This window comes from Python bivittatus, unplaced genomic scaffold (genome assembly GCF_059951505.1).
Source record: "Python bivittatus isolate LINGU-HERP-01145 unplaced genomic scaffold, Pbiv_v1 ctg000480_np1212, whole genome shotgun sequence".
In the NCBI taxonomy this organism is placed as follows: Eukaryota; Metazoa; Chordata; class Lepidosauria; order Squamata; family Pythonidae; genus Python; species Python bivittatus.
In genome coordinates this window covers 76,547,261-76,619,349 of record NW_028277075.1, presented here as the reverse complement: position 1 = coordinate 76,619,349, position 72,089 = coordinate 76,547,261, and the positions used below count along the sequence as shown (strand labels likewise).

Sequence of the window (72,089 nt, the reverse complement as noted above, 5' to 3'; positions counted from 1 at the left end):
ATCTTTAAACTTGTATTTAAAACCTCTTTTGCTAAGGATTGCAAGAAACTCCCCTGGTGTTTTCAGACTTGTTGATCCTAATAGCTGAAATGCAGCAATTTCTGAAAGTGATTAGAAAAGGAAGTATGCAAATCCTGTGTCCTTTTGAAGGAGCTGACTGTGGTGTGAGCAAGTTGGCTATTCCCTCGCCTCCCAGAGCTCTAAACCCGCCAGAGAGCACTATCTTGTGGTCTTCTCATGAGGAGCAACTGTCTGGAGCACTTTGGGTGATCTCAAGTCCTCTCCTTCTCTGGAGAGGAATTATGAAGAGCCAGTTTACTGGCTGGCTCTTCATTCTACCACAGTCATGTTCAGTTCACCATTTCTTCCCCAGAATTCTGAATTCTCAAATCTTACTGAATTTGAAATTGAAGCATAGGGCCAGAACTTTCTAAAATCTTTGATGTAAATGATTTTCTGCATTTTTACTCCCAAATCACAGTGATGCAACATGTTAGCAAGAAGGTCTATGGAAATTACAGATTTAGTTGCCATTTTGTCTCCTCTCTTTCAGCTGTGGATGCTCTGGTATGTTATAATTGTTCCAATGGAGGAAGATGTCTTAGCACAACTACTTGCTCTAATGATCAAGATCAATGTATGACCATAATCATTCAAGGAGTTGGTAAGTAAAATAGTATGAAAAGTATATAAAAATTATATTTAGTTCATTTAACATATTTAGGGGGAAAAAACCTTCAATGAGCTTTCCAGAGAAGGCTCTGTAGGGCCTCTGATACACAGGTGGAGACAATTGGGAGAAATGTTCAAGGCAGCTGCATAAACCGTACAAAAGGTGCAGTTCTATAAAGGGTGCTTTATTCCACTTGAATTGCAAAGCACCTCTTTCAAAGGCTATGTACAGCCTTATTCAGTAATAGATGGGAGGAATAAGCATAGCCACTTCCTGAAAGGTCCCACACTTAGATGATTCAAATAGGTGACCTTTGGCTTGATTCTGAAATGAACTCACTACCTTAAGTGACTTTCCAAAATAAAAAGGAAGTGTTGTATTGCCCAATATGAAGTCTGAACCCTTTCCTATTCCTGGAAGTGGGCTGGGTCTTTACTATGTTTACTAGCCCTTTCTCTGCAAGGGCCATAACCTTCACCTCAAAACCAGGAGACATAGGGAGGATTCTACTCCTGCTGTCCTCCCTGCTTTGTCCCTTGAGTGAGGCATCAGTCATGTTTCCACTTTCAGAGAATCTGGGCAATACTGTTTCCCCAAGCAATCCAATCATTCTTGTGGATGTCAGCCATTGTGGCAATAACATGTCCAGGGCTCCATGTGCCTAGGATGTACCTTTCTGGATTGAAAAAGTCCTGGCATATGTGGCTGCCACAGCCTACCTAAATTTGGATTAGTGTCTCGGGTATCCAAATGATAGAACTGACCACGGGTGTTTTCCAAGAAGAACAGTGAGTGGTAATTGTTTACCAACAGTTTATGGAATGTTACTCATCACTTCATGTTCAAGCTACTATACAAGACTTTGATTATAGTCCAAGCAATATTCTTAATAATGTGATTGCACGTTCATTACCAGACAGCCTGTTGATTCTTTTGGAATCAGGGTTGTTTTCAGGGGAGCAGGTAGGCCCCTTTGAGACCTCACCACCATGTCCCAAGCCTCAATCTTGCTGTCAAACACATTTTTCACATGAAAGAAGCAATAATTTGGAATAATGTAAATGTGCCCCATGCCTGGTCCAGGAAGTAATGACTTACTGAGCAAATGAGGAAATGGTAATCTATCCTGGACCTTCCATCATCAACAAAAGACAAAGCTGCTGAACATTTAGATTCATTTTTTTCCCAACTGCAACCACTAAATCTTTTTCTTTCCTGTAGGATTCCAGCCACCAAAGTTTGGCAAGAGATGCGGCAGAACACATGAATGTCAAATTATGAATTCAATACCACAATCAGGCATTAGAGCCATTTGTTGTGGCTTTGACAAATGCAACAGATAGTGTTCATTTTCAGCTGAAAACCTCCTCAGTGATTTCACTGGCCTCCACTCGTCAATGCTGTGTGTGATTTGTCTGAAATTCAAGAGCAATGTGGAATGTGGTGCTCAGTAATACTGTCAATCAGTCCTATGTGAATAAGAAAACAAATAAAAATATGTCATGCTTTCATTTTACATAGTGAATCAGGGCTTGTTTTTGTCTATCCTGTGTCTACACCAAATCAGTGTTGTTGGAGTTTTCCCAGGTTCTGATAATGTTGCAGAAGAGCTAACACAAGTGTACATAATATTCCAGGACATCACAGCGCTTCACCAGTTGGCAGAACTCAAAATGAAAAGGAAAAGAAGAGCCTTATTACTATTTCACAATCATATTTTGGGATGTTTCAAGTCTTTGCAAGATCTAGTCAAAGATTTCCAGAGGTGACAGGATTAAACTGGAGTATAAAGTATAGAATAAAACCATCATCACACAAAACAGCTTTGTGGATTAAATAGTGCAATGCAATTTCCTATTCTCTCTCATTTCAACTGAGAAAATTGTTTGTTTATTTATCTCTACATCATATTTATATAGCCGCCCATCTCACACAAAGCGACTCTTGGCAGCGTACAACAATTGAATAAAATAACAAATAGACAAAAACAATCATTATAATAGAAAAAAACGTGATTATTAAAATGCAACATTATCAAAAAGTTTTAAAATTTAAAATTTTAGAATATACAAACCCCATGGAGACAGCCAAATATCAATCATAGTGCAGCCATCTAAGAATGTCCCCAGTTCCCAAAGACCTCCAGGCCTGATGGCATAACCATGTCTTGAGGGACTTCTTAAATGACAGCAGGGAAGGGGTGATCCTTACTTCGGGGGGAGAATATTCCATGAGGAAGGAGCCATAGCAGAGAATCCTGCCTCCTGGGACCCACCCAATGCAAGACCCTGGACATTGGAATGCGTGGCATACATAAAACATAACATAGTTTATGTTTTCTGCCTGCCCTGGGAACCCAGTGCTGTGCTCATTCATGAATAGGGAGAAGTAAGTTATTATACCAAATCTATTACCATGATGCTGAGGAGCAAGCTAGAATTAAACATCCTGTGAATGTGGATGTAGGTATGGATGTGGGTCTGTATGTGTAAAGCTCACAATGGGGATCCTACACCTCATGGGCTGCTGAGTATTGTGGGAAAGAGTAGCTAGCGGAGTGCTTTGGGTCCCATAAGATATTGGAGGGACTGCAGATATCCTGTGCATGATACCTGTGGGATGTAGATGGGGTAAGTATATGAAGGAATGAGTTCCTTGGCCTGGGTGTGGGAGCTAGGGGTAGGAAGCTGTTGGAAATTAGAGGGCAGGCAGGAAGACTGAGATGCTGATCAGCAGGGATACCTATGGTGCAAATCTGAGGGCAGGCCACATTTAGGGACATTTGGTACACTGGCAGTGGTCCCTCTGTCCACTTCAGTTTCTGTCAGACCCGCTAGGGAGACCAGACCATGACCACAGGAAGGCTAAAACTACCTTTATGGAGATGAGTTATAATAACAGAATCTTGCAAGTCTGATTGCACTGTACCTCTTCCTCTTTATAGCTCAGTGAATTAGGGTGGCGTTTCTCTGAGCTGCTTTCCAAATGTTATCTGGATGTTCTGGACTTAAAAAATGCTTTAACCCCTTTCACTTAGGCAACAGCTTTTGCATATCTCCATCAAGGTCATCTTCCTTACTTTCTAGAGTTTCCAAATTCAGTACTCGGGTAGCACATTCTTGGAGGGCCCTCACCTTCAGCTGCTGCTTTTAAATGCCAGGTCAATCTACAATAAGTCTACTCTCATCCACAATTTTAGAGTGGATGAGTGGCCAGTTTGTGTGATGGATTGGGATGAGAAGGTTCAAGGACAGAAGCATCTCCTCAGCCCACAACTTGAGCATGGGACAGTGAAGAGGATGAGACTGGCACCACCCTAAGGAATTCGCAGTGTTTAGTTGCTGGCTTGGGGAGTTTAAAGTTAGTCTGGCGAGATTCTGTCTAGCAGGTGCAAGCTAATAAAGTAACTGAGCTGTTCCAGTACTGTCTCATGAGGTTTCTTGGGCTGAACCTGACAGCTTGGCATGTATAACCAAAACCTGGTTGGGCCCCAAAGGTGATGCCCATCTAGGATGAGTTTTGCATGAGCTGAATATTTAGAGAAGGGGTGAGCATTGTCATCAGTGAGTCATTGAGAGTTTTCAGAGACCACATATAACTGGATATGAGATTGTGTATTTAAAGTTGTGCTTTAAGCAACAATTGGGATTATCGCTGGTGTACTACCCTCCCTGCTGCTCAGCACCATCCCTGCCTGATCTGATGGATTCCGTGACTGTTAGTCCTCAGAAATTTCCATTTTCTGCCAGGCAACATTGAATCCAGGACAGGCTCAGAAATTCATGGCCCCCATGTCAACTATGGACCTGTCCCAAGTCATTGAGAGCCTGACACATAGTAGTGGTCACCCTCTAGATCTGGTTTTTGTCTCCAGGCAGTTACATGACTTGGCATTGGAGAAGATTGTTATTGAACATTAGTTATTGCCATGGACAGATCACTCTTTGATTGCCCTCTGGTTCACTTGGTGTTGCCTATTCAATCAACCCACCCCAGGGAATCTAGGTGCCCAGAGGGTTTGGAGAGAGAGTTTGGGGTTCTCCCTGAGGTTCTGGATGGCAGCTTGGCCAAGGCCTTGGCCATAGCCTGGAATGGGTGGGTGGCAGAGGCCTTGGACTACATTGCCCCTGTACGGCCTCTCCCTGCATGCTGATCCTGGGATGTACCTTGGTTTATCAGGGAATTCTGGGAGATGAAAATCCTGGAGTGCCACTGCAAGAAGGTGAAGAGTACATCTGATCAAACTTGAGTAAAAGCCCATATTTAGAATTATCTCATGGCAATAAGGGTGACAAAATGTCAATATTTGATCATCATTCAGCAGCTTTGTTTAAGATAACCCAGTCCCTACTGGGGAAGAATGTGCTACAGGAACTTCTGCAGGGCCATTCTAAAGAATATTCTAATGGTCTTATGAAGTTGCTCAAATCCACTTGTAGTGGTACTGAGAGTGGACAGGTCCAATTGAGGTCCCCGGGACTTGGTCTTGTGGGGTTATCTGGGATGAATTTGAGGCTGTGACTTCTGATGAGGTGGATCGAGTCCTTCAGTTGGTGAGTTTAGCTACCTGCCAGTTAGATCCGAGTCCCTCCTAGGTTGTCAAAGCTGTCTGGGAGGTGTCCTGTAATGGGTTCTACAAAGTTGTGTCAGCTTCTTTTAGAGAGGGGATGTTCTCTTTGGTCTTGAAGGAGGCATCCTTTGACTTAATGATTTTCAGGCTCTTTGGTTTAGCCTGGGTAATGCTGACAATGCTTTAACAGAAATATCAGATGACACTTCCTTAACATGTTGATCTGGTAACTCTGCACAAATCAAGGCAGAAGGTTTGGCCACTAAGATTTCTAAATTTAAATTTGTGATTTCTATTGGTTTCTGGTACATATTTTTTCTGAAGTTGACTCCAGAAATGATGAAATATTTAAGAAAATATTAGAAAATGCAACATGTACCTGTTTTAGAAGCAGGAATAGAACCTCAGTTTAAAATAATACAACACGATTAAGGAGGAACAAAAACCAATTCTCATATGAAGTGGCAGGTGAGCCTATTAAATATCCCCAGCAAAATTTTAAAATAAATTTCTATTTCACTATCCTTGATGTGCCATCAATTCTGTAGATGAGAGATTCATCCAGATGCAGACCATTCACTCCATGTTCAGTTTCCTTTCTGACATACATAATTTGCTCTATGAATCAGAACAAAATGTAACAGACTACTGCTTATAATAGGAATCTATTTAAAGCATGGAGAATTAAAAGCTTTTGAAGCCGGTGATTTATGCAGCAAATTGAAGATTCTATCAAGGAGAGTTCCAAGATGTTTACCACCATTAGAATCTTTGAATTATATGTGCAAAAAAAAGTTAATTGACAATTACCCAAGCAATTCCCAGTCTAATGAGGGAGAAGATAAGAGAGGACAACTATATATATTTGAAACTGTACACAGCATTAGGAAAACAAAGTTCTGTTTCACTTCAGCTGTGCAAAAGGTAAGGTTCACCTTTTCTTAGACATTAGGTTTAATTCATTTATTACCTATTTATACAATATATATACAGCGAATATGGACCTTACTGAGTATGGACCTTATATTCTCAATTAGATGAAGAAATACAAGCTTGGTACTCCAGAGAAAACATTGTTTTAATGATGTTGCAGCATTATAATGATAATGATAATTATAATAATAATTATTATTGTTGTTGTTTTGAATTGTTTCATTTTCCTTAGCCTGAATATGTTACAGAAAAATATAATGAATCAGGCAGGAGAACTGCAGCACCTCCAGATGATGGTGAACCACAAGTTCCAGCATTTGTTAGCACTGGTTGGCTGATGGGGCTACTCAGAGGTGCGGTTAGTAGCATCTGGAGGCTTGCAATTTCCCACATGTAACATGGAAAAACAGGATCCTTTTTCCAGTGAGCACTTACAATTATTAATACAGTAGAATTATTAAAACATAATGACTTGAAGAGAGTAAAACACAGTAAATGATTTTGCTACCATATACATTTTAAATTATTTTAACAATAAAACTTCTCAGAATGTGAGATGGTTTTAAGTATGTGACAGAGGCTGGTCTTGCTGGTTAAATTATATTTACTGAGCGCAGAGTCTTTTGTGAACATCAAAAGAAAAGCTACTCCAAACAGCTGGTGACCCTGATTTCCAACTCTCGACTGCAGGCAATCAGTTTCCAGAAGAACGATGAGGAAAATTGTCTTGTGCGTTCTTGCTGTAATGCTTTGGTCCCAAGGTAAGGTATCGCTCATGCTCCCTCACCGCTAACCGTTCTTCTTTCACAGACCCAGTCCCTCCCTGTGAAAACTGGGATGAAGGCTGGGAACAACTTCGTAGCCTAACTCAAATATATTTTCAAGGCCTAAGTGTTACTATGTCTTTATTCTAAGTTAGGGCCCATGTCAGGGCACTAGGCGAAACCCTGGTGGGTGAGAGGCAGGCAAGACTATGCTGGCTTGCAAGGGAAGCCCTAGATTGGAGATCCTTGCATGCAGAGAGCAGCGTAAGCATGCTGAGCTAAAAGTGGGCTTTGGTTGCACTTGGGGCATAATGGCCAGCATTTGCCAACCCTGCCCAACCTTGCCAATAACATTGTTGGTATACTTGTCCATCAAACTAAATATATTTATATTGTAGTATAAGTATATTATATGTCTAGTCTAGTCTATTTCAGTTTGTATCTTCAGTTTGATGGACAAATATATATGTATACTTATATACAAAGTGAATATATTTATACATTTGTCCATCAAACTGAAGATACAAACTGAAATATTCCAACAAATCAGAGGAACACCCATGGGATCACCACTCTCAGGACTCATAGCAGAGACCGTAATGTAGAGTCTAGAAACTATAGCACTCCCACACATACAATCCAAAATATGGATCCGGTATGTAGACGACACCTTCCTCATAGTAAAAAAAAGAAACAACTAGAGAAGACACATGAAACAGTCAACAACATCTTCAAAGGAATAAAATTCACAAGGGAATTGTATGGCACCTTTTATTTCCCAAGTCTTAATAAAGCCAAATAAAAAGACTTGAGACGAGGCTTCTTTAAGATAACAGATGTATTTTGATCAAGACACAGCTGGGTGACCCCAATCAACACATTCACAAGAGATGTTGATGAAATCACACCTCACAAAAGAAACATCAAAGGCTTTATAGACATGTAAATCTGTAATCAGATAGTACATCCCCTCATACCCATACAAGGGATTTTTGGGACGGTCTGAGCAAGTGAAAGGTGGTTCTTAGGAAGGTAAACTTAAATGTAACTTTTTCTTCTGGTTACCAAGAGAATGGCATACAAGATTTTTCTTCTCTCTCTCTGGAATGCAGGGCCCCACAACTGTTGCAAAAGCTTGGTAAAACAAACAACTTGTACTCAGCTAATTGCTTATTCGAAGACAATCGGGCATTCAGCAAAGAGATAAGGGGGGGAAGAAGAAACCAGTGCTCTTTACAAAGCAAAAGCAAGTTAACCCTTTAGAAATAAAATAGAGTGCACTGTTACAGGTATGGTTAAACATTATGTGAAGCATATATATACTGTATATATATATAAAATATAAAATTGTGTATATATAGAATATAAAATTGTGTATCAAAATAATGCCCTTCAGAATGAAGAAAGCAATAACACACTACCTTTCCTAGATATCCTCATCAGCAGAGGAAATGGTGGCAAATTAGAAACACAAGTCTATCAAAAAACAACCCACACTAACCAAATGGTCCATTAAAACCCACCCCCACCAACACTGGCAGGGCAAGCTACTGTATATAAACAGGGAACAAACCCCACACTCACTAGCACTAATAATGTTAGCTAGTTACATTTGCAATCAAACAACCAAGCTCAGAGAGCACTCCAGGACTCCACAGTTCTAAAATCTTTGATGCAAATTGCTTCTCTGCATTTTCACTCAAAAATCTCATTGATGGAAAATGTTAACAAGAGTATGGTCTATGCAAATTACAGAGTTAGTTGCCATTTTGCCTCCTCTCTTACAGCTGTGGAGGCTCTGGTATGTTATTGTCCCAAAAGAAATTGTGTCAAGGATACTTTATTAACTTGTTAGTAAAGAACGGTGTCTCACCATAAAATCTATACAAATTGGTAGGTAGAATAGTGTGAGAAGTATAAGAAATAACTATATTTAGTTCAATTATCTTATCTGGCGAAAATACACTTCAGTAAGTTTTCAAGAGAAGGCTGTGAAGGTCCTTTGACACCAAGGCAGGGATAGTTGGGAGAAGCTTCCAAGGCAGGGGCACAAACCTCCCAAAAGGTGCAGCTCTAGGAAGGGTGCTTTGTTCCGCTCCCTGAATTGCAAAGCAGCTCTTTCAAAGGCTATGTACAGCCCTATTCAATAATACATGTGAGGAATAAATATAGCCACTTCCTGGAAGATTGGTGACCTTCAGAAAACTGAAAGTGAAGATGGACCAATTCTCCTTGGCATCATTCTGAAATAAGCTATGTTAAGTGATTTTCCAAAATAATAATAATTTTTAAAAATACAATACAAAATTGTGGTTAATAATTACTTAACCACCACAATCGGGACTGGCATGTCTGTTACTAAGCAATGTGGTCATTAACTGAGATATCACATGACCACGGCTTGCCATTTTACTGCTGGCTTCTCCATTCACTCTGCTTGTTGGAAGCCAATTGTGAAGCGCACAAATGGCCATCATGTGATCTCAGGATGCTGTGACAGTCATAACTGAGAGAACTGGTTGTAAAGTTACTTTTTCAGTGCTGGCGTCAATTTGAATAGTCACTAAATGAGCCAGTCGCTAAGTGAGGACTACCTGTACTTTATTGGCCAACATGAACTCTTTTCTACTAACTGAAGTGGGTGGGGGATACATTGCTTTCTGAGTCCTGATCTTTACTAGCCCTTTCTGTACAAGGGCCATAGCCTTCAACTCAAGGAGCCAGGAGACATGGGGAGGATTCTGCTCCTGCTGTCCTCCCTGCTTTGTCCCATGAGTGAGGCATCAGTCGTGTTTCCACTTTCAGAGAATCTGGGCAATACTGTTTCCCTGAGCGATCCAATCATTCTTGTGGATGTCAGCCATTGTGTCAATAACATGTCCAGGGCTCCATGTTCCCAGGATGCACCTTTCTGGATTGAAAGAGTCCTGGCATATGTAGCTTCCACAGCCTACCTAAATTTGGATTAGTGTCTCAGGTATCCAAATGATAGAACTGATCACCGGTGTTTTCCAAGAACAGTGAGTGATAATTGTTTATCAACAGTTTATGGAATGTTACTCATCACTTCATGTTCAAGCTACTATACAAGACTTTGATTATAGTCCAAACAATATTCTTAATAAGGTGATTGGACATGCATTATCAGACAGCCTGTTGATTCTTTTGGAAATCAGAGTTGTTTTCAGGGGAGCAGGTAGGCCACTTTGAGACCTCACCATCATGTCCCAAGCCTCAATCTTGCTATCAAACACATTTTTCACATGAAAGAAGCAATAATTTGGAATAATGTAAATGTGCTCCATGCCTGGCCCAAGAGGTAATGACTTACTGAGCAAATGAGGAAATGGTAATCTATCTTGGACCTTCCATCATCAACAAAAGACAAAGCTGATGAACAGTTAGATTTATTTTCAACTGTAGCCACTAAGTCTCTGTTTTCCTTTAGGATTCAAATCAGAAACTATTCTCAAGAGATGTGGCAGTGTGTGTGAATGTAAAATTAATCCAGTTTCACAGCCACTTCTTTATACCACTTGTGGCTTTGACAAATGCAACAGATAGTGTTCATTTTCAGCTGAAAACCTCCTCAATGATTTCCTAGGCCTCCACTCATCGGTGCTGATTGTGATTTGTCTGAAATTCAAGAGCAATTTGGAATACTGCTGCTCAGTAATACTGTCAATCATCCTATGTGATTGAAAAACAAATAAAAATATGGGGGTTTCTTATGTCTATCCTGGGTCTACACCAAATCTATGTTACTGGAATTTTCTCCAGGTTCTGATACTTTTGCAGGAAAAGCTGACACAACTGTACATAGCTTTGGTAATATTAATGTGGAAGAAATGGCAAGGTGTAGAGGTGTGATCCACTTTCCCCCTGATTACCTTAAAAACTCTATATTGCTCTGTATCTGTTTTGCGGGGTGTAAGAATAACCTTGGGAAACAGGAGGAAGAAAAGCCACAGCCTAGACCATCTTCAGACAAAAGATAGCCCACAGAAGGAATGGAGGCAGAGAAAGTGCCTCTTGTTCTCTGGACCCGCCCTAGTTCTCTGGAAAGTAAAGGCAAGGGAAGGGAGGGCTTTCAGACTTGCAAGATTCTGTTACTGTATTCTTACAATAAAGAATGGCTTTGATTTCTTGTCTGGACTGCCTTGAAAGGCCGACAGTATCACCCCATCTTGTATTATTTGCTTATCTTTATATTCTCTAATAATCTTATCTTGTACAGACCTTGATCCACATGCACTCACTGTCCACAACTTATGTTGTTGTCAACCTTATCAGAGTTCCCTTCTGCAGAAAGGACGTTTAGGTATACCTTCTCCTGTAATTTACAGCACTTGAATACACTTTTGGGCTCTTTGCTCTATGAGTGTGTTTACTGTCTTGAATTCTAAAAGCACTTACTGGCACCCAGTTGACCATTGGGTAGCATAACATTTGGCATCATGGACAGAATCTGAGATGATGCCATTCTGGAACAAGAAGTCCACGCTTGAGAAAGAACAGAGGGCTGGCATGAACCATATCCCTGGTTGAACTGGCACAAATGCCTGGGTGCCAGTAGCTTGAATTGTGAACTGGGTGACTTCTCCAGTTACATGGGATACTAAATTAGTTGAAAATAGTGGGCCTTCACCAATGGTGGTATTAAAATGCCCAAAGAATGTGTGTTTGCCCATGGTGGTATTGAAATGCCTTTAGACCTTGAGTATTGGAGAGAGAAAGGGGCAGAAGGCAGTGCTTGGAGTAGACTGGGTCCTTCTCTCTGCACTCCAAGATATATAAGAACAATCAGTAGCTACTCAGAAGCAAGTACACCAACAAACTGATATTGTTGCTTTGAAAGAACACCAGCTTTCCATCAGCTGAAAGTTCTGGGTAGGGACAAAGGTGTGGCCATTGTCATCAGTGAGGGCTTTCAGAGGCACTGCCCTATAGATACCTGGTTATGATGTTGTCTAGTTAAGGTTGTGCTTTAGGCAACAGTTGGGATTGCTGTTGGTGTGCTGACCTGCCTGCTGCTCAGCATCATCCCTGCCTGACCTGCTGGATTCAGTGGCTGTTCATCTGTGGGGATTTCCATTTGCCACCTGGCTGTGATAGAATGGAATTATGAAGGCCACACTCAGGGAGGGAAACATCCTCTTTCGTCTCCTGAGGGGCGAGGAAGAGATAAGAGGATGACGCTGGCACCTCCCTGAGGAATTCACTCTGTTTTCACTGGCTGACTGTGGGAACTAAATTTCAGTCTGGGAAGATTCTTGCTAGAGGTCGTAGCTAATAAACATTGCTGAACTGAATCTGCATGGTCTCCTGGAGTTCCTTGGGCTAGGCCTGACATCAATCTTCCCAGACTCAAATTTAGTTCCCACAGTCAGCCAGTGAAAAGAATGAATTCCTCAGGGAAGTGCCAGCCTCATCCTCTTCTCTCTTCCTCGCCCCTCCGGAGACGAAAGAGGATGTTTCCCTCCCTGAGTGTGGCTTTCATAATTCCATTCCATCACACTGGCAATGCTTAGTCCAGAGTAGTTCAGTAGTTCATGGCCTCCATGGCAACCAGGGACCTCTTCCAAGTCACCAAATACCAATGCTTACTAATAGTTGCCTTCTAGATCTGGTTTTTGTCTCAAGGTAGTTGCAACACGATTTGTCATTGGAGGAGATTGGCATATGGTTTTTTAAAAAATGTATTTATTTAATTTATAGGTTGTCCATCTCATATACAGGACTCTGGGCAGCTATTGCTAAATAAATAAATAAATAAAACAAAATGAATGAATGAATGAATGAATGAAAGAAAGAAAGAAAGAAAGAAAGAAAGAAAGAAAGAAAGAAAGAAAGAAAGAAAGAAAGAAAGAAAGAAAGGACTTTACTGCTTAAATAGAAAAAAAGGTAGGAGCTCATATCTGAATTTTCTTCTTGTTACTGATTGTGATCTATGTGTTCTTGGTTTTTTTAATCAATAAAGCATTTCAACATAATCCTGCTCTTTATGATTCATCATTACTATTATTGAAACTACTCTGCCAGATAATTTAAAACGTAGTTGGAGAAATGCCTGTATTTCAGTGTTTGCTTAAGACAGAAGGAAAGAAATATGTATCCAACTGATAAGAGTTTTCATAGTCATTGTCCTAGTAACATACTCTGTCAGGTTCTAAGGGGCTGATAAGGTTGCAGAGGTCTCACTTGAAGCTCCAGAGTGTTTCCTGTGAATGCCCTAGAACCAAGCTGAGGACAAGCACCTTGACCAAAAATACAGATTTGGTTTTGATGCTGAACTGCCAATTCCAGTAGAATTAGTCTCAAGCACAGCATAATTGCAGTCTGTTGGGTGACCATCTTAAGAATGTTTCAAAATGAATGACTGACTGAATACAAGGAATTAATCCCAAATGGACAGTTCAGAAGGACTGTGATATAGCTAAGACTGAATACAGTCTCAAAAGCTTTTACTTTTTTCTCTTTTTTTAAATAAGGTACAGAAAGTTTGGGTTTATTAACACCTTTTGTAATGGTGTTACAAAATACAATATTGCAATATCTCAAATGTAAAAAAAAAATAATTAAATCATACTTCTTCCTTTGTCATGCATCTTTTTACATATCTGACTGAACAGAAATAAATATTAAGTAAAACATCTATATTTTTGTTGAGTCAAAAAAGACATAATGGTAAATCTGCCCATTTTTATATGCCCATTTTATATGCAAGTACCATCTTCCAAGACTCCTACCTCATTGATAGTTCCAAGCTGATTTGTAAAGTTGTACTGGCTATTTTCCTTTTTCACCTCAGTACAAGGTAAGACTTCTGTGGCATTTTAGAAACTAATAAAATTATTAGTTAATAAACTGTCATGGATTACAAGCCACTTCCTCATATCCATGAAGTACTTCCTGCATTCCTAATACAGGCAAAGATGCGTACACACACACACACACACACACACACCCTGAAAATGATCACTAAGCCTGAATTGAGATTTGCCTAAGGGATTCTGAACCCCTTCCTGAAATCTGTTTAGAGAAAAGCGAGATTCACATAGCATGCTGAAGCACAGAAAATTAAGCTTCTAAACTAGGTTAATGAGATTACACTCTTACCACTCCCAATGCGCTGGCCTCTTATCCCAGGTTTGCGTCTGACTTGAGGCCATGGGCCTAGTGCCCATTCCAGGACCTGGAAATTGAAAGCAATGATAAACCTTGGTTTCTAATTTCCAATTCCTGCCAAACAAAATTAGGATTGGGGTTTGGTGTGTGATATGACCTCAACCAATTCTGCTTATTGAATACATCTTGTTTAAGTAAAGCATAGCTTAATCTGCTTGCATGAATTGGATCTAAAGGGGAAGCTGCTATATATGGAGGGGGAATGTTTAGAGTTTAGAACATCTATCCCAGAACCAGTAAAGTTCCTCCATCCCACAACTAATAAAGTTCATCCATGGGAACAGAGCCCTACTTTAAGTGAGCAAGACTTTGCCAAGGTAGGACATTAAGCTGCTGCTTTATCCTTGGCTCTTTGCTCTTTGCTCATCTGATCCCCATAAAGAAACTTAACCACTTCACTGGAGTGGATGCTGTGCTTCATACAGCTGAACACTGTATCCATATCCTTAGGAAAAAAAATTACAAGAAAAAAAGTTATTTTTCCATTTCTGTTATCTGATTGAAATCAGGCAGGCGACTGCAGAACAAATGATAGAATTTTCAAGTATCAAGAAGGAAAAAATATAAAAGAATGGAAAGAGAGATCAGAGAGTATAATAAAATCCACAGCAACCTTACATAAATTAGCAAAACAAAGGTTGAATTCCATTTCAGCTGCACAGAAGGTAAGATTCAGCTTTTGTATACAATAGGATTAATGGATTTATTATTTATTGTTCTTTTTATATAACCAAATAACAGGAGTTAATAGTTTCTGATCCACTTTTATTATCTAGGGTATGAAAGCTTCTGACAGTAGCGGAATCTTCATTCCTATTTTTTTCCTCTGGATTGCTATTATTTTGAATTACTGTTTTTTAGCTTGGAATAGAGAAAAATATAAAGAAATGGATGGAGAACCGGTGACTCTCCAGATATTTGTAAATTGTTAGTACCAGCATTCATCATTGGTGGTGCTGATCAGGATTACTGGGAGACATAGCAACATCCAGAGGCGCACACACACACATGCACGCACCTTCAAGTCAGTGATGTCTCCTGGTGAGGTTGGACAAGCTCCTGGACAAGCCCCTGAAGCTTTATTGACAGAGGTTATATTAACCAAGTCTTGCAGGTCTTTTTCCTCCCCTCCCTCTTATACTCCATGGAGGAGCCAGCCCTGAGTCTCTTCATAACATTACCTCCTTTCCCATGGCTCAAGGAATGCTTCTGCCCTTATTTTTATAACAGCTTCTGAATATTTCCCTCAAGGCCATCTCCAAGGCTTTCTACCAAAGCACATTCTTCTCAGTTCTTACAATGTGCAGCTCATCTTCGCCAGAACGTTAGCTTCTTAGAAATAACGCCCATTGTCAAAGAATCCAGACCATTCCTGTTGTTGCATCTGTGTCGCCAGTTGTTCACTTCTGTAATTTTTCTCTCTCTTCCTGGGCCATGTCCACAAAGAGCTTGTGAAGAAAATACTACCTGTGTTCCGGGAGATGTCACCCTTCTGCCCAGTATTTCAGTCTCTTGCAGATCTTCCAGACTGTATCATTTTTCCCATATGGATCAAAAAAAGGGATAGTTATCAGTGGGTTTAAATAGATAATTTAATTAATTTAATTAAAGAATGCCTTTGCACAGGTACATCTAGGGTGCCAGTTGCACCCTTTTCTGGACCAGGAGGCCCTTCAGACACTCACTCATGCCCTAGTCACCACACAACTAGATTTATCAGGTAGGGCGCCTTATGACCTTACCACCACAATTTAAGCCTCAATCTTGCTATTACACAGATTTTTCATATGAAGGAAGAGGTAATTTCAAATAATGTAAGTCTTGTGTCTGGACCAGAAGGAAATGTGCTGGTCCAGAAAAAAAAAAAATGCAAATCCATCCAGGACCTTCCACCACGAATGAAGGAGAAAGCAGGGCAACAATTAGACTCAATTACTCTTTGTGTGAACTAAGTCTTTCTTTCCACTTTAGATGTCACAGAAGAAATCATTTGCAGGAGATGTAACTCACAGCATGAATGTGATAGTATAAATGCTGGTGGAAATCCAGGACTAACTGCCTTTTGCTGTGCAACTGACTTAGGCAACAGATAGGGGATTCATTTTTTGACCTTCTTCAGCTCATCTGCACCAACCATAATTTATCTAAAATTCCAAATATTTTAGGAATGACTTACTCAATAACATTGTCAATCACTCATGTGTAAATGACAAAATAAATAAAAATATGAAGGTAAGAAGCAATAATATCAATAATTATTTTCAAAGCATACCCAGACTGTTCTTCTTTGGCTTTTTCTATTGTTGTGGGGTAGAAGACAAATACTTTCTTGATTGTCAAATCAACTTGTGTGAGACAGCTGTTGAAACAATTTCTGAAAGTACTAAAACAAATCTAACAAGTGAAAATCTAACAAGTGAAATTGTCAGGTTCACAGAAGTGACTATCAGCTGCTGGAAGAAACAGGAGGATTAGGTGCTAATTAGCTAGGTTATACTTCTGATAAAGTGGGTTTTGGTCAGCCAGCCTGTCTATTCAGTTCAGTTACTTAAGAATGTAATTAATTTTCCACATTATTAAGGACCTGCTGTGGGAGAACAGCAGCTGGATTTGGCAGGAACCCTTTCCAGGTATTACCTTCACATATTCCTTCCTTCCATCATGGAAGCTGACCTTCCTAATCACACTGGGGATCAGTGAAGCAACAGTTTCCACACTAATAGCATGATCACATGCAACAGGGAACCAATTTAAATCATAATCCATTTGTTGTAAAAATACAACAAATTTATTCTGGCACAAGAAGATGAAAGTTGAATAATTCATTCCTATTGCAGAATGATATGAAATTGAAATGACAATAGAAGCTAAAATATTTCCTACAGAGCAATACTGTGTCAGAAGTTTCTGTATCAACTGTACAATAATCTAGTAAGGCATTTATGGAGGGGTTATGTCCTTCAATTTTACAGAAAAACAAACACAGAAAGATGCTTAATTAAGTGATGTGAACGGTTTGGCATTAAAGCATAAACATGATCTTCTATTTAGGCATCCACAACCTTCTGTATTATCTTCTAGCTTCCTCGTTTACCAAAAACTCCCTTTCCAACTCTTCTCCTATCAGAACTCGGAATGAATTATAAACAGAGGCAAAGAGATGCCAACACAGTTTCCTTGCATCTTCAGATCTGATCTAGACAGTCAGAAACATACGAGAAATATGAGCTATCCCATTGCTTGTGTTAATACATCAATTAGCACTTCAATTCTCCCACATTCAGGTTCTTCCCCTAAATTTTCTACCTCCAGAGCTATTCCACATTTCCAGACACTGAGATATGTCTCTTCTATTCCCTTTCATATCCAGCTTATTTGAAAGGGATTTCCAGCTAGATCCAACTAGTACATGATTGAAGAAATCAGGTCCACATTTATTTTCCAGAAGTCAAGACGGGATCCCCTTTCAACTGAGGACTTGCCACAACTGGAAAGAAAAAGGATATATCTGGAGACGAGAGAGGTTGGCCCTTAGCCCTTATAACTAAGAAGAAACTAAGGGTTTTCCTACTTGTACATTTTTTTTCTGTAACTTATATTAAATGAGAAAAATTAAATAGGAAGGAGTCTTCAATCACCATATTAATCACCTGCTATTACTACTGTGAATACAGCAACCTTACCTTTGAGGAACAATGACTATTCATAGCTGTAGTGACTTACAACATCAGAGAAGCAATCACATATCTTTTGACTCATTTTGCTAAAAGGAATGCAGGAAGAGTAATCTATCCATTACTTTCCATTATGAAGGAAGAGGAAGTTGGGTTTAGGTTTGTTCTGAAAACAAGCTAGAGTTTCTTTCAACTGCAATGACTAAATCTTTATTTTGTTTTAGGTGGCCTCCCATTAAGAATTGCAAAGGGATGCCACACACTCACACACACACACAGAGCGCAACCTTATTAATTCAATGGGGCCCTCTGGTGGTGTGACTGTTGCTTGCTGCTCATCTGACCTATGCAATAAATTGCCCAAGACTACTAGGGCTTCAGAACAGCTACAGCTAGGTTTGCAAAATACACTAAACCAAAACCAAGGAAACCTATTTTTGATCTGAACAATGTATGAACTCAGCCAAAATATTCTTCCTCAGCCTGGTAAAGGAAGACTAGTACTTGAGTCCTCAATAAGTCCATACTATGAAACTCATTTACTCTCACTATGATTTATCTTACATTCAAAAAATATTAAGAATCCGTTCCTCAATGGCATCATGAACATAAAAATCAAGTTTATATGTAAAAATAAAAATTGTGAATCCAAAAAGCAATGTGATTATTTTTAGTGTAGATCCAGGTTTCATTATGTCTTTTTCATGTATAATTTAGTAAAAGAGATTGATAGTCAAATCAACCTGTGCATGAGAAAATACCCACTTTGATCAGACTGAACAACTTTCTTCCTACCTGGTGCCTCTGCTAAGTCTACAAACAAGATCTGAAGGCAACTGTCATATTCCCACTGTTGCTCTCCAACAGCTGATTTTTCAAGGCATATTGCTTCTGAAACTGAAGAAGGCCTACATCTGTTGTAACTAGCAGCCATAGATCATACGATCCTTTCATAAGGATCTGCTAGGTTGTCTTTTAGAACATCTAAACAATCACCATCTCTTCCAGCAGCCACTAGTTCCATGCTTTTATTATACATAGGTTGAAGAGGGACTTTTCCCTTTGTCAGTCCTAAATAGACTCCAAATCTACATGGTTGGAAGTTCCCCCCTGATCTGGTAATATAAGAGCAAGAGGGTAAATATCGGAGAAACAACTAATACTACAATTGTACGTGGTATCACAAGTGTGATCATAACACAATGTGGAGAAGGCCACACTATGACCTTCCATAGTGACTTTAATTCCAACCATTCAACATGGAACTTCTACAAATTAGTCTTCAGCTACTCTGACTTTATCCCCCTTTTGACAAAGCTTGCGTAGATGCCAATTTCACAGCATGAAGGTGTCTGGTTTAAAAGTCATTATTCAATTTTGAAGGACTCTAAAAATATTTTCCCTGAGATTCAACACACAAGATACAGCATTATAAATTGTGGATAATTTCATTTTAGTGATATCATAAAATGTCAACATTTGGCAAACATTTCTCAGCAATACATACAAATCAAAAGTGTTCCAAATTTCTGTGTTCCAAAATACAAATCTCCATAGACTCTGAGAGAGAAGGCCAAACTGAAAAGTAAAGTTTACAAATCTCTTGCTCAAAACAAAATAGCATTGCAAACAGGATAAGACTATTTCCTATTTCATCCAAGATTAAAAAATTGTTTTCAACCTCTCCTGATTAAGAACCTTGTGCTGTAACAAAGATAAAAAAACTGATTGGAATTAAATTATATTTGGCTGTGCAAAGCATTCACAAAAGGTACTTTGCAAGTGCAGAAATCATGAATGTGTAGATTTAGCCACTTGGCTCAGGGATAACTTTCAAAGCAACTGCACAAGCTTGGAAAAAGATACAGCTGCTTTAATGATCCAATGTAGAGTGCTTTGCTTACATTGCTGCATGTTGCAAAGCATCTGTTTCAAACACCTTGCCCAGCTCTATTATAGACAGCACTTGCAGAAAAATACCAAGTTCAAGACCGTGGTCCTGAGAAGCTTGACTTAAATACCTACCACAAGGTTAGCCTACACAATCTCTTCTGCAAGCAACTTGCATGGGATCCAGTGGAAGCAAGGCTGAAGGACTAGCAGTATCTCCCAAACAAGCTTCCTACGTCTATTCTCCTGCTCTCTTGGGAATTTGAGCAATTGTTGGCCTGGGGTTTTATCAAGAGCCTGAAGTCTGAGAGGCGTTACACTGAGATGCTTGATACGAGCCTGGACGTTTTTTTTCCAAGAAATCTGTGCATGGCCTAGTGGTAGGGATTATGCCAATGCCAGTTCTCCTCAATTTTACTGCAAGAAGAGAGAAAAGTGGAACATGAAGTATACAGTAACAAACTCTCTCCTTGAAGGTACATGAGTTGAAAGATGCTTTGGTGCTTAAGAAAAGGTTTGGCGGAGGAAGAAGCAGGAAGGCCAAACTTCCTTCTCAAGTACCAGACAACAGCTGGAAGACAAAATAGAGCCTCAGTTTCAACATATGGACTGGTCTCTATTGGAAAAATGCCAAGTTGCTCTTTAATGAGTTGCAGGAGACTTTACTTAAACTCATACTGAAAATAAAAACAACTGTTCCAGCATCGCTCCACTGGATGCTATGCCATCCCTTTCCACAGATAGAGGGTATGTAGGTGTTGATGATGCATGCTGGGTTTTCAAAAACACTGCTCTGTCATCCACGAGGCGAGACCCTTCCTGAGAGGCTGTGATCTCACTTATCATAGTAAATGGATAAACAGCACCAGCACCAGGGTTTCTGGGGGAAAAGATCAAGTAAAGGCCATAATGTTGCCATTCCCTTCATGTTGTGGTAAAGATCCGTATCCAAGTTGAGCCCTTCTCAATATGACAGAACCCATTTTGTGCCTGGACTGGTCTTTGTAGAATCCGATTCAGCTCCTACTCTGGACCGGACCATCAACTTAATTGTTTACTTTGTAGACATCCTTTCGTAGTCGCACTTCCTTCAGTACCCGGGCCCGGAAGATGTCCGAGTCCTCACCCCTATGGGGCTGAAGGCCCATGGCTTCCTGAATCTCCTGACAATGAGTCCGTAAGAAGGGATTGTACTGCTTTTCCTCGCCAATGGTAGAAGGACACTGTAGGGGACACAGAATGAGTGGTTACTTATTCAGAATGTAAAAAAGCCAGTGGCCGGTACCTATCAGTTAGTGTAGAGTAAAGAAGATGACCTATGCAGGAGCCATTACTTAGGCAAAAGGGGCTAAAGCATTTTTTAAGACACACCTCCCTGATTCACTGGAATATAAGAAGGAGAAGGGGATACAGCATAATCAGACATGCAACATTCGATTATTGTAGCCAATCTTGTGGGCAAACAAACAAACAAACGTTTTAGCCTTTAGAGTTGACTTCCTGGTGGGGTCTACCTGGTGGTACTGACCATTAGCTATAAGAGTTTGTTTCCATTCCAAGGAAAGCTATGACTTTGATCTAAGTACAAAGTGGATTCCTTTCTGACCTTCCCACTTTTCTTAACCCCTTGGATTCAAAACTCAATCTCTCTCTCTCTCTCTCTTTTAAATAGGTGGCATTGCCTAAATCCCTACAAGCTTTTTTGGCTGGCTAGCCATACTCTGATGTGTATGAACCATGAAAACAGAGGAGGGCATAGAAGCAAAGAAACCAAACCAGAATACTCTGCATATTCAGAATAAATAGTCACAAAACAGCACTGTTTAAGCTGCTTTGATCTGATGACTGTATTGCCCCTAATCTATTCAAAACTAACCACTAAGCCACCTACTTCGGAAACCATGGTGGGATTTAACTGAGTCTTGAGTGCCATGAAGATGTGGATTATCTCTGCAGGAACAGAAATGACCTGTCAGATTTAGATTCTGCCTGTCCTCCAGGAGCTCAAGATGACATCCATAACTCTTCTTTATCCAATGTTTCTCCACAACATATTGGAGAGGGAGATAATGACAGCTAAAAGTCACTTGTAGCTAAAGGTGAACTTGAATCTCTATAGCAGTGTTTCTCAACCTTGGCAACTTTAAGACGTGTGGACTTCAACCTCCCAGGCTGGCTGGGGAATTCTGGGAGTTGAAGTCCACACATCTTGAAGGTTGAGAAACACCGCTCTATAGACAAGGACTAGAACACTCTAACCACTCTGTCACAGGACTCCCAACAATGTTTTTAAAGAAAAATAAGGCTTCCTTAAGATCAAAAGATTTCCATTATTGGCTTGATTAGCAGTTGAATTGATCAATGCCTAGAATGAAGGAGCTGCCAACAAATGACAAATGGAGCAGCTGAGACTTAAGAGGTGACAGAACAGTATAGAAGCATAGACTTATGAGAGCACTGAATCAAGACAGAGCTTAAAAGGGAAGCAACTGGATGAAACAAGGCAGGGAACCTGTTCAGGGTGCAGAAAGTGCCACTAGGGAGATTACAACAGGAACTGAGATGCTGAATAGAAAGGGTTATGGGGATACAAGGAGACTGAAAACACATACAGGTAGTCCTCACTTAATGACTCCCCTGTTTAGTGACCAAAGTTACAGTGGTGCTGAAAAAATAACTTTATGACCAGTCCTTGCACTTACGATTATCACAGCATCCCTGTAGTCACATGATCAAAATTTGGGCACTTTGCAACCAGCAGGTGCTTATGACTGTCGCAGCATCCCACGGTCATGTGATTGCCATTTGCATGCTTCACAAGCAGCTTCTGACAAGCACTGTCAATGGAGAAGCCAGCAGTGAAATTGTAAGTCGCGGTCATGTGATGCCTTGCTTAACGACCATGGTGACTTGCTTAACAGCTGAATGGGAAGAGATGTCATAAGTCCATTATGGTCACATGATGTCTAGCTTAATGACTGCATCACTTAGCAACAGAGTTGCCAGTCCCAACTGTGGTCATCAAACAAGGACTACCTGTATGCTACATGGCAACTGAAGGGGGAAGGCGAAAACATGCACAGCTGCTGAAATATTTCATCCTTAAATAAATTATTCTTCTTCCCACCTCCCCCCACCCCAAGTTTTCTTTGGAGTGATGGATGGATCTCCTGCTATGAAAGAAACATCCCATGCATACAGACAGAGACACTCCTTACTGTGCTTCTCTTCTCAAGCCGCTGCTGGTTCACCCACTGGAGCTTCTGTTTTAGGGAGGGGTTTTCCAGCTCCAGAAGACTTGCAAACATTAGGCATTCAAATGCATACTCATGCCCTAAGGAAAGAGGATGGACAGCCAATATAGATGGAGCATGGTGTAATCATCCAGGGTCTCTCAACATCACTGCTGCTTCGGAGGGCGGAGCTGGCGTCGCGGCGATACGGCGGGCGATCCTGGGCTCCCAGGATCACAGCTGATATCTCCTCCCCCGGACGGTCCCGATGGACCTAAGCCGTCCCGTAGAGATGGCGAACGCAAAGGGCGCGTCCCGCGGATCTCAGGGACGCCGCAAGTCCCAGATCGATCCCAGGAGAAGCTCTTGAAGCCGGCGGAGGAGAGGCAGCCAAAAATGGCTGCGAAAGCCGGGACAGCTCCAAAGGAAGATGGAAGAGAGGGGTGTCAACTGGGTGAGATGGACTTTTACTATTCAACTATTCTTAGAGAACACCTTAAGTAACTTAAAGAGATTTTTAAAAGTGAAGAAAAGTGGATTAAGCGGCGAGATTGAACCCTATTAAAAAAAAAGAAGGGGGAGAAAATTTTTCTTTTCAACTTTCCCTTTTTAGTGGAATTGATAAGATGTTTTTCTTTTAAAAAAATATATATTTTTAACTGGATTGGCTTTCTTTTTTTAATATTCAATAACTCTTTATTTTAAGCCTTTTTTTTTTTTATTAAGATTTCTTTATTGTTATAAGAAATTTATATTTTTTTGACTTTGAAATGGGGAAAGTGGAGTTAAGAGAAAGTAAATGAAAGAAAGTTGCACTGCCATCTAGAGGCTCGATTTAGTGCTTTCTTTTTTTGTGACGCACGCTCAAGGACTCTGTGCTTTCTAAAAAGATAGTGGGATGTGCATGTTTATACAGGTGCCATCCGTAACTATAAACAAGAAAGTGGAGTTGAAAGCGATTATGAAAATATTAAGATGGAAAGTTTGAGCTAGTCACAAGAGCCTTGATTAGTGGCAGTAGCTCTTTTTTCTGCTAGAAGCTCTGCTTTGCTCTCTATTCCCCCCCCAGATGGATTTTTTTTTTTTAAAGAGGCTTAGCCTTTCCCTTCTTTTCCTTTTCTTTTTATTTTTCCTTTTTTTTTTTTCTCCTTTTGCTTCTTTTTTCTCTTATTTTTGGCAAGAACAAAGATAAAGAATCCTTTGACTCAATGAAGGTTTATCAAGATAATAGACTATACGAGAAACACAATGCAGAAAAAGATCTTTAAACTATTGAGGATGACTATAAAAAATTGGAAGAAGAGCTGCAGAAATTCTCAAAAAAAAAAGAAAAAAAAAGAAAAAAAGATATTAAAGCTAAAATGGACTTAATTAAATATAAACCGGGATCATTGGAAAAGGAAGAAATAGTACAAGAAATCAGAAACATTAAACAGAATTATTGTGAGGCCTATAAACTGAGAATTAAAAGGGTTAATCAACTGATAAATGAAGAGACAGATTTGTTCTTGGCACTGAGGGTGAGAAAAAGATTATACAAGATCATAATGGAAAATTGTACTAAGAGAATGCACAAAAAGAAGAAGTAAAACAATATTGAAAGAAACTACTGGAGATGTTTAAAGAAAAAATCAGGGGAATACAACAATGATGGAACTGACAGAAGCTTCCAAAAGCAGAATGTTCAAAAGGACATTTATTATTGCTTTCTCTTATCCAATAATATAGAAAAAGGGATGAACAGTTAGATATCTTGGGATATTGAATGAAAAGGGTGAACTCAAAATTATGCAAGCGCTGGAATAAAGTATAAATCTGAGATATATAGTTAAAAATTGTATAACATGTAGTGAAGAATCTGGTTAGAACTGTAACTTGGTTAGAACTGTAATTGATATTGTAACTGATATTGGTTAGAACTGTAACTCTTAAGAATTGGAAAAATTAAAAAGTACTTATGCAGGAGGAAGTTATTGAAAATTATGGAATGTGCAGAGATGAGTTAAACTGAGATTTGAAACTAGAGTAAGAAGATAAGTAATTTTATATGACACGGGATTTGCTTTTATTAATGATTAGATGAGAAAATATAGTAATGTAATAGATTAAGAAATTTTATAATAGAAATTTGATATTAATTATTATATATATACACATATAATAGATAGATGGAAATGTATTACTAATCCTATTGAAAGTTAAAATTTTTTGTAATATATGATTTTATAGATTAGCTATGAATGATTAATGATTGTTAATTGATAAGTATACAAGTATATTTTGAATAGATGATATGAGAATTTAAGATTATGAAAGGGGCACCAACGAATTTAACTAGTTGACACACGGTATAAAATGGAAGATACTTTTTTATGCCTTTTTATGTTTTTGTTTGTTCATGTTTGTTTTGTGTTTGTTGTAAAAATAAAAAAAAAACATTAAAAAAAAAAAAACATCACTGCTGCTTCTGTATTTCAAGCTGCTTAACCTCTGATTCCCAAACAATTGTTCTTCTTTGAGAATCATGCAGAAGGTGCATGTAGAATCCTGTGGGCAACCTCAAGGCACTTTTTAAATAGTCCAATAACATTTTAGAACCATTACTGGATCAGCAATTAAGTTCAGGTGGGCATTGCCTTGATACAGGTAGTCCTCAACTTACGATGGCAATTGGGACCAGAATTTCTGTTGCTAAGGGATGCAGTTGTAAAGTGCAACCACATCATTTAGCAATGGCAATCCCTGCAGTCTGGGTTGCCATCGTTAACCAAATCCCACAGTTTTTAGGCGAGGGAACTTCCTGCCGGCTTCCCACAACCAAGTCAGTGGGGAAGCCAGAAGGCAGCTGCAAGCCTCAGGTGGCTTATAAGCAGGCCAGCAGGCAGGTAAGTGGCTACTGCCGGATAGGGTACAGCACAAGGGGGGGGGGTGTAAGGGTGCAAGGGAGGCACGGCAAGGCTTGGGGAGGGTGTGGAAGGGTGCAAAGGAGATGTGGTGAGGGTCAGGGAAGTTGCGCAGGGGTGTGTGAGAGGTGCGGCCAGGTTCAGGGAGGGTACACGAAGGTGCAAGAGAGACGTGGCGATGCTCAGGGAGGGTGCACAGGGGTGTGCAAGGATGTGAGGAAGGCATGGCAAGGCTCAGGGAGGATGCATGGGGGGTGCACAAATGGCCGGCATGAGCGCAGAGGGATGGGGGAGACTTACCCTAGCAACTTGGGATCTCCCCTGCCGGCTTCCCCATTGACTTTCTGGGAAAACCAGCAGGGAAGGCCACAAATGGCAATCACGTGATAGCAGGGCACTGCAACTGTTGTAAGTGTGAGCCAGTTACCAAGTGCCCAGATCACGATCAAATGACCGTGGGGGTGCTAGGATGGCCAAAACTCTGAGGACTGGTCATAACCATCATTCATTCAGCGCCAACATAACTGAATGAATGGTTGTAAGTCGAAGACTACCTATACGCCCAAGTTATAGGCCTTACCACATATTTATATGCTTGATTTTAGCATTTTAGCACAAGTAGGGTGAAGAGAAGAAAGGGAACAGAACCTGCAATCAGCTGCCACTTAATGGTACCATACCAAATATTCTTGCATTACATGGATAGGGAGGCAGACTGTGGCGTTCCATATGTTGCTGAACTACCTCTCCAAGCATCTCTGTCCAATGACCTTGCTAACTGGGCCTTTCGACAATTGTAGTTTTACCACTTTTATTATAAGTTCAGGAATAGAAAAAAAAAAAGAGGAAAAGTTGAAAAACAAAACAAAGGGGTGATGTAGGATCTACCTGGCCAAAGCAGTGTATCTTCAGCCAGATCAGCTGCTATGTCTAATGAAGCCAGCATTGTTTCTGGTGTACCTTCAAAGATCCGACCTAAAGAGTCCAAGGAACAAATTCATTCAGCAAGGAAGAAAGGTGCATGAGGGGTCGTTTGCTGTCTATATCTCAATACAACCATTGGTTTCCTCTTCACATATCTACAGATGCCTTTCCTCCCCTTAAATTTGCTCCCACCTACAGACAGAAACACTACATACTTTCAGATAGGAAGGTCCATGTTTCCACTTTTAACCTACTCATCTGAGAGGCTGTTCCAGATACTTCCAGAGGCACTGAAAATCCAATCCAGGCAGCCAACCCTCCAGTAGCTAGCAGAGGCAAATTCACATATATTCCCAATGGGGAGGGAAAGAATCCATGAGGATTGAGGGCACATTATGAGGAAGTAAAGTTTGTTTCCTCCCACATCCTCCTTGAACTGGAAACTTACCACAGCCAGAGAGGAAGAGGAGGTCTCCTGAGAAGAGAGAACCAGGCCCTTCAAATGGCTTCCCATCCAAGACATAGACCATGTGCCCCAGAGTGTGACCTGGTGTAAGGAGGGCCTTGAAGTTCAGGCGCCCAACCACAATGGTCTCCTTATCTGTGAGGGGACTGAAAAGGAAGGGGTTTTATGGTCACAAGCTGGAAGGGGCACCAGAGAGCAAATGTTGAGTCTTATACTATTCAGATGACCAGGAGAAAGGATAACCATTCCCTGTCACTCTTGAGCCAATACTCTTATCTCTCTAGTGCAGTCTCCAGAAAAATTCTAGCTAAGGAGAGGATTTGTCTTGACATTATAGACTCAGCAAGCTTTGTACCCACCCTCACCATTGGGGAGCAGAAATCAATGGTCACTTACTTTGTCAGCTCAGGGATGTCATCAAAGCTGCTTCCATAGACTCTGCAGGAGCTATGCCGTCGCCGCAGGGCTGTGTTGCCTCCACTGTGATCCCTGTCAGAGGAGGCACATTTAGGAAAGTATAGAAAATCCAACTTACCAACTTCCATCATGATTTCAATGCCAGATCTACAGGCACACAAAACCTGGGTAGAGCAATTTTTTCCAAGGAAGAATGATCAAGGAAAGGTTTATTTTCTTGTGTACACACATTTGTTCTAACTGCTCTTGCACTGGTAGCATCAACAATTTTGTGCTAGGATTCTGCTCAGTATACCCACATTTTGAAGTTTCCTGACATTCCCCCTGTCTGCGATCCATCAAGAAAAAGGAGAACAGAGATCCCTTACCAATGTTTGTGAGTACACAAGATAGCTTCCAGTGTCACTTTCTCTTCCTGGATGACTCTCTGTGTAGCAAGAAAGAAAAAAAAAAGGAATTCAAGCACTGTTCTATGAATCCGCTATACACATACTTTTTTTCCCACTTGAATGTGGAGTCAGGTATGGTATCTAACTAAGCAGGAGCATGGCGGAAGTTTACTCCAGGAGAACTCATACCACATCATCTTTTGAAGAAGATAAAAAAAAGATGATGGACACATGCATGCCTTACTTTGCAGATGTAATCTGATGATAACAATAGGCTATCTTTTGGTGGTTGGGGGCCATAGTTCACTTTTATGGAGGGCCATGGGCCACTGTGGGTGGGAAATATGCTAACTGGACGGGATCTTAACAGACACAGCAGGATTTTCCGGTGTTAAGGGATTTTCTTTTATTTAAAAAAAACCCAAAACCTGTAAAATCTGTTATAGGGCTCCAAGTAGTTTCTGCATGTTGCCCAACCAAATAAAAAGGCACCAATTCTTAGAAACTGTGGTCAGAGGGGGCTCCAAGGACAGGAAAAAAAAATGAGGAACTTTGTGTTGTTCTGGGGTCTCAAACTATCCATTCTTCTCTGATGACTATTTTTGGAGTATTCCTGTTCTAGGAGGAAAAAGTTAGCAATGGAGATAAAAACAGGGATTGGGAGAGGAAGGGAAAAGGCACAGAGAGACAGTAATACCCACAGTGACAGGACAGAGGGAAGCTTTCTGTAGCAGCACAGGCAAGGCTTCTGCAAGCTACAAGAGGCAACCCATATAAGGTCCCAATGAACTGAACAGAGGTACGTCTCCACTACATTGCAGGAGAGAATCAGGGCAAACAAGCAACATATATCCATCAGAGACATCTTAGCAAGAGCGCCTGCTCCATCCCGTGTTCAGACTGTCATTAACCTTGGAATTTTTGTCTAGACTCTATTTATTATACCTTTAAACTACCTCATAAGCAGTGTTCTTGATATCTGTACCACAAACCATTACAAAAATATCTGCTAAGATGACCTGCTGATTTGTTTTTATGGCATTTTTTTACACAAATAGGGTAATTAGCTGCCTTTACAACTCTAGGTAGTTACCTCATCTTCATATTTAAACATTATTCATTTTACTTACACACCACCTCTCCTCTTAAAAGAGCCAGAGCAGTGTACCAAGTACTGCATCACAGTATAGCAGTTAAACCTTCCATTAAAAAGGCAGAAGATATCAATTAACAATAATGCAACAAACATTAAATGGTTTCAACTAGTGCCGTTTGGTCTCACAAATGTCTGAACGGATGTTTTTCACTGTTATCTACATGGGAACTACCAGCATTTTATGGGAGGGGATTGCATAATTGGGCGCTGCTGCTGAGAACTCCCTATCACACATCAACAGGCGCTGCACTACGTAATCCAGTTATGCATACATTCACCTGACTTCAATAAGCTATGTTCTCTTTTAGTCTAGGAAAGAATGGGCTCAAACTAAAACCCTGGCATTATGGGCACCCCTAGGAACAGCACTGAATAAAGGAAGATCTTGTGAAATATGAGCCCATTCCTTCAAAAGGTTAGAATTTCAATCTTCTGGCTCTCACCCAGTAATCAATACTTCCAGATAGCTGTTCGGCACCTGCTCACTACAGTACAGTTTAAGAACAAGTTCCATTCCCAAGGTCTGTCCTTAAGTCGAATTCGTATGTAAGCCAGAATAGTATTATTGTATAATACTGTATAAGTAGTATTGTGTAATGAACTTGAACCATTGTGTATTTAACTTGAATTTTGCTACAATAGGCTCTGTTCTTAACTATGGTCCTCTGTAACCTGGCCATTCTTAACCCACAGACTACCTATATTCAGAATCAGGACAGTGCTTTCCCCAGCTGGTTGGCTTTAAACATACAACTAGGGTAACTTCCAGCCAGTTGGAAGCTGCATTTGGGGAAATGGCTTTGATAGAACCCTTCAAAAAAATTGTCCAAGGGGATGGGAGGCAAAAACCATTTATAGCATCCTCTCGCTGTCCCATTATGACTCTGGATACCTGGTCTTTCTCCCTTAAGCTCTCCCTCTGCCCTCTCATTCAGCTACGCTTGACACCTTATTCCAACCACATCTGAACAAAAGCAAAGAGCTGCTTCTTGAGTATAACAGGAAGAGCCAGTCTGACAGGAGCTTTTGAAGAGGAGAAACCCCAAGCAGGGAGGAAGGGATTTTGCTCATCACGCAAGGCTGCTGCTGCTGCTGCTGCTCTAACCTTAGAATAATCTTGGCAACATCCAGCTCTTACTTGATCAACCACTTTCTTGCAAAGGAGAGGAAAGTAGCAAGAAGCAAACTTGAAGAGCCATGAGTCCTTTCCTTAATGGGAAGGTATAGTCCATGTGGAAGAAAGGAGAAGAGGAAGACAGAAACCAATTGACTTGCATTCCCCCAGAGATCTTTGCAAGTTGTAAATAATAAGCCAAAGGAGTATCAAGCAAATTTGCCCTTGGATGGGATAGCAGGTGGAGGCCAAAGCAGATCCCACTTATCAAGCCAAGCATGGGTCTACACCAGTGTTTCTCAACCTTGGCAACTTTAAGATGGGTGAATTTCAATTCCCAGAATTCCCCAGCCAGCACTCTCCAGCTATTTAGGAAGATGGTAAAACACATTTCATTGAACGAACATTTAATGTTAATTATTTTAATGGTTGAATTTAATTTTGGCTTTGATTTTAGCTGCATTAATTTTTTATGTTTTATACTGTGTATGTTTTCATTGTTGTAAGCTGCCTTGATTGTTGGAAGAAACAGAAAGCTGGGGTATAAACTCAGTAATAATAGATATATTCTCTTCTTTTGATCCTTACTGTAATTTGTAAGGGTAGCGAATTTGCAAGATAGATCAGGTACTTTCCACACATTGAGGCTTATTTGAGATTGCCTAATGAGACAAAGTTGAATCCAGGGACTTTCTGATTTACAATTCAATCTTACCAAAATAAGTTGCAACAGGTCTCAGTTTAACGCCAGTCTGGCACCCTCCAACGTTTTGAGACTGCCAACTCCCAGAATTTCTGCACTGGCTAGAAATTCCATGACTTGCGATCTCAATAAATCCAGGAGGGCATCAGGTTTGGGGAGGTTGGTTCACCAGTAAGAGCTACCCAGAAATACCTTGAAGAATTATAGTTTGGTGAAGGCATAAGCATTCTCATATCCCAATATCCTCCTATGACCGTGGCTAGAGTTTCCCAGGTGCCCTGGAAAAACCACATACAGGTAGACCTCACTCACCGACTACCTCGTTCAGCAACTGTTCGAAGTTACAATAATGCTCAAAAAATAACTTTACAACCAATGCCCGCATTTACAACTTTTGCAGTATTCCTCAGTCACGTGATCACCATTACAGGCAATGTGTGTTGTCCTGTGTCTGACCGTGGTTTTTCTTTTCCCCCCCCATGCAGAGCAGAGAGATCGGAGAGGAAGGGATTACTAAACAGACACACAATGGGGAATACACATTGAAAGGAATGCACTGACAGCCCCAAGTGCACTCGGGGCTGGGAGCCAGGAGCACACTACACAAACAGCCTGGTATATTCCCCATTGGGTGCTTCCGTACTCTCTTGTAATCCCTTCCTCTCCATTCTCTCTACTCTGCGAGGGGGGGGGGAACAGGTCAGACACAGGAGAAATTGCCTAGAGATTGCTTGCTTTTTTCCTCCCTTGCCCCGCCCCACTTGCTCTGGGGAATACACTGGGCTGTTTGCATAGCGCGCTTGGGGCTGCTGGCACCACTGCATTCCTTTTGATGTGTATTCCCCACTGTGCAGCTGCTTACTCTCTTGTAATCCATTCCTCTCTAATGAATGTAAATACAAACATTAATTCCCTTCTTGCTAATTATCCCAGCACTGGGATGAGCATTCCCAAGGGCAGGGGAGTGGGAAAAACAAAAGCACAGTCATGGTCACATGATTTCCCACTTAGCGACCACTTCACTTAACAATAGAACTGCTGGTCCCAATTGTGGTCACTAAATGAGGACTACCTGTATCTGTTAAATCAGCAAAAGTCTACAGTGCAGTTGTTTCATCCTGTCTAATACTGCAGAAAGGAGCCATTTATGAATGACACCTCATAGAAGCACTGAGATATTTGGGGTAGAAGATAGCTGGCCTACCAAAGACTTTGCCAGAGGAAAAATCTTGGATTTAAATACTGATCATTTGGAGGTAGGGAGGGTAGAGGAAGAATCCAAACTTTTTCCTTTGCCAGCCTTCAAACTTGGGACTGATTCTTGAGAAATGCTAGTTTTTTCCAGAAATACAATACATATACTTCTTTCCTTTTGGCCACTTGCCACATGCACAACCTAGCTTAATTATCCAAGGGACTTTTTCATATTCTCTTTCTATGAATCATGCTTCATTAACATCTCCATGAATTTATAGCAAGTCATGGCAACCTGTCATCCTCCAGTGGTTTTGATAATAAATCCAGACGCCATAGCCAACACAGACAATTCCTTGACTGTATGGGCTAATCTGGCAAGCTTGCCCAGATATTAAATATCCTCGCATGAATGCAAGAGATTACACCAGCTGATTACCAAATCCTTCTTCTCAAGAGGACAGCTTGAGCCTATTTAAAAGCATTGATGGGAATGGCAATTTCCCTTTCTGGTTTTGAAACATATTTTCACAAAACCACCCGTATTTGAACCACTTTATACAGCAGGAGAGGCAAAAAATAGAACAGGATGTACTGATAGATTTCTGGGTGATTTGTGCTAGATCTTCAAAGGTCTGATTCCCAATTGCTGGACAGCAATAACAACCAAAATATATTCCCACCACCACTAACTTAAGTGACTGAGATGAGAATAAAAATCAGAAGGAAGAACAGCACTGGATTTTTGTATGATCAGACTTCAAAGCCAGTTCTAGAATCAAAACCTATTGCTTTATCTTAGCCTATTGGACAGAAACATCCTATTCCTTAATTCTGCTAAGAGTGTATATGTACTCTAAAGCAGTATTTTATACCTGATGCCATTTGATTGCTCTTAAAAATCAGAACAGGAGTGGGGAACAGGAAGACCTCTAGGTATTGCTGAAAATCAATGCCCCATAATAATAAACAACAGGGCCAATTCTGAGGGAAGTAGTGGGGGGTAAATTAGCAATATCTAGAGCAGGGTTCCTCAACCTTGGCAACCTGAAGATGTGTGGATTTCAACTCCCAGAATTCCCCAGCCAGCATGGCTGGCTGGGGAATTCTGGGAGTTGAAGTCCACACATCTTCAAGTCGCCAAGGTTGAGGAACCCTGATCTAGAGAGTTCATGAGTTCCATATTCCCGATTAAGAAAAACAAGGTAGACCCACAGCCCTGAAATCTTCCCATCTCTGCCAGAAGGAAGGGAGATGTCACATCTGGTTTCTCACCTGTACAGCCAAAGGGTCAGAAGGGTCCACAGCCACAGCACTGTTGGAGTCAGTGTCAACAACCAGGTAGCTGTAGTTATCAGACAGGACAGGGATGGGAAGGATCTTCAAACCTGGGGAAACAGATAGAAAGCAAAAAAGGAAGAAAGCAGGAGAATGAGCACAGAAAACCCTCCACTGAAGCTGCAATATCGATATCCCTATGTGGAACTATATTTCTAGTTCTTTATGAGATTTTTGTTGGCCACCTTGAATAACGGTTTAAAAGAGAATTATTTTAAAAGATAATGGAGGCATCACACAGGAAGAAATGAAAATAACTGTCCAATAATCCAGTAAAATTAGTGTGTTACCCTCACTTAATACCGTAAAAGAAACTTAAAGCAAAAGTAAGAAAAGAAAAGAAAAGAAAAGAAAAGAAAAGAAAAGAAAAGAAAAGAAAAGAAAAGAAAAGAAAAGAAAAGAAAAGAAAAGTGAAAGCCACTTTGGGACAGTGGTTAAGGCATCAGGCTAGAAACTGGGAGACCGTGTTCCAGCTGGGTGACCTTGGGCTAGTGACTCTCTCTCAGCCCTAGGAAGGAAGCAATGCAAAGTACTTGCAAAAAAGCTTGCCAAGAAAACTGCCGGGACTAGTTCAGGCAGCTGCCAGGAGTCAACACTGACTGAAAGGTGCACACACACAAGCAAAAATATAATTCAAAGTAGCAAGCAAGCATTTATATGCTTTCAGGCATCATGTGTACATGAATATAACCAGTTAGATGACTGTGAATAAATGTATTTCAAATGCAACCAAAGAAGAGCTAAAATTTAAAAAATAGATGGCTGTTCACATGCATGCATATCTGCTGTAATCTTTATTTTTCATTTTATTTTATTTCAGTCATAAGCAACATCGCATAAGAAACAAGTCTAGACTAACAAATAATGAAACTGCTGAAAGATTAAAGACTGAAATCTACAAAAGACAACAAGATGAATTATGAAATTAATGATAAAGCTGTATATAAGATTAATGTTAATATATAAGATAATGACTACATGTTATTATAAAAGTAATGTGATGCAATACAATATTATTCTATACTACTTCAAAAGGAAATAAAAATAAAAGTTTAATATTATAAATATTCTACAGTTAAAACCTACAGGATAAAAATAACTAAACATGCTAAATAATACAACAGTGCAGGTTCTGCCCATTCTAATTAACTCATACTAGCAGTCACTTACCAAGGAATTTTATAAGCTGTGACAGAAAATTTAACAACTTTGTATGTGATGAAAGTGTTACAATCAACAGGAGTGAAAATACATAAAACTGGCCTATGTAGCCCAGCAACCTTCTAAGCACTGGAAAGATGTGAGTTCTTTGAATATCTCTTATCTAATGAGCAATTGAAAAAGATACTCAGTACAAGTAGTCCTCAGCTTACGACGGCAATTGGGACTGAATTTCTGTTGCTAAGCAATGTAGTCATAAAGCATAACCGCATCGCTTAGTGATGGCAATCCCTGCAGTCCCAGTTGCCATCTTTAACTGAATCCCACGATCATTAGGCGAAGCAACTTCCTGGAGGCTTTCCACAATAAAATCAGTGGGGAGGGTGCGCAGGGGTGCATGAGAGGCGCCATGTGGGTGGGAAAGGTGTGCAAGAAGCACCGCGCACATCAGGGACGGTGCACGAGAGGCATTGCATGGGTTGGGGAGGGTGCGCAGGGGTGCATGAGTGGCCTGCACAGCGCGAGTGGAGAGGGGCTGGCAGAGGGTGCGCAGGTGGGGGAGTCTTACCCAGAGACTTGCGATCTTCCCTGCCAGTTTCCCCTTTGACTTTCTGGGAAAGCCACCTCAGAAGGTTGCAAATGGTGATCATGTGATTGTGGGGTGCTTGGCAACTGGTCATAAGTGCAAACAGGCTGCCAAGCACCCAGATTGCAATCACGTGATTGTGGGGGTGCTAGGACAGCCAGAACTCCGAGGACCAGTCGAAACTACCATTCATTTAGTGCTGTTGTAACTTCAAACCTTTGCTGAATGGTCATAAATCAAGGGCTACCTGTAATTTCAATCAGCCCAGGGTCGTAGGGCATAGAAGTTCAAGTACAGTGATCTTCCTGTATGTTCCATCAAACTTGCTGCAATCTCAGCTGATCTCAAAGATTAAACCTTGAAACTAGTCTGGGTCCTTCCCAAGGGCTTTGACAAAGTCAGTTCTAGAATTCTCCACATATATAAAAGGCCTTTTCTATATAAATTGTTTGCCAAATTCAGAAGTTTGAGGGAGGCACGATTAATTTGAATCCCAATCATTTAGGCCTAATTTGATTCATTCATTCATTCTGGGGCATCTCAAGAAGTTAGATTCCATGAAGTGAACTCTTCACTATCCAGAATCCAGCAGTTATGGCTTCTGAAAATTCATTGTCCGGAAGTTTAATCAGAAGTTTAATCAAACAATTTGCCTCGAAACAATGCAGTGTGTACATCTCTCCAAAATGCAACAGAAAAACCGAAGCTCTCACCGTTGAACTCCACAGGCTGGGGTACTGAGTGTCCCTGGGGATAACGCTGCCGTGCCTTCTTTACCTGCCGCTTATATAACAGGTAGCCCAGGCGGGTGCGGGCATAGAGATTATACCTGAGGAACAGGAGAAGCAAACAGCGAGGCAAGTCAGAACAAGTTCACAAACAAAGACTTTGGTACATTCATTAGGATGATACTGAACAAGGCAGAGAGATATTAACAGCCGCCTCTAGACTTTTACAACAAAGTTGGGATCAATTCATTAAAGGCTGCAACCAAAACCTGGGAACCTGGTACCATACCTTTCTGCTGACATTTGCCTTGCCTTTTTCCTTCTGATTTCTTATGTGATGCTCACAAATCAAAGACCGTGTAAATTATTCCCTTTACAAGCAACATTCAAGCTTCAATGTTGCATACCCAACTCATAAAAGGAAGGATGACCAGATTCCAGGAATTGATCAGTATGGATCCTAATTGCCTTAAAAAGTAGCTTCAAGTTGAGATTGACTCTTGGTGATTTCATGGACAAGTCTATGTAGTTTTCTTAGCACGACTGTGAAAGAAGTTTGTCGTTGCCTTCTCCAGGATGTTTTTTCGACTTCCTGGAATTTACTGATGGTCTCCCATCTAAGTATTAACCAGGTCTGATCTTGCTTCACTTTTTGAGATTAACCAGTCTACTAGTATGTTTAGGAGATGAATTCGAATGTAGCTATCACTGAAAAGACAGATGGGGCTTTTGCTAAGAAACATGGAGAGTTGCTGAACTATGCAAAGTAGACAATTGAAATCAGAGTTACATGTAATTGAAAGAGACCAAAATATCATCTAGCTTCAACTCACTATTCAAGGAACAAACAGGTATGCATCCCCAAGCTGTTAAACTACACAAAGGTGCCAGACAACTCAAATTATACAAGTCTACGCATACCTTATTTTCTTTCTTCAATTGATGTTTATTTTGTGGTGCCTGCAGGTTTTTGAGGCACTGTCTGTAGTTTTGCAATCATTAGGGCTAAACAGTTATTAATTAAAAAAGACTAAGGGTTGTAATAAACCTTCTACCTTGCCCTAGTAAAAATACATTTGCAAACTATTACACAGCTAGTTTAAAAATTAGTCTAAAAGGAGCCTTCTGAATACTTGCTTTTCTGATTTAAAAAAGAAAAAAAGAAAGTGGAATTGGAAAAAGTTGGTGGGGATGACCCTTGGACAAAAATTACTGGAAGAGGCACATGCACATCTAAGCCTAAATCAACAAATCACAGCAGTCCAGAGAAGCAATTTTCCAGGCCAACTGCAGCCAAGGCAAAGGTCAAACATAATTTAAACAGAGAAATTCCAAAGATATAGATAACATGGTACCCTTTCTGTAATTTATACAAGCCCCAGCAAACATAACAAATGGTTGAAGATTATGTTGGCTGTCACTTAAATGACCTGAAGGATTTGTCCCTCCCTCTGAGCATTTAACTACAGTATTCAAGGAATACATCATATTGACTGGAAAGTCATTTTGCGAGAATTAAAAAGAGCCCCCAGGACCATTGCAAGCACTCTCTGAGAAAAAGTTTTTCCCCCCCAAAAAAGTGTTAAAATGGCTAACATTTCACCACAAATATCATATGAATCCAAGACAATTACATGGGATGAGCAAACATTCCCAAAAGTGTAGGCTTATGCATATTATCCTTACTTTTCCCTTTGGGTGGATCAGCATTCGTCTCACCAGTATAGGAAGTGAAATAAGCATAATGTTTAAATTACAAGTTCCCTTAGCAAACCTGCAGGAAAGTGGGAAATTCAGTATTGTGGGCACGCATTCCTTTTTTCCTACAATTCATTCTAAAGATTGGAAGAATGGTCTATTAAATGAAAAGAACCTTGCAGCACTGATAATATTTTGTTGAAGCTCCACTCCTGTGACTGGGTGAGCATGATTCAACAATAAATGCAATTAGCATTTAAGAATTGAAAACCTATGCCAGATGTGTATGGACGGTTACTCCATTCTTGAAGATGTCAAAAATAGATGCTCACCTGTTATGTGCACCACCAGACCACATAACACATCCATAATTGATGTGTTAGTGGGTTGATTAGCAGACAAAAGTAATATTTTCTTCACAAGAACCTTTTGAGCTAAGATAAACATTTTGTTCCTTGCTCAGTCCTTCATAACTCTTTCAAGTAAAGAGTTCCCTCAATGCAGTGTTCCCCTCTGCAGAATTCTTGACAGAGAGGTGAACCCCTAATTGCTCTTCACACATTACCACCTTGAAATCCCAGATTCTTGGCAATTGATTCACATGTACTATAGTGGTCCTTGCTTAATGACCATTCGTTCAGCGACTGTTCAAACTTACGAGTGTTGAACAAAGGGTACTTATGACCAGTCCTTGTATTTGTGGCCATCACAGCACCCCCACAGTCATGTGATTGTGATCTGGGCGCTTGGTGACCAACGCACAATTATGACATTGCAGCCTCCTGTGGTCACATGATCGCCACTTGCAACCTTCACTGATGGCTTCTGACAAGCAAAGTCAATGGGGAAGCTGGCAGGAGGTTGCAAATGGCAACCACATGATGTCCTGCTTAATGACAGTGTGGGATTCGCTTAATGACAGCAATCAGAAATGCCAGAACTGCTGTCACTAAGTGGCCCAGTCATGTGATGCCGCACTTTACAACTGCACTGCTTAGCAACAGAAATTCCAGTCCCAACTGCAGTCATTAACCGAGGACTACCTGGATGTCTAATTCCTAAAGGCCTCTCATCAATCCATCAATCCCTGGAGAAAAATGTGGAATCAGCATCAAGCCAGGGTTTTCTGTAGCCATTTGTAGTGGGTGCTGCAAAAGATGGCCAAAGGTGGGGATTCCAGTGAAGGAGAAGAATCAGGGAAAGAAAGTGAGATAAGGCTGGAAATACACAGGAGAAATGAAAACAGATCGATCCAGCTGTGGACTCCTGTTGACATGGAGGCAGATCCTGTTTAGAGTAAAATTCCAGACCCCACTACAAAGCAGCTCTGCCATGCCAATAAAAACAGATCCCATGAACTGCATGTACCAGCAACAGCTGTCAAACCCACCCGCATCATACTGCACAGCGCACCAGCCTGAGCTCCTTAGAATGCATTGGACTACAAGCCCCATGCTAGCCCAAGCTCAGTGTGGATGCTGGGTTGTAATCCAATACATCTAGAGACTTGCAACACACAGTAAGGGGGCTGCTTATTTCGAAAGCGGCCAGGGAGCTTTCGGGAATGTTACATTCATAAAAGTTTGAAAATGAGCCAACTTTTCTCCCTAGGTGCCCCCACTCCAGAGTCATTTCCTGGAAGGGTGAGCAGCCTCTAAGCTGTGTCCACAATAACTTCCTCCAACAAATCAACATCTGAGAACTCAGTTTTCCTGTGTCATCAGCTGCAGCACATGCACTGCTGAGCCTTCGCTCTTCAGTTCAGAACGAGCTTGCAATGACCAGTCACATTTTATTTTCCAGGGACAGCAGGCCCACACAAACTCAGAATGGGACAGGCAGCCACACATACAAGAGATCGATCAAGTCCTTCCCCGGCAGGAGTGAAATCACTTCATTTTACCCAAATGTTTCCAGATGGCTCAGATAAGAGACCATGAAGAAAAAGGTCTAAAATCTTGCATTCAGACAGCAATGGCTGCTCTACCAGGGCCTGTTTAGCCAGGATTCTCAGATCCAAGAACAGGGAGCCAAGGGCCACTGAGAACCCCCCAAAAAGACACAATTGTAGTAATAAACGTCCAAATATGGCCCCTGGGTATCATAGTCAAAAGGCATTCAAAGACTGTTTTCCATGCATTTGTTTTCCTGAGCTTTCAGGCTAATCATTCCATAGTGTTTTTATCATTTTGAAATCTCTCCATATAAATTCCCTTAATAGTCATAACAACTCTGTATACAATCCCCACGTTGTACATGGGGCAAATCGAGACTGAGGAACAGCATCTTGCCCATGGCATCTAGTAAATTTATGGCCAGATTTCACAATTCAGCCTTGGCATTATAACCCGCTTGCATTGCAGGTAAGCATACCGTTCAGCCCCATCAGCGTGCAGACAAGCTATTCTACGCTTCAGTTCAATCAGATTATCACAGTAAGCTTTAAAAAGCAAACAGCATGACTTACACTTTCCAAAACAAATCAGTGAATACAAATATACCCTTCATTTCTGAGAACTGCTGGGGAAAAGTAAAATAAATACTTTTTTTCCCCCAAAGGCTTATCTTTCCTTGGAGTTTCCTCATCTCGGGGATTTCTCTTCATTTGTTAAAGGCCCAGTTGGTTGATTTACGGGAAGGATGTGATAGCAGAAGGAAGATACCAACGGCACACAGGGGGTAACAAGGAGTGGAAGGAACCAAGTGAACAAGATAGGCAATGGAATAGAGGCCACGTGTATGTCATGGAGGAGTAGGAATGGTGAAGAAGAAAACAATGGATAAGGAGCTCAGACAATAGGTAAGGCATGTGGAAAAGGTGATGTGCCCTCAATGGGAATAAAGAAAAAGACTGGGAGGAAGAAAACTGGGATGGTATATGGAAGTTCTTCCAGAGGACATTTTGCCCAGTTTATGCTCCATCCTTGCAACACTTCCGAATAGTATCATTCTTTGTTACATAAAGATGCAGACTTTTTAAACAACCAAAAGAGTTCACAGATAGTGCTCAACTTACAACCGCAATTGGGACCGGAATTTCCATCGTTAAGCGATGTAGTCGTAAAGCGAGACATCACGTGACCGCATCACTTAGCGACAGCAATCCCAGCACTCCCCGTTACAGTCATTAAGCTGAGGACCCACCCCAATCCAAGTTGTTCCAAGCTTGGCCCCTCCCAGCCTCAAGCCTCAGTAAGGTAAGGGACTGCCTCCAACTTCCCCCACCCGCCTATCTCCCCCCCATCTCTGCCCTTTTGGCCACCCTGCACCTTGCCTTGCGGGGAGGCAAGCAGCCCCAGAACTGCACAGCTCTGGGGCTGCTTACCACGCCCCGGGAAGCCGCAACCGCCCCAGCCCAGTTCCAGTCGGCCTCGCCACCCTGCACTCCAAGACCCCTGCCACCCTGCCTTCTGCTGCCCCAGCTAACCTTCCTTGTCTTCTTGCTCCCACTGGTGACGAGTTGGGCACGGCCAGGCTGCTGGGTGGGGGTGGGGCTGGGCTTTGCACTGTGGCTCTGGGGCTGCTTTTTGCACGCCAAAAAGCCCCTTTGCAGCACAAAGCCCAGCCTCAGCCTGGACCGGGAGTGTGGCGCAAAAGGGCTTTTTGGCATGCTGCAGCTCTGGGACTGCAAAAAGCAGCCCCAGAGCTGCAGCGCAAAGCCCAGCCCCAGCAATGGCCCAGCAGCACAGTGCAAAGCTGCAGACGCCCCAGCCCAGTCCCAACCACAGACTCCCTTGCCATCCTGCACTGCAAGGCTCCTGCACACAAGGATACATGCAACCTGGGGAAGAAAGCCTCACGTGGCCAGCAGCTGCCTCGCAAAGAGCCAGGTCGGGCACACCTTGTCAGCAGTGGAGTAAGAAGACGGCAAAGGTCAGCTGGGGTGGTGGAGTGAAGGGCAGCAGGGGGACAAAAGGGCATAGATGGGGGGAGATAGGCAGGTGGGGGGGAACTGAAGTGCCCCTGCAGTTGTAAGTGCCAGCAGGCTGCCAAGCACCCAAATTTTGATCACATGATCATGGGGGCACTGCAATAGCCGTAATTTCGAGGACCAGTCGTAAGTCCCTTCATTCAATGCCGCCGTAACTTTGACAATCACTGAACAAATGGTCATAAGTTGAGGTCTACCTGTATGTTATTACATTATTCTTTTCTCATGCATTTTTCGGGGGGGGGGAGCTCAGATTCCTTTCGGTGTGCTCCCATCCAGTCAATCATGCAAATCTTGTCCCATGGAAATCTGCAACAGATTCTTTTCAGTTTTTATTCCTAGGCCCTTCAAGCTGGTTAGGAAAGCAAGGAACATCTAGCAATATTAAATGAACACATGCTCTGGATATTCTGCTTGAAATGAACATCATCATTCCTTTGAATAGACAGGAAACTTCTAGTAGAAAGCACTGCTGAATTTTTAATATTACGTTGACAAAAGTATTATGGGGATCACAATGATGTTAAGTTAACAGGGGATTTAAGTATGTAGTTCAAAAGATTATGGACATACTCTTTCAGATAACAATGTGACTTATTTATAAAACGAGGGCTCCTGTCTCTACCTTGAAGAGCTTAAGAGCTGAGGAGCTGATGGAAAAAGTGCCAGATCAGGGCAGAGGATGTGGCAGAAAATAAACATGAAATCATGGTAAAGATTCAAATAGGACGATTTTTGTACAGGATTACATTCCTTAACTAATAATACTGCCTAAGCTACTTTTCCTCAACCCAATGAACTTGAGAAGTGCTGAATTGTCATTCTGAACACCCAGTGAGAACAGCCAGCAACGTTACTGAAGAGCAACTGGCTGGGACTAACCATCCTAAGATAGTCTTGATGGCAGCCCCGCATTGCAATGCAATCAAAGGGTAAGACAATCAGACTCCATGCACGCTGCAGACAGCTGACGTCAAGAGGATGCAAAAAGCTGAACCGTTTATTCTAAGCACAAGACACAATTGTTCAAACGTACACTATGAACCAGAAGAGAAATCTGTTCTCTTAAAGGGACAGAGGTGGGAGTGGTTGGCAAACCGCCTTGTAAGCCTAGAAACAGCCAACGCTTCAACAACCAGCTGGTTTGTTCATTATGCCAAGTGTGGCTGCTGCTTTTAAGCTGCGTTTTTGATGCCAGCCTGCAGAAACAAAAAACAGGACTAAAGCAAAACCTTCACTGTCTGCATCCAAGGTCAGATAAGCAGCCACCAGGCTGACCAGTCAATAGACAAAGTCCAACTAACCAGATGACCAACTCTAGGAAGGATACACATGTGCAGGAATTTTTATGCACTCAAACACGTGGAAGACACCTCCCCCAATAAACATGTAACTGGCAGAGGGATAATTCTACCTGAGTCACTGGACAGCTAAGCCCACCTCCACTCTGCTTCCAATGATTATCTAAAATATAGGCAGGCAACAAACTAATACAGATGTTGCGGCTTCCTAAACTGCATTTAGTTTAGTTTATTGGCTTTCTTCTGTTCCTCTTCCTTTCTCAATTCATACACATTAAAAAAGGCATCACGCCCTGCAAGTAAAATCCACCCGTAACTGGTCAGTAATCAACCAAGTAACCCACTCAGTAGAGCAATATAAAAACAATATTGAGGTTTGGCGTGGCTAGATAGTTTCTTTATGAAAATCACCTTGAAGAAGCAATACTAATAGAGACCTGGCTGTGACCTGTAAGGGCCAAGATGTATGTGAAATCGATTTAAATTATTGTAACACCACTTTTCACTGCACAAAGAGTGAGGGCGCTGCAACTAATTCAGGGATCAATTATGCAACTGATCTACACAATTAATGCAGAGTAACTCACTCTGAAATAGCTTGACCTCCAAGGCCAAGATGACCCCAACATTCAGAAAGGCAGTTAAAACTGTGCTGTTCTGTAGGGCCTTTGATGAGAAGAATCCATTAGATAGTAGGAATAGGTGAGGCAACAATGGTTTATGGTTGTTTAATTACATAGTTTTATCTGTTTTCTTGTAGCCTTATCTGTTTTTGGCTTTTATGATTCCCACACTGCTGAGAATTGAAGGAGTGGGCAGCACAAAGATCCCTGTAATAAATAAATAAGCAAATTGAGTCAAAAATTGTGTATTTTCAAAAAAAAATTTACGGGGAAGTTCGTGGCCAACTTAAAAAGGTAGGTTTTTTTAAAGATGCCCAATTGGTCTTGAGCCCTGATAATCTCTAATCATGTGTGCTGAATGGATGAGCAATGGGCAGGTGTAACTCACCTGCATCCCTTGAATGTTGGAAGTTATTTGAACCTCACTTCCCACTCCACAGGGAGTTTAGGCACACATTTCTCATTTAAGGCACACACGCGCACATGCACCGCCTATCCTGCCATTCCAAAGAACATCTGCTATCTTCCTTTTCATTAAGCCAGAGGACTAAGGATGGAGATTTAACTAAGTTAAGATTAAGCCAACGTCAGATTCCTCATCTCCTGAAAATTACACCCCCCCAAAACGACAAGCCTGCAAAGAACTATTTTAAAGTTTGAACCCCTCTGCTTTAGTACACATATAACCCTATGAATCCTTTGTGCCGTAAGCCAAAAAAGCAGAAAGTAAACATGGACTCATATACTGATAATCCAAAGAAGATCAGCATGGAGATCTGACTTTGCTGTTCAGCAATAAAAATCAAACCAAGTTGTCTTTGGGAAGAGGCAGGGAATCAGCTTGTTAGACTCCCTGGCAATACTTCCTACGTAGATCTGTTATATTTATGTTTTCAGCCTTTTGTGCCCCATCATTTTTCATCTGGTCTTCTCTGAAGTCACCACTTTACAACCTGTACCAGGATGGTGGAAGGAGAAAGGAAGTAAACCCCAAAGCCTAAGACTGAAGAGATGATGATGTTCAAACAATGACCTAAGGCTGGAACCAGCAATTCAGCCATCTTACTGAAGTTGATCAATACCTAGATGGAATGCCATGCTGGTGGCAGCCCCTTGCTGACTTAGACTGATCTTGAAAAAGCTGAGCAGGCTGGGATCTAATTAATACTTGGATGGAGATCCTTAGGAATTCCCAGGGCTGTAGGAAGTGGGGAAAAAAAAATCTGGAAGCAGTGGCAAATAATTTCCATCTTACTGCCAAAGTCACTAGGAGTCCAGATCAATTCAAGGGTGACTTGGATAGAAAATGCTAACTGGAAACCTTCATGCACACTACCCACGTTTCAGGAAGGAAGAAACACGGAACGCAAACATAGAAGCAAACTACACTTAACAGAAATGTCACTGAATTAGAATGCGGGAAAGGGATGCTTCCGTGAGATTTGCATCCAACCTCAGAGTGGGAACTTTTGGGGGAAGAGGAAAAATGGCCAGAAACAGTTTGGGAGGTTTTCCTTTGCCAATTCTCAAAAAGATATTATAAATGCACTGGCTTATGTTGGGAAAGCTAGGGCCCAGAGAGAATTCTGTTAGGAGTTAAGCTTCTTTCCAAAGACAATTTCCGACTTCTTCCTCCCCACTCCCCTTTGTTCCCAAGCCAGGACCTGGCACTCTCCTTTTAACCAATTCGCTTACAAGCTAAAGCTCTCTTCCTTTTTAGTGAGTCATGGATCTCCAACCATTCCCCTTCCCCAATGCCTTGTCTTTAATAGTGGGTGGGTGAAGAAAGCACTTAGCTTTGGAAGAGGGGAGTTCAGGTTCTTGATGGCTCATGTGCCCATTATTATTTCACCTACTGGAAAGGGTATAGTTCTAAGGCCTCATCTGTCACCATCTCTTCAAACAGCCTTTTTATCATAAAAGATGGGGGGGGGTGGAGTTTGAAGAACGATTAGAAATTATAATACCTCTTTTTTCTACATGACAGTGCATAGTACATCCCACACAGCACATTTTTTGGAGGCTTTTTATCCTTCAGAGGCTGTGATCTTTTTGCATCCTGCGCTTCTGAGCCTTCCCTTGGAATATCAGCCATATCTTGACAGTTTGTGCTATTTTCTCGCTATCTCCTCCTCCCCCCCCAAATTGTAACTCTAGTGTAGTCCACACAGCTCTAAATTCAGCATTAACGTTTCCACCGTCTTACTTTTTCCCCCATTTATTTTCTTACACAGAATGAATGCAAGGATCGGAATTTGGAGCGGAGCGACTGAGAAATGGAGCAAACACTACCGTTTTAGAGATTCGGGTCACAGCTGAACCACTAATATGGTATCTGTATGATTAACACAATGGTTCTCTGGAATTTTTAAGCAGAGGGTTTTCCCAGCTCCACCTGGAAGTACCAAGAGTCGGCCCGGTCATTTTTTTATACAAAGTGTGGGTCTGTCACGCTCTTCCCTACCACCCAAGGAAATCCCTGGAAGAGAGGAAAATGCGCTTATGCTAAACGGTAAAGGAGCGGGAACACTACAGAAATGCTATTGTTATATTCTCTCCTTTGAATGAGAGGCATTTCCAGAGGACACGCTCAGCATGTTTCGGCGCTTCCAGGAAAAGCCGCCAAAACGCAACCGCCGTAGGCGAAAGAATCCCATAAAAGTTGCGCACAGCAGAACCTCGTCCTTTTTAACTCTCGATTTGGGAGGAGGGGAGCAGACATCAGTCGTATTCTACGCCACCGCCCCAGAACCTCTCAGTGCCCTGGAGAGCGAGCTACCTGCGCAAGGTCACTGATCGCGCGTGCAGGCTCTGCACCCGATGTTCCTTTGGTGCGCAGGCATCCACCATTCCCAACCAATCCAGTCCCAGACTAACTTGCTCCCAGAAATACCCACGCCTACAAGTGCGCCTTTCCTGGCTGCAAAGCAAACGCCGGCAGCTTAAGCCGGCTTCGAATCTAACCTTTGCCTGCAAAGCGTCGCGGCTGGCCTCGTTTCCACAGGGTTCCTTCTGGGTGCTGCGACGCCCCCGGACAATGTTGCTGTTCCAATCCCGCAAATGTAACCGGGCCGCTCTCCCTGAACCCTGCAAGCAGCCTTAACCCCATTAGCCATAATTCCTTTCGCCCGCTAACAGAGCTGCCGAATTCCTCCTTCATGTTCGCTTTGCAAAAGCCAGTTAATCCCCCCGCGCAGGCGCACAATAAACACTTTCCCCCGCAATTGGACTGACTGTCCTCAATGCAACAAAATCCGACTGAAGCAAATACGTCCTTTGGGATCGAAGCAGACCCCCTCTCAGCCCAAAGCGTAAAGCCCTGGAACTTTGACTTCAGGTATCTCTTTGCACCCCGAAAGAAACGGAGAAAATTGTCCCTTTCTTCGACACGCACATCCCGGCTACTCTAGCTAGGCTGCAAAAATCCGCAGAAAACTCTTAACTCGTGGCCTCCATCTAGCGGCCGCTCTGGTTTTTGCAGCTCAGATCTGATAGCCCTAGTCCCCCGCCGCCCGATCAAGACCTTTCCAACTGCAGCAGACCAGCGAGTGCACCCCCTCAGCCCAAGAATGCGCCAGCCCCAGAGCACGTTCTTGTACCAGACACCACGAAAAAGAGCGCCCCCACCCCTCCGCTCCCCCGACTTACCCAATGCGGAACAGCAGGGGACCCGCCAAGGCCATGGGCATCTGGCGCAAACGCTGCCCGTTCCCGCAGCGGTAAAAGGCGTAACTCAAGGCCCGGCGACCCGAAGCGGTGACAGCGGTTATCAGAGCCCAAATCCACAGCAACCAACCCACCCAAGCCATGCTCTGCAGAGGGGGCGCGACAAGCTTCCAACCCGCCCCGCTGGCTTCGAAGGGGCCCTCCCACCTCCCGCACAGCACATTCGGGACCCGCCCCCTTGGAATGCCGACTATTTCGCAGCCGAAGCGCGTGGCTGCTGCTTCCCTTCGCGACCGCTAGGCGCCGCGATCGCCCCGCTTGGGGGGTCCCCGCTCAACGCTGCCCCACCGGCTGTCACCAGGATAGTCCACGATCGAGCGTGGGAGACTCGGTCGTGCCTTCGTTGGCTTGAAGCTGCCTTGCTGCGGCCTGAGATCGGCAGCGGATGATAGATGTAGTGTGACAGAAGCAGGTGTAGGCAAGCGTGTGCCAGATGTTTTAGGCTACAGTCCCATGAGCCATTGCCATTGCCACTCCTCGGTGGACTGAATGGAACTGAAGTCCAGAACTTCTAAAGGCTATCAGGCTTTCTACCCTCGAGACCATGAGCCGCAGCTACCTATCTAGCAAGTGCATATTTGAGCGTCTTTATAAACAGGCAGTCAGTTCAGCAGTTCCGAATTTGGACTATAGCAGGTGTCTAAAGACCAATTCATTACATGAATTAACTAAGTTACATTTGATCTTTCCTTAGAAATAAACGCTGCTAAATCGAGGGTCAAACTTTTGTTAGAGGCTGTTAAGTGGTTTCATCTCATTCAGGGAACTGTCATTTTTTTAGCCCTCAAACAAGCATGGGAGTGTATTCTCCCTGTGCTGGTGTATTTCAGTTTTGAAGTGCATGTGTAAACAATGGCATCTGATGAATATTCCAAGAACCTAACATGCGAGGTCTTGTGCTGTTTAGGAGCATGTAAAAAGAAGTTTTTAATATACAGAACTTGTTTCAAGGTTGTGGTTTTGACTAATTAAGTTATATAATTAACTGGATTTATTTCTGAAAGATGTATGTTTAGGTATGTATGATCAAGCTGTTATTTCAGAGGTTATTCTGAAACAGATCATCATTGGTCCTCTGCTCCATCCTCTTTCGCTCTTTATTTCTAGGTAATTTACAGTTCTGTTATGTATAGCTGCATTATGGATCCTACCTGGTGGAAAGGAGAAGCATGCATATTTAAGGGAGGCCAAGAGAAAAGTAATCATGGGAGGTAAGATTAGATTTACACATTCATTATAGTATTGCCAAATACCTCTAAAGGTATAATTTGTATTGTAGTAATTTTTCCCAGCCACATGCATATTTATTGAGAAGTAAGGCTCTCCAAATTGGATTTATTTCCAAAATAAATGTGTTTAGACTTGTAGTCTGATTATTTTTCCTAGGTTGCTGCATACTCCTTTATCTCCAAATGCTGAAATTCATATTTAACTTTGTCACATGCACACATAAACATCAAGTTTCTGCTCAATATGCAGTCCATGTGAAGCCTCAACATGATTTAATTGATGGCAAATTGGGGCTAGCATTTTTACACTGGCCTTTTTGCTGTTACTATTGAATATGGTTGCCTGATTTGTATTGCAGTTCTTTTCACTACAGTACTGGAACTACCTTGGAGTAACAAAGAGCAGTTGTAATGATGGGAACCGTTTGAGCTTTATTTTAATTTGCATTATTTATAATACTATACAGTATACTATACAGTATTCTCAATTCATATGCATTTCCACAGTGAGCCACTGAATTTGGTATTAAGTATCTCTCTATTGCAAAAGAGGCAGCTGTGGTTTGAATTAGTTTTTAAATAAGTTAGAGTTTGTATGAAAAATATTCTAGCTGTGATTCAGTGCAAAACATCCTGCTTCTATATAATGGAGAGGCTGCAGGGAGCACTATGCTGTAAGGTCCACAAAATGCCAGAAGCAAAGAGGAGTTGTGTGATGTTTGTTGCATTAGCTTGGGTGGTGACTCTGATACATAGTCTTTTTTTTTCTTCAACTCTTTTCAAGATTACTATGCATATTTCTGTTAATAATTTATTCTCCCTCCCCCCAAATCCAGTAGGGTTCTTGAGATGATCTTCTTCTTCCTCTTCCTCTTCTTGTTCTTTATCTTCATCCTCTGTATTTATCAAGAAACTTAGCAGACTTAAGGGAGAATAAATTCCATGGTGGTGAACGAAGCAGGGCCGGCCTGCTGCCTCCCTTCCACAAAGGAAGACCTTTTCTGGCTGGTGCAGAATTTAGTAGCAGGCCAGTGAATTCCATTCTTTCCCTCCCCAGTACTGTACACTTAACAGGAAGTGTTTCTTTTTCTTTTTACTAGCCTGCTAAAATGTCAAAAACTTGCATTTCCAAGCATGTTGCAGATGACTGGGCTTCCCCTTCTTTATGGCAAACATGGGAGTTCAGATTGCACTAGCCTTCTAAAAAAATGCATTAAAAATAGAAGTCCGCTGAGTTTTGCAAATTTCATCCCAATTTCTGTTTGTCAGTCTTTTAACTCAGTTTTGTATTTCTACTGAGGAGAGGGCAAAAAAGTCAAGCTGGCGGCTGCTTGAAATTCTGCCCCTTTTTTGCATATGTCATATGCATGAGATTCATGTAAAGAAAGGACCGGGGCTTCAGTCACATGGTTGCAGCCTCCATCTTCCCTTTTTTGTTGCCCTCCTTTCAGACCCCTCACACTTCTACCCTTTCTTCACCTTCTCTTCCTGTATCTCACTTTGCTGTTTTTGTCATCCTCCATCACACTATAGTGTCCCCAGGCTTAGCCAGATGTTAGGGATTCTTTCCCATTTACTGTAGAAACAGCTGAGAGGAGGGCCGACAACAAGGATGACTTTTCCTTTTTGGGCAAAGCCTGAGCAAATTTAAACTACCTTTATTTCATGCTCTCGAGGAGTTGCTTCCTATGGAGCATTATTGAGTTCATGTTCATTTAACTCCTATTTGTGTCCCAAAGACATATTCAGAAATCTCTGCTGGATGTACTGTACTAGCTGGAGGTGTCCCTTCAAATGTCTTTCTAGCCTGGGCCACCAGATGGTGTAGCAACACCCAGGCTGATGTTGAAACTTTTTTTTTTCAAATCAGCGAGCAAAGCATACACTTTTATTTGTTTGTTTTTAAAGGGCAATTGGATGTTTTGGCTTATTTTTCTGGTGTGGTTGCTTCCTTGAAACGATTCAAAGATATTTGTTTGCAGCTCCCTGCCAGGGAGGGGTCTTGTCAGTATGTTCATGTTCCCTGATATCCTAGGAACAGTGCAGAGAATGTAAGTGAACATTTTATTTAAAAAAAAAAAAAGCCCTCTCACCCCTATGGGTGGTCTGTGTCTTCCTCAATCTCGGGTCCTCTACCAGAGGCCTGGGAGTCTGAGGCTTCTGCGCAGTATCTTAGCTGTTCCTAGCACTGCACTCTTCTGGACAGAGAGCTTGGATGTTGTTCCTGGGATCTGTTGGAGCCACTCTCCCAGCTTAGGAGTCACAGCCCCGACCGCTCCTATCACCACTGGGAGCACTTTGGCCTTTTCTTTCCACATCCTCTCAAGTTCTTCCTTCAGGCTCTGGTCTCCAGCTTCTCATACTCCTCCTTCCTGATGTTGCTGTCACTTGGCACCACTACATCTATCACCGCTGTTGTCTTCTGGTCCTTGTCTATTACCACAATATCTTGGTTGATTGGCCAATACCTGCCTGTCCATCTGGATTTGGAAGTCCCACAGGATCTTAACCGTGTTATTCTTCACAACCTTCAGTGGAATCTCCCATCTAAAATTGGGAGGGTCTAGCCCATACACTATGCAGATGTTGCTGTACACAGTGCCAGCTACTTGGCTGTGCTGTTCCTGCCTGCATCTTACACCCTGCCACTATGCGTTGGACTGTCTCTGAGGCCTCTCTGCACAACTTGCCCCTTGGGTCCTGTCTAGTGTGGTAGACCCCTGCTTCTATGGATCTGGTGCTTAGTGCCTGTTCTTGTGCTGCTATGATCAGTGCCTCAGTGCTGTCTTTTAGCCCAGCCCTTTCCAGCCACTGGTTGGATTTCCCAAGGTCAGCCACCTCAGCTATCTGTCAATGGTACATCCCATGCAGGGTCTTGTCTTTCCATGGCACTTCCTCTGCTTGAACTTCCTCCCATGCCTGCTGCTGCCTCAGGCATTCTCTCAGCAGCTCATCTTTGGGTGCCATCTTACTGATGTACGCCTGGATGCTCAGGGTTTTGTCCAGGACAGTGGCTTTATTATATACATACATACATACTATAAATAAAATACTGTAGTTAAAGAATGCTGTAGTTTGTTTGTAGCATGTTGTATGAATGCAGACATTTTAGTTTCATATTTACCTCTATTAGTATTTTAGTTTGGCTTAGGATATATCCTTCTAGTTTATTCAACAAGCCATTATTAAAATAAATCATAGCTTAATATAATGAGGCCTCAAAGTGCTGATGATTAGTAACAATCTTCTCTGGAATCAGATGAGAAGAGAGAAAACATGGCTGAGTTAGCATCTCTAAACATTAGGTCTTGTGCTACACTTAAATATGAGCACATACCTAATAAGAATACTAAATATTAATATTAAGTACTACATCTCATGCTAAGCCATTATGTGGTTTGTTTGGCTTTGGGTTAATGCAGAGTGTGAACTCAGCCAATAGTAGATTATTTAGTAAACTACAGTTAAACCATGGTTCACTGTAATTTCTGAATCCAACCTATAAGTATTACAATAGCTGCATCCGTGCCCCTAATTTCTTCTTTAAAAAATTATTTGGTTTTGTTTGCATTTTGCTTCATACATAAAGCAAGGTCAGCCAGGTTTTTTCCTTGCATCCAAGATGCTATTCTTTCCCATGTTATTGTTACTGAATTAGATCTTTTGAGAATTGGGCAAAGAACTACTTGCAGAGACATGTCTCGATTGTGCTGCAGAATTAAAACAAAGTAGGAAAAAGAAATATACAATGTTGGTATTCTCAGAAGTGTGCATTGCCAAGATCATTATTCCTGTTCTCAGAGAATAGTAATCTTTAGTTTTTATTCTACCCTTTTGTGAAAAAGTATGGTCAATACCGTCAACTCTTGACAAAGTTCTGTTTCTTTAAGGGGAGAGAGAGAGAGAGAGAGAGAGAGAGGGAGGGAGGGAGGAGTCTGTTGCTATAGAAACCAGTGCATGCATTGCAAGTCATTGTAAAAGGAAAGAAAACACAGGTTAGAGAAGCTGATCTCCTGCTAGTTTTTCATCATTCTTTTCAAGGCTCATTCCCTTTTTGGGAAGAGACGTGGTGGGTTGTAAATAATTGGGATTTATTTATGTATTTAAAGGATTTACGTGGTCGCCCATCACGGCAGGATGGCTGTCGTTGGGCGTAATAGGTGAGAGTAAGAACTGAGAGGGGATACATGGGGCAGGAAACATCTGGGTTTTGCAATCATTCTCTCTGCATTCCTGAATTCACGTGTTCATTGTTAAACCTATTATCACATTGGGATTCACTAGATGTTATCAAACAATTTCTGATTAATGTTAACCCTTAAGTCTCTACTTAGGGCACAGGGAGATTTATTTATTTATTTATTTATTTACTTACTTACTTACTTACTTACTTACTTACTTATTTACTTATTTAATCAATTTATATAGCCACTCATCTCACCACAGGTGACTCTGGGCAGCATACCAAAAAGATTGTCCACCAGGAATCTCCATTTCCACCAATTTCAAAGTAATTGCAGTTTCTTATTTCTTCTCACTGGGTCCACTTCACTCCTAGAATCTTCTCCGGACTGGACCCAGGTCTGGCTCGTTTTCTATGCAGGTTGACGGGATGGGTTGCTTGATTAATTTGTACTTTCCTTGCCTCTGTGTCATATTGACTATCCTGAACCATAAACTGTCTCTATTTCAGACTTTCCTTATTCTTCTACCTTTTTCTCTTTTTTTTTTTTTGGCCTTGGCTATGACACTGCATCTCTCAATTGGCCTGTTTGTTCTTTGTCTGGGTTTACATTTTGTGTTTGCTAAGAGTCTAGTCTAACTTTGTGCATTTCACGGGGCTCTTTCGATTTTTCCAGAATCTCAATTCTATCTATAGAAACTCATCTATCATAATATTTTCTCCAGAGTTCTTTGTGGAGAATCATGACCAAATCTGGTCCCTCTAAGATGCAGAAAAAAGTAGGAGATATCAAGGAAGACTAAAGATACAAGACCATCATTGGGGTTTTAGGCCAGCTTAACTGCCAGTTTAAAATTTCTCCAAAGAATGCTGAGAATGGTAGCTTTTTGAGAATTTTGTAAGAAAGCCTTCCCTTCCATAACATTTCCAGAATACTCTGTGGAGAGGCAATGCCTCTTAAAATTTGTAATGTGGATATATTGAGCATTCTTACATTTTCATAGAGGAGCCTGCCAAAATCTTACATGAAGGTACAAGAAAAGTGTAACATTAATTCATCATGTAACGCGATAAAAATTGTGTGAATAGTGTTACTTTTCCTGAATTTCTGGATTTAGGCCTACAGTATTTGGGATTTATCCCATCTAGATTGGAGAGCCAGTTTGGTGTAGTTGTTAAGCTACCAGGCTAGAGACGGTGAGACTGTGAGTTCTACTTCTGCCTTAGGTACGAAGCCAGCTGGGTGACCTTGGGCCAGTCACTTTCTCTCCGCCCTAGGAAAAGGCAGTGGTAAACCCCTTCCAAAATTGTTGCCCAGAAAACTGCAGGGACTAGTCCAGGCAGTCACCAGGAGTCAACACTGACTCAAAGGCTCCCTCTCTCACACATGCACACACTATCTGGATGTCCATAATTGTTAGATTTTGGGAGGTGGGGGGAGGGGGAAGTAGACAAAAGGGGGAAAGTACATATATTCTGCCTTGTGTTTTTCTATTCTTTGTTATCACTCTGCCCAACTGATGCCAAATCTCGACCGTCTGTCTACCTACCTACCTAACCACCCACTAACTAACTCTGTCAGGTACTTTTCTGGTATTCATTTTATTTGATTGGTGACTGGGACTGTAGGGCATGTGTGCTTGTGTGTGTGTGTCTGTGTTTGTATGTATATATACACATACACACACAGAGTATGATATTTCAGGATGCACATTTGGCCAAGAATTTTATCTCAAATGTACAGCCACAAAACTAATGACATGATGCACACATTTGTCTGGATTTGGATTGCTGGGATATGGCAACCTTGTGCAAAAGATGTGGGAAAGATCAAAGATAAGACTGTATGAAACAAAATTCTGTGTCATTTCACAGTACAATCCAATCCACAGCATCTTGTTTCCAGATAAAGGTGTATTCATGCAGCCTCAGTTACCCCTGCCTTCATGATGTAAGCCCCTACGCTTCTCAATAGCAGTAATAACCTTTTATAAAAGGATTTCTGTGTGCAGGAATAGGATAAACTGAATTATGCCACTTGCCTCACATAGCATATAGCTACAATTGCAGCCACAAAGTTAGGATACTGCTGTTGATATTGCTTAGTAAAGAGCATTGCTATTACAATCTGCCACTGCTTACAAAATCCACCTCCTCTTTTTAGAACTCTCATTTCTCCACCATGCAAAAAAAGACATTGAAAGGAGCAACAGAAGATAAACTAATAGAAAGAATTCCAATTGCCAGCAAGGAGGCAGTGGACTTCCTTTCACTCATTGGTGAGTGGCCTTTTAACATAGGGCATGTACTCTTGTTTGTGTTTATTTCAGAATTGTCTTTTCAGCAAAAGCTAGAGTTGGCATGAATATTTGCCATACTGAATTTTACAAAATAAGTATCTTGGAGAAAAGTAGATGTGATGCTAGACCAGCTTTTCTCCACCGGACACCTTCTAATTCTGTTGGGACTACAGTTCCCAGAACTCTTAGCCACAGTGGGAGTTGACTGTACTGGCCTCTAGTTCTAATCCTAACACAGCTGAAGGATGTTAGGCTAGAGAAGGATGCCCAGAATGCAGCACTATAAAACCTGGTTTTCAAAATCATAGTAGATGCAACAAAGTGGGAGATTTGTATCAGGACCAAAATACACATGAAGAGGAGTATTAATCTTCCCTCCCCAACTGTAGTTCCAGTATGGAATTCTTACATCCAGACTTCTATTAAGCCATGACGTCTTTGGGATCAAGCTAGTGTACTTTGGCCCTCCATTCCAAACTGCTAAGGAATGTTTTCAATCAGCACGGTCATGCATCGATCCACGTTAACATTTCGGTCTCCAACTGCCAATCCACATTAATTAATTAATTATTTTTATTTAATACATTTGTATAACTGCCCATCTTAAAACCAAACTCTGGATGGCTTACACTCAACAATAAAAAACATATATACAATAAAACCAAAAAAGGAAAAACAGAAGAATCTGGCGCCACAACCGCATATTCTTCCTATGACCTCACCCCCATCCCAGCGCTTGTGGGAACAGCTAGGTCTTCAGTGCTCTCTAGAAGATTGAAAGGGGAGGGGGGAACTGTCAGATCTCCAGGGGGAGGGTGTTCCATAAGGCAGGAGCTGCAATGGAAAAAGCATGCTTCCGAGGACCCACAAGCTGACAATGCTTAAGGGAAGGGACCTGGAGCATGCCTACTCTATCAATTCTGGTGGGACAGGCAGATATCCTCAGGGACAGGCAGTCCCACAGATAATCTGGTCCCATGCCATATAGGGTTCTAAAGATGATAACCAACACCTTGAATTGCACCCAGAAGGGAACTGAGAACCAGTGTAGCTTGCACAGTAGGGGTGTACCTAGAGGCGCCCAACAGTACCCAACACTGTGGACATCGCTGCATTCTGGACCAGTTGTAACTTCTGGGTGGTCTTCAAGAGCAGCCCCATGTAGAGCTCACTACAGTAATCCAAACAGGAAGTGACCAAGGCATGAGTGACTGTGAGCAAGGCCTCCCGGTCTAGGAAAGGGCACAATTGATGCACAAGATGAATATGAGAAGGCCCATCCCAGCCATGGCTGCCACCTGTTCATTGAGCAGTAGCTGTGAGTCTTGGAGGACCCCCAAATTGCACACTAGCGCTGTCTGGGGGAGCGCCACCCCATCCAGAGTCAAAGATGGCATATCACCAGACCCTGGGGGAAGGGGGGCAAAAACCAAAACCACTCCATCTTGCCAGGGTTGAGTTGGTTCTTCCCCATCCAGACCCTCACAGCCAACAGCCACTCCAGGCATATTCAAATTCCTCTTCTCTTCTCAACCCAGATTGTTGTTTTTAATTGCAGTGACATTTCATAGTTTTCCAAAGTTGTGTTTTGGCATCAATCCATGCTTTACCTAATCAATTCCCTTTTTTCATAGGCTCCTTGAGCCTACTCTGGCTTTCAACAGAAAAGAAGCCTGTTGAAGATACACTGTCCCGAATGAGAGCTTTTGTGAGCTATTTTGTGGTCCAAATGCTGGTTGAAAGATGAGAGACTTAAATTATTTACATAACTTATATACTTTATGTGCTGTCCAGTTCCACAAAAGATGGGCAGATGTTTGACTGGGTTTGCATGACACTAAGCAGACTTAATATGCCTTAAGCACAGTTTTAATGGATAGTTGTTATTTGAATCACAGTTCCCTGAGTTCTGAGAAGGGAGGGTTATTTGAAGTTAGTCCTCATCTGATCTGTAGACATAGAGGAGGGAAGTAAAAAATGAGCTACATTCTCTTTTTGCCCCAATTTGCTTTCACACAGGGATATCCTGCATGAGCAAATTGGGGATGAAACTAGGACAAGAAAGCAGTAAAGGGAGGCTCTAACTCAACTGGGTCATCCCAGTTTATTATATTAAGGTTTGTCCATCTGACAGCGAGTGGGTAACATTTTCTCCCTGTCTTCCTGAGGATGAAATTCCTATATCTCGTTTCTCAGAAATAAAAGAGATTCAACCCTGCCTTTTTGAAGAATCACTGGTGACTATTTCAGAGACTGGAGAGACTATAGGGACGTTTGACATCTCGGTGAAGTGGGCCTGCTATTCGCTGGATGACTGGCAAGAGGAAGACTGTTTCCTGGTCCATGCAAATAGCAAAGGGACCATTGATGGGGTACCTTGCAAAACCTCCCTTACAGGTAAATTCAGTGCAGTAATTCAGGATAAGCCAGTCTGGTGTAGTGGATAAGGCACTGGGCTAGAAACTGGAAGACTGTGAGTCCTGCCTTAGGCACAAAGCCAGCTGGGTGACCTTGGGCCAGTCACTCTTTCTCAACCCTAGAAAGGAGCCAATGGCAAACCACTTCTGAAATCTTGCCAAGAAAACTGCAGAGACTGGTTCAGGCAGTCACCAGGAATCAACATGACTCAAAGGCACACACACACACACACACACACAAACCAGCATGATGAGGATGATAGAAGAGAAAGATGAGACAAATTTCTATGCCTAAATTCAGCCTTCCATTTTTAAAATGGGTGACATGGGAACTTCAAAACTGTAGGTGTAATGATGGCAGTTAGAATTAGGAAATAATACTCAAGCATACCAACCTATTCAATTTGATGCTCTTCTCCCTTACTCTGATCCCAATATTTGATCTAAGTTTGCTTCCACTTAGGGCTCCTTCATGCTTCTGGAACATAGGTCTTCTGCAGTGAGCAGAAAACTTGACCTACTGCACTAGTTATGCATTTAATATTTCACTATTTCCATTAAAACATTTTAATTCCTGTCCTAATTGGCTGGATCCTACCAGATTTATTTAGAAATAAGTCCCATTAAATTGTCTTTGTATTTTTTTCCAAATTAATTGTTTTATTATAGAATATAGATAATACATTGTACAATAGAAATAAAAACTAAGTAGAGTGGTGTCTGTTAAATAGATACTGGAAGCTGTTATACTGGAAGCTGTTAGTACTAATTTTCATGAGACTTACTGTTGTAGTAAAAAAAGTAAGTTTAGAATTGCACTCATTAGTGGTCTATGTATTTTGTGTGATGTGTTGCTCCTTCTTCTGACTATCAGCTCTTTAATTATTTCCCATTCCTTTCTAATAGCAGAATGTGCTTAAAACATTTTTATTATTGCAGTTACATTCTCTAAATAAATAAAAACCCCAAAACTATTATTTGGGCAATTACAGGTACATCTACATCTGAAACGACTTTATCAGCAATTCTTTGCTGATGTAGCTGTTCCAAACTAGTCATTTCTTATCTTTAGGCAACTATATAAATGATACTTTTACCAATGTAAATAAAAGCAAGAGTGCAAGGCTAGTGTTTTGAGAAACTTTGTAAGGCTGGGTTGGTTAAGCTGTTACTACAAGTGGTTCACACCAGAACAGAAGACTGCAGAGAGACTCATAATCCCCTGGTGAAAAATGAAACATTTCCAAAGGTTATAAGAAATTTGCACGCAGCACCAACATGCCAAGGTATCCCAGAACAGTTTTCTCTAACTTAATACTCTCCAGACTAAAATTCCCATTATCTGGTCCAATGTGGCCATTTGGAGTCATAATTCCACATATTTGGGGAGTACTAAATTGGGGAAAGCTGCATGAAAGGAAGTAAACAGTTGTATTGTTGCTTTGATTTCTTACAAATTCCCTTTTTGTATCAGGATATGTAACAAAGAAACTGGAGATTTTGGAGCAGCACACTCAGGAAAGTGTGAGGGTGAGTGTCTTATGTGTTTTGCTTTCCCCCCACTGCTAGCTTCATCAGCCAGCAGGGAGCCTGGTAGTGCTGGAACATATGCAGCAGCCTCCCCCAGATTCCACTCCCCCAAAGTGCTAAAATGTGCAAAAAAAAACCCCTGTGTTTAAAAGTCCACAAACAAGCTGGCAGGTGGGAGGAGGAGTTGCAAAGTGAAATGAGAAGGATCATTGGAGGGGGTGGGGGGAGAGCTACCTAGTAAATTTCAGTGGCAAAAAATGCAGGCAGCTTTTAAGAAAAAGAGGGAAAAAACAGAAGCAAGAGAGCACAATACTAATCAATTATAGGAGGAAGGCATGGGTTGTACAAGTTTGTCTCTAGTTTATTTGAGCAAATGATCAAGGGATTGAGGTTGGCTGCAAACAGTGTTCTCTCTTCCACCGGTCTAGACAATGGTGCTTTGGTCAGCCTCCCTGCTTTGCTAATACATAGGCGCATGCACGCTCAAGAGAGTTCTGGTCCTGGCTTTTGGTTTGCCTTTTTTTTAAAAGACTGGTCACTCTCAAAAGAGTGATAAACTTGGGCTTAGAAGGACCCCACTTTTGAGAAGTGCTTCAGAAAGTTTCAGGCATTATGGGGGCAGATGCCTGGTTTCTATTACAGCCCTAGTCAAAATGGTTATGAAGGGCAGTGGCCAGAGGGGAGGGGGTCATGCTGTCAGCACTGTAAAGTGGGCAGTGGCAGGAACCAACTCCTGACTACATCATCAACCAGATTATCGAAAGAGCATGCCAGATTGTATCCATGACAGAAATTGTGTTGGGAGAAGAAGAGAAACACTATGTTTAAACTGGAATAGCTCAAGACAAATATAAGCTGACTAGGGATGAGACAAAGGCAGTGCCACAAGGATATGTCCCTGATGAATAATTAGCAAGACATCTTCATACCACAGGTAGATGAATCTGAGGATGAGTCCAAATTCCTTCCACCTCTGTCTTGTGTTGAAGTACAAGGAATAAGAGGAGGGCCACCAGATCTGGGTTGCAAAACTCCAGATGGCCATTTGCTGGCAGTAAAAAATTAAGAGTTTTGCAGAGGGAAGTCCATCATTAACCCTTAGAGTTTTTTTAGAGTGTCAGCAGGCACATGGATGGAGATAACTCAATCAACATTTTCAGAAAACCTTTCACAAAAGTTCCTCATCACAGTTTGTTGAATAAACAGAGCAATCATGGAAAAAGAAGACTTATCCTATATGGTTTGCTGGGTAGTTAAAAAAATATATAATGCATGACATGGAAAAAGTGTACTAGAAAAAGCTTCTCTTAGAACAATAAAATCAGACATCTAATGAAGTAAATTAGAAGTATTAAAACCTTTCCTTCTATAGCACATAATGAAGTCATTATCAAAAGACATAATAATGACCACCAACTTGAATGGCTTTAAAGGGGGATTTGATACATTCATGGACAACTGGCCTGTCAAAGGCTATTCTCATGGTCTGGGAGAAAACAGGAGGAAGGAGTGCTGTGCTATGCTGTGCCACCTTGAGCTCCCGGAGGAAGGACAGGATATAACAAGTAAGAAAGCTTTCAGGAAGATCACAGGGGAAAGCTATCTCAAGCCTCAACTAGTTGTGAAGCTTCCATCTGTCCAGGATCCTGCATAATTAGGTGGCATTGCTATGTCACCTTTCCCTGCTGCTTTTTGTTTTTCCTGCAGTTCAGAGATCATCCAGTGGAAACCAGGACCCAAGTGGTGAAGCAGCATGGCCAGCTTTGTGTGACCAAAACCGTAGTGGAAAGAGATGTGAGTAAAGTGAGCTGTGCCTAAAGAACCTGGAATACCTATCCCAATTCCCTCTTCCACACAGTTCACAAGAATTAATTAGTTGTAATGTCTCTAGCATCCCAGCAAGTGCAAAATAGGGACTAATCCAGCTTCCTTCAGACTAGCACCCTTCAGTTATATCAGGATCTCAACATCCATCCAGCAAGGGTGGAGACTCCAAGCATCTGTGAGAGTTTTGCCAGCCTTTAAAACCTGCCTAACTGTTATTAAGAAACTTGATATATTGCAACTAATTAACCATATGAAGATAGATTAGGGAAAGCTATTCTAGTTGATCTTGTCATTTAACTGTCGCATAGAACTTAATGTTGTGGCACAGGTGGAGAAACTTTGGTGCTGCTGACCACAAAAGCACTTTGTCTCCTGAGTACAGTGACAAATAGCAGTGTAAAAATCATCTCTAGGATCCCTTCCAACTCTTGTGTTCTGTGATGGTACCCTCAAGACAATATCACTAGTATCCCAGCTAGGCTATCTTCATCCAAGGTGACTATCCCCAAAACTGCCAAGTTTGATGAATGGTCTGTCTTCAGATCACATCCTGCTGTAGCATCTATCTAGCATATGTCCTCAGAGGGGCCTGGAGCAAATATATGCCCGTTGACACCATTCTTGGGGCTTGCAAGCTTGCTGCCCTATCCCATTTCAGGTTTTTAAAGGATCCTTTGCATTAAAAGAATGCATGGAAAGCTCATATGGCACAAACCTAATGCTGGTGGCCAGGTTATGCTTGGTGCTTTCTTGGCCTTCTGAGATAAGCACCCAGTGTCCAAAGAAATGGCGTGACGGTGGGAGAGTCCTGCTCGGATGTCATTCTTTCCACTGTCCACTTGGTCAGCTGAAGGAAACATTGATTGTCCTGTAGGGCATTTTTTATTTTCTGAGGTTGGGATGGGATGGGGGAGAATGACTGCAAGCCATCTTGAAACTAATTTGAAGGTTTGGGGTAAGCATGATATGTTTGGAAGGGAGCATATAAATTTAATGCCATCTCATCAATAGATTGCTTTTATCAGAACTGAGGACTCTGAAACTCCTAGTCTTAACCAGTATGTGTGAAGAAGAAGGAGCATTATGACCCCATCCTCCTCTTCCTCAATCTTGCCAAAAAAATGGGTAGCTTTGTCTTGTCCTTTGAGTGTGCCTTCCATAAACCCCAAACATTTTCCTTCAGGATAGCCTGCTGTTCTGGTTGTTTTCTGGGCTTTTGTAAAGGATGTCTAGCCTTTTCTCTCTCCCCCAGGAAGAGATCCACGTCGACACATTTTCTTACAGATGCGCACAACTTCAGGGCCTCATCTCAGAATCTGCCAACTTCCTGGTGCTGCGAGTGATGGCCAGGAGGCAGTCCTTGCCACGAGATGCTATTTTCCTCTCATTTGACTCTGACCAGCACATCTGTACCTCTACCTACGTAAGCTCACATTATAAGGGAGCAATTGATGCTTGCAGAACCCAGCAATATAGTGGGAACTCTGTCTTGGAAGAGGACTATAGATCAGTAGTAGAGCACGGGTTTTGACCATAAAAGGTGCCAGTGTTAGTCCTGGCATCTCCAGATAAAAGCTGGGAAAATCTCCTGCCTGAATCTCTATCAAATGACCATCAATCAGCTTAGGCAATAGAAAGTTAGATGGACCTACAGGTCCCTCATTATAAAGCAGTTTCTTACAGCTCTCTTGCCCTATTTCTTTGACTTATCCAGGCATCCTGATTCCATTTCTTCCTATGTGTTTTCTTATAATTGGTAAGAAAAAAAGAAGTATATGTTGAGGCAGAGGATAAAAGGGCAGGGAGCAGAGGTGTAAAGCCAGCGTTGATGTTGGTGGATAAAAATGAAGCCCAGATATCCCCATGCAGATTTTCCATTTACCTAGAATAAGTCCTGAATGTCTAATATTTAAACCAAGGAAGAGAGATTACTAGATGTCCAGACTGAGCTGCAATATATAGATGAAATGTTGAAATCAACTACCTAATCACTGGAGCAACTAAGACATTGTTGCCTCAACACCCATCCTTATGCATCTATCCGTGTCATTTCTGCCAATTCCTCAATCTCTTCCTAGAATACCCTTGGCTTCCAGAAGCAGCAAGTGAAAAAAGAGGAAGTGAATGTGTTTGTGATTGAAAGGACTGTACACTCTGTGGAGGTCCCCCCACTGAACTGGCAGTTCTGCTTCCTACCAGATGGGTAAGGAAGCTCTGGTATAATCATTCCTGTTCAGACTTTTCCTGCGTGTAGTGAGGTCATCACTTTTTGCCTTTATATATTCAGTTATGGGCTTTGCTATTGCCACTTAGTTGGTAAGGCCCTTGCTGCCTCCTGCTGCTGCAGCTTGGCTTTCTTTGAAGCATTTACAATACTGCAAGTATTATCAACTAACTCAAGCTATTTTTCCATTAAAATGGCTTGAGTTAATGCATAGCAACCTTTTATTTTATCTTTTCTAGTGCACATATTTTTATACCACCCAGCTCAAAATAACTCTAAGCAGCTGACAGAGTTAAAAACCAGAGAAGCTGAACATCAAAATCAGACATGTAAACAGTCAACCAAGCACTTGGCTGCTCAGTCATCAAATAACCCTACAGTGTCAACCCCCAAATGTCCATTCAAACATGATGGTCTTAACTACCTTACAGAATACCTTACAGACTGCTAATAGGGAGGGTGCCAATTGTACCTCCAAGGCTAGGGTGTTCCAAAGCATGGAGGGTTGCTGACACCCACACTGAGCAGATCTGTACTGAATCTCTCCTTCTTCCCTTTTACTGATCTTAGAAGTATTTAAAGAATATTTCTCTAAATGCTTCAGGGATAACCTATGGCCCACCAGATGTTTTCTGCATTCAGTCAGGCTCTGCTTACATGGGCAATAGTTGGGAAGAATAGAATTATAATCTGACAGCATCCAGAGAATTCGCAGCTTGTCTACTGTTGCAGAGTTTTAGATGTTTTCAACCCAAAGGTTGATTTTGAATACTGTGTATCTGCCCTAAATAGATAACATCTTCTGTAATTCTTTGCATGAGTTGATGACTCTTCCAGCAGGCAATATCTGCACCTTGATGCCTCTTGAGGCCTCAAGGGAAAAGAATATAGCTACACCTAGCTGTTTCTCCTTTGGGCCTTTGCCTTGTTGGAGATTGAAGCATTCTGTGTGTGAGAGAGAAACAGCTTTCCTGAGAGTGGGAATCTGATCTGAATAATGTTTAGTGGAGCGGGTTTTATAACTACTGTATAAGAGAAATAAGTTTTATTTACCAGAAATATGTTATAGGAATAGACAAAGGCTAGCATCTAACTAACTACATCCTACTAGGAGGAGAGTCAAAGACCATAAGTGCCTGATAAGAAAGATGGAAAGAAGTGACCTGAGACTGGCAATTTCTTAGAGAAAGATCATGCAATGTAATAGAGAAAGGACACATAGTAAATCCTTAACTCTCTATCTATACCCCACTGCCCTTTTGTGGTCAGCAGGTCATGAGGTGCTGAAGAGTCAGTGCCATTGAATTCATACTTCCAACAAAGCTACTGTCCATTTCCATGTTTTATGGTCAGAAAGCAATAATTTCAGTAATCTGAGGAAGTGTATTGGAGGAATATAGCAAGAGATTCACTAGCTACCACTTTTCTCTGTCTTCCAGAGCATAGGATGGTATAGGCAGCATTTGGGGGTTACACATTGTATTGTGTCATAAAGTGTCTGGGTTTGGCAACTTCATAAGCAAGCTCTGGGTTAGTCATTGCTTGGTAACTTAGGTCTTGGCAAACTGGATAACACAAATAAAAAGGAAGATTCAGATTCTTGTAACTCTAGTACCCAAAAACATATGCCAGCTGATCAACTACTAGAGACTGAATTTAACTTGATTTATTTAATTTAGACACCACCTGACTTCAATATATTGTAGCAGAGGGAATTCCCATTTGCAGCAATGGCATGCCAATAAGAAATCATCCACATTTCATCGTGAAGTTACTGAAGTCCTATATTATTGTTGTCCCATCCAGGGACTTTCCATCCTTCTTTGTTACCCCAAGCTTTCTTCTTTTCAGTGGTATAATTTAGAGCATAAGAAGTTATTTTTATTGCTTCTGATATCAATAATTGGGAATCATAAATCATTTTGATCTATTGCAAATCAATACATCACAATCTATCACTAGCCCAACTGTGCCATTGGCTACTGCCTGTTTCCTGCAGTTCCAGAGGCAAATGCAGAAACTCCAATTAGTTTGTTTTCCTTCTTTCCTCCTCCACCCAGGCATTTATCTCGCCGTGTACAAATTGGATCCCCGGCCACCATGGTGATCCTGAAGATGCCCATTTTGATTGACAAAGGTAATATTCTCACAGGCATTCTCCCTGTGATGCAGTTCAGAATAATTGCCAGCATTGGGGTGGGATTGTTGCTGGCTGAGGCATTCTGTGCTGGCTGAAATGGACAACTGCTGGAGTGAATCATCTGTCCCAGGAAAACAACAGGAACACCTTCTCTTTAAAAGCAAGAAAGCTTCAAATTTCTAGTACAATATATTCTGCTTTTTGCTGCCTATGTATATCACATTCCTAAGATTCTCATTCAGTTTCCATCTTTTTCCAGATGAACCAGACCCTCGTCCCATCTTTGAAAAAGTCCTCTTAGACTGGGAAGAGGATCCTGAATTATATTCCAAGTTCTTAGACAGAAAGGTGAATTGTTCAGGGATTAAGAACAGGGTAACATCTGGAGTATGGCTCATAATATGGCAGACCTCTAAGATCATGGGATAATTAACTTATTTTACTTCTATATAATCCAATAACATAAAACCTCTGAGCAGCGTACAGTCTTTGATTTCTTGGTGTCTTTGAACCTTGTTTCTCTTCCTGCAGACATTTCATTACTATGCTAGGTAACATCAGTGCATACAGGAATGGTATTTGTGGGTTGTTTATATGTAGTAGCTTATCTAACCAACCTAGAGAGAGTATTGTTTCTTCCTTGATTGTTCTTGCTTAGCTGGTGCTTATTTCTCTTATCTGGGTGTCAGTTAATAGGTGTGTGATGAACAGGGATGTGCTTATGTCTGTTAGCCTTTTTCCTTGACTTTTGATTGCTTTCTTTCTTGAATGGTTTGTAGATGGAGCTTATCTCAATATGTTTGTTAATAGCTGACTGGTCAAAGTGTCATGTCTCTAGGAATTCTCTTGAATTTTTAGATCTGCTTAGTCTAAGATATCTAAGTTTCCCAACTGAATTTGTGGTTGAACTTGTTAATGTATTGTGAAATTAAGGAGTTTTCATCATGTCTTACCAGTTGATATTTGTGGATGCATTCTTTTGATTTTCTTTTGATTTCTTTTGTTCCTCTTTGCCCCACACAGTAATTTCCACAGACTTCCAATTATATGCTGTAAATGACTCCAGTTGTGTCTTTGGCTATTGATGTGCTGCAAAACAACCCACACCGATCAAGTACACTCAGCTGTCACAGCAACTACCCAGGGGCACACAAAAGAAGCTGGGTAAGAACTCCAGAAGTGTGACACTCTGCAATAACCCAGAACTCCCAAAAGCCGAAATAGACTATTTATATATGTTCCAGTGCAATGGATACCCAAGCAACTTCAACAAACAGTGTCTAACTATGCAATCAACAATTACACAATCTGCACAACCTATGAAAAGGATAACTCTACTATATATCAAAAATCTCTCTGAAACTACCAGCAAATTACTACAAGCTCTCAGCATCATGGTAGCCCATAAACCAACAAAATCTATCCAAACCATCCTAAGCAAACTCAAAGACCCAACAGCCACAGAAGACAAAGCAGGAGTCATTTACAACATACAGCACAAGGACTGTAAAAACCACAACTGCTATTGGGAAATTGTAGACATCTTAGAAAAAGCCAGATCCAAAAATGTACAATAATTCTTATAGAGGCATGGCTCTGATGAATCAGCCATTAGCAGACACATCAAGATAAGCATCACCTGCGAACCATTCAAGAAAGGAAGCAACCAAGGGTCAAAGAAAGAGGCAAACACACATCCCCCCTCATCACACACATATTAATCGACACCCAGATAAACAAGAACAATCAAGGAAGAACCAATACCTCAAGACAATCTACCACGTATAAACAACCAGCAATCTCTACTCCTGCATGCATTAGTTATGAAAGTCTGCAGGAACCAAAGCACTATAAGCTCAGAAAACACCAAAAACCCAACAATTCAAACCTGAAGTTTATATTCTCCACTGTGACAGGATACAATCGCTTCATTATTAAACTTTGCAACTTTTTTACTTAAAAGCAAATACTGTAAGGATGAGAATAACAGCAGAGAGAAAGAGAGAATAAATGAGTCTTTTCCCTATGATGCTTCCTGAGTTTTGCCCAGCAGTGAAGGGGTGGGGGCACATTGATATCTGTTTTGCAATTGGCTTACTTACTAAATGAAAGTCTGAGTTGACTGGAACTTGTAGCTAATAAGAACGTCAAGGTATGTTCCCTTGATTTGGAGGTAGCACTAAAGAGCTATAGTAGTTGAATCCAGAATAAGTTAATTATACTTCATTCTCATGAAATCAGTGGGACTAAGCCATGACTTACAAATCCCATTGATTTCAAATGAATTTAAGTTGGCATCCATTGTTACAAATCTACAGTTGATGCAGAATCTATTGCTGGAGGAAAGTCCTAGCAAGCATCATAGGACTGGAAGAGTGGTGTGGCTATGACCAAAATGCTGGTGGGATAGAAACAGAAGAAATGGACAGGAGCATCCATGTTCATGCCTGTGCTGAAGATGATAGGGAGGTAACAGGCAATCTGGTGCTCCTGAGATGTTTTGAACTGCAGCTGGTATTACCATAGTTAGCATGGCCGACAATCAGGGATTATGGCTTGTAATCAAAACACATGAAGTTTTGGAACAATGGGGCTATGCATCCCTTAGGGTAGGAGAGTTTATACATGAATGGCACTGTGGGAGTGGGGGATAGGTGAGCATCTCGTTTTGACCCTCCTTTGCTGCCCACTGAAGAGCTAAAGTCCTAAAGAGAGAATGGGATGGTTTCCTTTCAACAGGAAGAGCTACAAGCAAGCCATGCTACCTATGTGCGTCGCCATCCAGAACTCAGTGCCTTGCTGGCAGATTTCTTGCAACTGCTTCTCCTTCGCAAGCCCGATGATGTGGTCACCTTTGCCGCTGAATTCTTTGCCCCCTTTTCTGCCCAACAGCCGCCATGCAGATCATTTCAGTCATCTGACAGGCCCAGCCCCTTTCGCAGCCATGTCTAAAGTGACTGCAGCAAAAATAATAAAGATCCAGGGAATAACTCGGGAATTTGGGAGAGCTATTTCTGGAAGCTGTTGGAGTGCCTTGTCTAGAGAGTTCTACGGTCCCCCCTTTACCATGAATGGTGGAAACTCCATTTTGGCCATCCTGTCTCTCAAATGGTGTTTGGAGTGCTTCTGCAAGTAAAAGCTGCTGAGCTACTGAGGCTGTATTTGGGGAGACAGTGCTTATAGTATTGTACTATATTGTATTTTAATCAAAAATGATGGGCAGCAATGCCAAACTCTATAAACAGCCTTTTGTTGTTAAAGAAATTAACCACCTAAAAAAACTAAATCCATTGCTGCAAACTACCCCCAAAGGGTAGGTCCAAATAAAACGTTTTCATGATCTAAAAATTCATAGTTCGTAAACTCATAGTTTGTGGGGGAATTGCTATTGGCTGTGGGAAAAATAGTCACTGGCTGCAGTTCGGATATAATGACAAAACATGGTTGGACCTAGAGCTGTGGTTTGTTACAAACTACAGTCCAAAATGTCTGTTTTTACTTCTGGGACATATAAGTTCCCCATTCTGCACAGTGTTGGGTTTTTTAGAGCACTGAAACCCAACCTTTATTAAAAATGGGAAAGTATCCTGAACTTCCCCTCCTTCTAAGTCAATATTTAAGGACACCTGATCTATTTTCTTGACATGCATTCCCCTACCTGGAAGCAGTGTAATATTTAGAAATACTAGCACAGGAGATGTGGGAGTTAAAGCCTTTTGTTCCTGTTACAAACTATGGATACCTGTTTCTCATTTATCCTCACAAGAGTTGCAAGCCTATAAGTACTTATTCTGGGGAAAGTCTCATTGAACTAGTGGAACAGTCTCTGTTTTGAGTTTTTTTCCCCCAACATCTAAACAGACAATCAAGCCATGATTCAGAAATGATATTGAGCATGTTTCCCCTATATGAAGGGTACATAAGTATAGAGGAAATATTGTGTGGTGTTGCCTTCAAACTAGAGTTAAAGAATTAAGGGCATCTGTACACAATCCTATGACTGTTGATGTATGATTGTGTGAACAAACTAGTTGCATATATTATTTGTGATAAACAGATATTTGGAGTCTATTTTAGTTAATAAAAGAATGTAATTCCTTTCATGCATTACATTTTTGAAGGGATGTGGCTTCAATAGGCTGTGCAAAGCTTTAGCAAGAGTCTTGCATTGTGCAAGAGTAGATGAAGCCCCTCTCTTGGAATCATTGAAGGAGCTCTGTCTTTTGCAAGGCTGCTTCAGAAACTGCTCCCGACTGTCTCCATGGATGTACCTGAGAAAGTGACCTCCTTTCATGAAAACATTCATATAGGTTCCTATAGTTTGCCAGGTCTAAGCTAATCTCTCTTTCTTCAGAGTTAATAAGCATGGGTTCCCATCTGCTCTTGCCACGCTATTGCACCCTCTGACTGAAGGTGGATTCACATGAAGATGTAGGAGCCTCTGTCAGGGAGACAACTACCCATTATAGAATGCTATTTTCCTCAAAAGTCCATTTTCCCCCAGCTGCTTTTATGGTGGGTCTTTCAGGCAACTGCTGCTCCTGAAAACAACACATTTCAGAAATGTGCTATTCATTTCATCTGTTGAATATGGCTAAAGGAATGCTCATGCTGTGTCAATATGCAAGGAAAATCAAATCAGGCCGTTTTCTTTAGATATTGTGAAACTGGCCGCAAGAAATTATGAAACTGAATTGTGGAACTGACTTCAGGATAAGCAAATGGAAAGTGGGTGGGGATTTGTGGGCAGGAAAGGGTTGATTCCTTTTTAAAAAATAAAATTAAAATGTGCAGGAACAGCAAAGCAGCATCTGAACTTGTGAACAGTTGTGGACAGAAAATTGTATCAAAACAACCACCCCAAGCCACCAATAACGGGGGCCTGGGACTAAAATCACGTCCTTTCTGAAACTTCCGTCTGCCACGGTTAAAAGATGTGTGTCTCATGTTCATGTGAATTTGGTTCATAAATATGTCTCATTTGTAATGCACTGCATTGGACAGCCTTGCCCACTGTCTGTGATGGACTTCAGGTGTTAGTTTACTTGAGGAGGGCCGTTATGCTGCCCATTCCCAGAGTGCCATTGGTTAATACAATTCTGATACAGTGTTGGAGAGAGGAGATGAAGGGATTGGAAATACCTTCTTTATAAGGGAAGACTAAAAGGATTTTATGACTTTTAGTGGGGCTTCTAATTTTCAGCGAAAATGACAGAACGGTTCTAGTTCTCCAGCCTATTGGCTTCAGGGGAACCATGAGGAAGTGATGCTCCTCCATAAGTGTCCAGGGGCTCTGTCAGCAGAAGTGGAAGCACATTCAGCCTGGAAGCATTGCATATGCCTCTTGAAAGCATTTCAGAGAAGCCCCGTTCTGTGGCATTACAGAAGAATAGGAAGATGCCTTTGACAACCAGAGCTGCTTTATTCCTCCAGCGGCCCCAGGATCAAGCCCATCGGCTCTGTCAGTGGAGAACAGATGTAGCTAGTTCACCCCACTGATTTTATTAGAAAATAGCATTACGAAAAATAAGGATTCATGAAAGGGGTAAATTCCTAATAAATCTGCTTTCTCCTATCTTTTGCCTTGGCTGGTAAGGTTTGAAAGCGGAAGGTCATCTGCGGATTGTTGCTTCTCAATTAAATTAGGAATGGTGTTCCCAGGAGGATGGGAAAGAAGCTTACCAAGTTATGGGGGGGGGGGGGGATGAGAAAAAATGGGGTTTTCTGGAGAACTGTGGGTTTTTTTTCCAGCAAACAATAATTAATTCAGAAAGGAGGGGAAAAAAACCCAAGAGAACTACTTCACACAGTATGTAGCTAATGGAACTCTTTGCTATCAAGTTCTCTTGCTTAAGTCACTTTAAGAAGGATTGGATACATTCATGATCAATGCTTATTACATGCTCTGTAATCAGAAGTATGACAAAAATTTGCAATCTTGGCCTTTCCTTCCAGTAATAATGCTATCTTTGTTAGATGTCTATAAATAATTAAACCCCAATTTCAGTTGAATGTTTCTTGATGTAATATTTAATTTTACATCTTGGGCACTGTATTTTATTTATTGGGATAAGAACTCACTTCTTCCATCCTGATTGTTTTAAGTGTTTTAGATATATTTGTGTGTGGACTGTATGCAAGGACAGAGGTAGATGTGTTTCCCACCTGTCATTTGTGGTCATCACTGAAGAAACATTTTGTGCTGCATCTCTCTGCTTAGCTTAAACCACAGTTTGGCTCTGTGAGGGTGACTTGGCAAAACTAGATGAGGATGATGCAGCATCATGTGAGGCCTATGTACAACACAAGCACAAAGGAATGACCAAAATTTGTAATCTTGGACTTTCCTTCCAATGACTATGCTGTATTTTTTGGATGCCTATAAATAAGTTCCCTAAATAATTACTCCCAACTTCAGTTGAAGTTTTCTTGATGTAATATTTAATTTTACATCTTGGGCACTGTACCTTAATTGAGTGGATTAAGACCCACATTTGCATGAATATTAAGCCAAAAAACTTCATTCAGGAGAGCACATACAATACTTCTCATCGTATGCAACACTTTAAACAAGATTCAGATGAATGCTTGTTAACCAAGCTTCTAGGTTTAGGACATCATTCAGACACAGTTCCTGAGACTTACTTCCTAGCGTGTGTGTGTGTGTGTGTGTGTGTGTGTGTAGTGTCTGTGTGTTAAGGCTGTGCCTGTTTTGAAGAAGTGCTTTGGAACTTACACAACCACAGAAGCTTTCTGACTTTTTTCAGGCTTCCACTTATCTTTTGATACCCTATTTCTCATAACGGATAACAAGAAAAAGATGGAAAGGTTACAAGAGAACAGGAACATTTCCTGCACAGCATTAATTATAATGAATAGTTATTGACAGCTTAATTTTCCAGGAATTTGCCCTATCACAGCTGTTTGAGTTGATGGTTGTGAATTCCATGGTGGGT

The 72,089-nt window shown here is 41.5% G+C and overlaps 2 protein-coding genes across 4 annotated transcripts; one reads left to right on the top strand and one right to left on the bottom strand.

The window, feature by feature from the left end:
- Positions 1-18,804: 18,804 nt before the first annotated feature.
- Positions 18,805-47,420, bottom strand: LOC103051292 (putative thioesterase PNKD). 3 transcript variants are annotated; one of them, XM_007437702.3, is made up of 9 exons: positions 47,206-47,420; positions 35,990-36,105; positions 33,467-33,579; positions 28,004-28,062; positions 27,615-27,707; positions 27,201-27,364; positions 26,717-26,803; positions 22,911-23,026; positions 18,805-20,915 (listed from the first exon to the last, which is right to left on the bottom strand). In XM_007437702.3, exons 1-9 carry the CDS (start codon positions 47,364-47,366, stop codon positions 20,739-20,741), a joined length of 1,086 nt encoding a protein of 361 aa, XP_007437764.1. In that variant the 5' UTR covers positions 47,367-47,420; the 3' UTR covers positions 18,805-20,738. The 3 variants fall into 3 exon arrangements, with proteins under 3 accessions (XP_007437764.1, XP_025028635.1, XP_088002505.1); XM_025172867.2 differs by lacking the exon at positions 47,206-47,420 and adding an exon at positions 46,522-46,740; XM_088146379.1 differs by lacking the exon at positions 47,206-47,420 and adding an exon at positions 40,170-40,293.
- Positions 47,421-48,383: 963 nt separating this feature from the next.
- Positions 48,384-68,423, top strand: CATIP (ciliogenesis associated TTC17 interacting protein). Its single transcript, XM_025172868.2, has 10 exons — positions 48,384-48,494; positions 54,860-54,974; positions 57,192-57,392; positions 58,887-58,942; positions 60,650-60,736; positions 62,022-62,192; positions 62,848-62,972; positions 65,054-65,130; positions 65,393-65,481; positions 67,873-68,423. Exons 2-10 carry the CDS (start codon positions 54,878-54,880, stop codon positions 68,083-68,085), a joined length of 1,116 nt encoding a protein of 371 aa, XP_025028636.1. The 5' UTR covers positions 48,384-48,494; positions 54,860-54,877; the 3' UTR covers positions 68,086-68,423.
- The last annotated feature ends 3,666 nt before the right edge of the window (positions 68,424-72,089 follow it).

Coding starts and splice junctions, on each gene's coding strand:
- LOC103051292 (XM_007437702.3), bottom strand. CDS start 47,366: ATGGCTTGGGTGGGTTGGTTGCTGTGGATTTGGGCTCTGATAACCGCT. Junction 26,804..27,200: donor CCTCTTCCTCTCTGGCTGTG/GTAAGTTTCCAG, acceptor TGGACTCTTTAG/GTCGGATCTTTGAAGGTACA. Junction 23,027..26,716: donor AGATACACTGCTTTGGCCAG/GTAGATCCTACA, acceptor CTCTTTCCTTAG/GGCATGAGTATGCATTTGAA.
- CATIP (XM_025172868.2), top strand. CDS start 54,878: ATGCAAAAAAAGACATTGAAAGGAGCAACAGAAGATAAACTAATAGAA. Junction 54,975..57,191: donor GGACTTCCTTTCACTCATTG/GTGAGTGGCCTT, acceptor CTCGTTTCTCAG/AAATAAAAGAGATTCAACCC. Junction 57,393..58,886: donor TTGCAAAACCTCCCTTACAG/GTAAATTCAGTG, acceptor TTTTTGTATCAG/GATATGTAACAAAGAAACTG.